We start from the raw sequence: 72,089 nt of genomic DNA on the forward strand, positions 1-72,089 counted from the left end.
CTGAAAATAAAGAGTGTCTGTCAGGCTGGCCTTTGCTCAGCCTGACAGAAATTCTTTATAGTGGCCAAACGGTTGAGGGGTGTGGTCTGTCAGTCCATTAGGACAGGCGGTGGAGGGATAATACAGAGTTAAAGCATTGGTAATGAACTATTCTGATCGAGGTAACTGTATCTTTCCACACTATGGCCTACATTTACTACTCTGTTCGACAACGTTAAACAGCGCTTCATGACGCAAAGCAGCACCAATAGAGGCATGGAGCAACCTTTTGGTGCTAAAGCATTATAGCATCAGTTGTTGATGCAAGCGCAAAGCCGAAGTGCTTTGTGTCACGGAACACCTGCTTCCGGGGTATGCAGACATAATATCGATGTCTAAATATCGGTATACCATTATATCGATTTTTAAATATCAATATGACAGAATATCGACCATCAAGAATATCGTCAACCAGAATATCGAAATGCAGGTAAGAAATATAATTTTAATTAATATCAATGTTAGTAATATTGTTAGTAAAAATATAATTGTTAATAATATCGAGAAAAAAATCCAGTGTTTTGTATGTTAGTATATGTGTTAAAAGTATAGCTTATTTCTGTAATGTATGTTGAATTTTTTGCAAGTAATTCATTTTATGTTAATACATTTTTGTGTATTTTAGTTCCATAGCGGGTTGTGGGTTTATAGGGGATTATGGTAGGTAGTAATTTAATTATAATATATTTCAGTATTATTTTTTAGAAGTTATTCATTTTTTAAAAACATAAATATTGCATTTTAGTTCCATAGCGGGCTGTGGGTTTATAGGGGAATAGGGAATAGGGTGGGAAGTTATTTAATGTAATTTAATGAATTAATAATCGTATTAATTAATATTTTTCTTTTTAATAATTTATCATATTAATTGTAGTAATTAATTTGTTAATAATTGGTTATTAATAATTAATTCGTAAATATGATAATTGTGTAATTTTTTGAGAAGTGGGTTGTGGTTTTATAGGAGAGTAGGGTGGGAAGTAATTTAATTCTAATTAATTAATTAAAATGTTATTAATAAATATTTACGTAATTAATATCTTATGTTATTAATTGTGTTACAAATGTTAGCAATTAGTTATTAATTGGATATTAATTATTAATAAATAATTAGTAAATATGTTATTTGTGTAATTTTTTTATGAGGTGGTTGTGGGTTGATAGGGGAGTATGGTGGGAAGTCATTTAATTTTAATAAAATTTGTATTATTTTTTAAATACAATATTTATTTTATTGTGTTAATTGTGTGAATGAATTTATTTTTGATTGTTTTTAATTTGCTTGTTAATTGTTATTAGTTAATTAATTAATTGTTAAAGAATTATGTTAATTGTGTAATATTTTGCAATACTGGTGGTGACGTTTATAGGGGAATATAGTGTGTGGTAAATTATTTTTGAAAAATGTATTATTTGTTAATTAATGTCAATTATTTTGCAGTAGTGGGAATACTAAATTATTCCCCTCCGCTATCCAACACTTTTCCTACTGTTGCAATCGCTGGAGTGGGAATAGTAATTTTTAACCCACACGCTATCCAACACTTTCTCTACTGTTGCACTCACTGGAGAGGGAATAGTAATTTTTACCCACCCGCTATCCAACACTTTACTTACTGTTGCACTCACTGGAGTGGGGAAGAAGACCCCAAGTCTCGGCATCAGTACGAGCACTTCCAGATTGCTCGTACTGATGCCGAGACGTGGGGTCTTCTTCCAATTCCGAATTGTTTGGCACTTATCCGGTGTCTCAAAGGATTGAGGTGGTTATCATAGCCCCACAAACATTACCTCTGGAGAACGTATCCATTCCTCACTGACCCCGTATCGGTTCATAATGTTCTCAGCATTGTGAGAAGTAAAGCTCACCCTGCACCTGATTCCACATTGATGTGGATACGACGTATTCTTCTTTCCGCCACTCTGTGTCATGGGTAGGAAGAGATAGGCACATGGGGCACAACATACACGGCATAGAATGAACAATTAAGCATAAACTACTTCTCCCAGAATCCTCGGAGAAGACTGAATAGAACATCTGACTAAGAATACTAAAGCCCTGCCTTGGAAGTGCTCAGGGCTTGTCGCTCGAGTAATCTGATCTTGAGTAGAGACTACGTGATTCTACAGTTCCTGGCAAGCTGCTATTTTTGAGTGTGTGGAAGTCTGTAGCATCCGCCCGTTGATGGCTGCTTAAACTTATATTTGTGAAACGTGATAGCTACTCTGCCACGGGCAATTGGGCTGAGTAGCAGTTGAAGAGTCGGCAAGTTTATGAGGGAGAGAGAGAGAGAGAACCCCCTCTGCTCAGCACGTCTATCACTCTTGTGCTAACTTCATCTGAAACACTCGGAGCGGTGTTTGTTTGGAAGCGGGATACGCTTCACGGCCTTTCACAACGGGCTGAACTTCGCCCGATAGAACGGTGATCGAGGAAGCAAACTCGCTAGTGTAAATTCCTTTGGGGTGTTTCATGGAGCTGCTCGTGATACGTTTGGGAAAACAGACTACCTGGGTCAGCGCTGAGGAAGCGCTTCATTTTCTTTTGTTGGTTTCTCGAAATAACCAGATTACTGCTAAGAGGAGCAGGGCAGCACAGGACATCTTTATATTTTTATTTTGCTACAGAGAATGAGTGCTACTGCGCATGGAAGCGCTTTATGGTGGTTCTTTTGCAAGGATTAATCAGTCGCTCTGGGAAGCAAGACAGGCTGGAATATTAATGAACTGGTGATAACAGGAATTACTATTCAGCAAGAAAGAATTGCATAAATCACCAGCCTCAGGGGAGTATCTACGTACAGATAAGTACCTCATCCTGTAATAAATCAGGACCATTTCATTTTCAATATTTTCTTTATTTTTCTCTTTTGTGCCTTTTTCCATTGGGAGCAGTAAAGCTGTGTTATAAGTAAGTCCATACACATAGGGGTATATGGTGGTTCTATGAATAACAGAAGGGGGGTAATCTCATGTGTGTATTGTGTCTTCACTTACAGGGCAGACGGGGTGGATTGCAGGAGAGTGAGATTTACACCTTCAGATGACATCCCTATTCTGAGTCTAACAGCAGCTACATTATTGTTTCTTTTGTCCCTTTTTTTTCCTTCCCCCTGTGGTGGTGTTATCTGTGCAGTGTGAATATAAATATACTCATGGGTATCTCCATATAGGGGAAGGGGTTAACTAGCGTCTACATTGTTCCTGCTGTATCCGGCTGTAAGGTTAGTGGGTAACCTTCTTCTGCACAGCACTCTGATTCTGTAATATATATTTCCACTATCAGTTGGGGACTCTCGACTCACTTCTTAAACGAAACCTTCGCCTCGCTTTCCCAGACCCCGACCGGGTTGGAATTATCACCGGTATAGGGAGTACACATACCGTCTATTTTGACTTGGCCCTGAAGAGTCAGAGTTAATTGTTTCTCTGATGAAACACGTGTCGGGTGGCTGGTTATTGTACCAACGAGTATTAAAAGATACAAGAAAACTCACATGACCATGGTTTTTATGTGTAGAATACAAACCTACTCTGTTTTTGATTTTATGTGTGCACAGGTCTATTGTATATGTTGTATGTGTTTGGAGTTCTAAACACTATGGGGTCCATTAGGATGTCTGGCGGGGCGGAAAAATGCCTTTTTCCACCTGCGAGCAGCGTGAATCATGTCCGCCATTTTATTAAAGCAAAACATAGGTTAGTTCCCATCCGCCGTGGAGCGACCTGCACCGCCATCAAAGTGCGCCCGCCACCGCAGCGGTGGGAGCCAATGGAGACTCACTGCCGTACGGAATGACGTCCGCCCCGCTCCACAAATGAGGATGGCCCAAACAAGCAGACGCACCCAGTGAAGACACCGCCCAGCCTGAGACGGCGGAAACTCGACAACGGAGCACGAAAGCACAACGCCATGGACCCAGCCCTACATGTGTTTCCGGTGCTGTACCTGCTACAGCACTATCATGAAATGGGCCGCCACGAATGACGCCGTAGGTACGGAACTACACAAATACAACACCCAATCACGGGCTGACAAAGGATCCAATTCCACCCCAGACACCCTGCTGGGGGTTACAACATGTCCACAAGGGCACCCACACATGATCCACCTGCCATCAAGTCACCCCTCTGCATCCGGGACACACATTGACCGCAAACTTGTAGCAATGTCCAGGTCACGTCACCGCAGCGGTCAACACATGTGCACAATGCAGAAGGCTGAGCCAGTCCAAGGCATGGGCAGGGCACAAAGACCGCAGGGACACACCACCCCCAACCACACATCAACACACCCCATCAAGTCACAGGCCAGGTGACCATTCTGTGCACCTCCAAGCACTGCAACAAGCAAGTCCAATACACACCCTACACCACACAACACACAACCAGGGAGACCGCCACTGCAGGAGTGGCTGACCAGGAACACACAACATCAGTGCCACACACACTGAAGGCTGACAATCCTTGCCAGCACATACACACACAAACAAACACACACCCTGGGTGTAGCCACAAACAGAACACACACACAGGGAAGCCTGAACAGATGCCTGCCCAAAAACAACACACAAACACTACAGGAACACACACAGAACCACATCAGAAACAGACATACCGAGTCAGCCAAACTGTGGAAAGGCAGTGGGAGCACAGACACAACAGGAGTGCACAACCTCATCACTCAGGAACAAAACACATACAACATAACACAAATCACACAAGAAGTGCACCAGCACAGAACTACACTGCCACATCAAACCAACAGCAGGTGCACATGAATTTAAAAATCAACAAACACCACATGACATCATGGGATGCACATCAGTCTATGCCAAGCCCACATACACCAGCACTGTATGCACAATAAGCAATGTGTGCACACCAAGCGCAACAGCCACACACAGACATGACTGACACAACCTCAACACACACACCACAAATCAGCACAGCACAAATACAACAGCACACCCGAGAAGTGAAGTAATACCACAGCCAACACACATATCCAACACAACAACAACACATGCACCACTCTGCGATACACATGCACAACCATCTTCACCAGAGCACAAGGCAGCACACACAGCTGAAGTGCACATGACCAATCCTGAATGACTAATAGCACAAGAACAGCACACGTAAACCATTAGGGCAATGTCCTGAGTGGAACATCACTCTTGGCCCAAGAACTGCACCACAAAGCACAGTCTCACAAATGAAGTGATGGGAAGGCACACACACATGGAAACCAAGGGGACAGTTGACATCAAAGTGGAATGACTTGCATGCCAGTAGTGGACATGTAAGGGGTGTACCATACACAAATAGAGGGAGTGCAGACCCACAATGTCTAGGCACAAGTGGCACACATAGGGGATGGCATTACACCACACACACCATGCCATACAGGAGGATAAAAGGCACAATGTGCCTGCACATCATGAGAAACACAAACACAGTGGCAGTGTGGGGAAGCAGGGCCACACAGTCTACACAGACAAACCCAAGACACATTGAGGATCAAACAAACACAACACTGATGTGCAACTCACACAGTTTGCACACTTCTAAGTGACCAAAACAACAAGGAGGAGTCAGACAGAACTGCATGGACACACCAACACACTGCAAAGTGCTTAACAGACAAGTCACACATGTGCAGACAACCATATCCACAGGGCAGGACAATCCAAACAACAGGCACACAACTCCTGGGTGACACATGTGTGTCTATCACAATCCAGGGGCACACACACATCCACACCCACTACAAAGTCACACCCTTCACACTGCACATCTCTTGACTACCTAAGCGCGGACATCTCATGTAGGCCATGGGACCAGGACTAAGGGCCAACACAAGATGACCATACACATACACAGCTGGGCACACTTAAAGGAATAACACACATACATCATGACGTTGCCCAGCCCGCATGCAAACCTGTGGACAGCATCACACCCTGTGCTGGCAGTGTCCCCCAACCTGAAATGGCAACAATGTATCCAACAATAGCAAACCACTACAAAGAGAACTGCATGACTGGAACAATAGCCATCACAGATAACACTAGTATCAGTGTCTGAATGGACTGAAGACCCTGTAACGCCTGTCTAAAAATGTGATGCGGGCAAAGAGCCTGACAATGTTGAAGTGACACATAGTTTTATCAAACAACATTGGTCCCCAACATTGGAAAATTTCGGCACAAAATGAAATATAGACAGAATCAATCTATATTTTCAGAAAGGCATGTCCAGCCGGACAGTGGTCTTTCAGAGATTTTACTCAAAATTCATGTATTCAAATCACACGAAGTACCTTCCAACAATCAGCCAGTGTGGACCACAAGCCTGTGTCCAGTACTAACAGAGCAGGTACATAGGGTTGATATAAACAGCAAAGAAGGGCTTTGTAAGGCAAAACAAGTTACTCTATCAACAATACAATTGTACAGAGTATTACAACTGAGCACTTCACATCCAATAGTAATCACAGTTCAGTTTCAGTGCTTTTAGAGTCGACAGCGTTTCGGACCCTTAGTAAATCACAGGGTCCATTATCAGGACAGATACAATGAAAAGCCTTAAAGTATTTTAGCCTCTAAATGCCTAAAGGGAGGAAGAGGAAATATTCACATTTAGTACACAAACAACGTCTACAGGGTAAAAACAGTGACTTATGGGTTACCAGTGTGCAGCGCAGCACTAGTCAGGTATACAGGGTGAACTAAGGTGGTCGGTGCAACATTGGTTTGGGATCAAGTCCTTGTGTAAACACGTGATTCAGGGGGGAGGGAGCTAATAATTAAACCTGCTGACAAGGGTGGTGGGATTGTCCTACAGGACATTGATAATTATAAAGAGGAACTACAACGCCAGGTTTCTAATACTGATCATTATTGTAGGTTACCTTGTAATCCAACAAAGGAACTGCAGACTCTTATCAGACGGGTTACTGCAGATGCCATGTCTAATGGCATCATTAGCCAACATGAATATAACTTTTTGAACACCACCAACCCTAGAATACCAGTGATCTATACTTTACCGAAGATCCATATAAGACTGGACAAACCCCCAGGTAGACGAATAGTGTCAGGCTGTGGCTCGGTATTAGAACCACTGGGCCATTACGTCAATCATTTTCTAAAGGACTTTGTACCAACAACCCAGTGCTATATTAGAGATAGTATGCACATGATAAACATCATAGAAAATCATGCATTTGATCCTGAAACTGAGACCCTTTGTACATTAGACGTAGAGTCTTTGTACACGAACATACCTCAGAGAGATTCCCTGTTGGTGATGGAGAGAATTCTCAATACCATACCCAGCCCCCACAGAGTTCCTACCCGATTTATTGTCCAACTCTTAGAAATTTGTCTAACCCAAAATTTCTTTATGTACGATTCCCAGTACTACCAACAGGTACGGGGTACATCTATGGGGGCTGTTTTTGCCCCCACCCTAGCAATTCTGTACATGGACTGGTTGGAGACTAACACTATCTTGTCTCCTACAAACCCCTTTCACCACGGACTAAACACGTGGAAGAGATATATAGATGATATCTTTTTAATATGGGGTGGAACTGTCTCTGAGCTCCATGGCCTCCTGCACTGGCTGAACCACAATTGTAATGGTCTTACTTTTACTATTACTCACAACCAAAGTAGCATCTCCTTTCTTGATTTGAACATTCAACACCAAGAGGGCATCCTGTATACTTCCCTGTTCCGTAAATCAACGGAGAGAAACACGTTACTACGTTATGACAGCTGTCACCCCAGGGCTCTGAGGGACAGTTTGCCATACTCCCAGTTCCTGAGACTGAGGAGAAATTGCTATAAAAAGGAAGATTATTTCTGTGAGGCAAACACATTATCTGAGAAACTTAAGTTCAGAGGGTACCCAAGGCATTTAATTAAGAACTCTATGAAAAGAGCCTGGTACTGTCCGCGTAAAACCCTCCTCGAACCAAAACCAAAACAACCGGCAGAAAAATTGGTGTGTGTTACTACCTACTCTCCAATTTCCAACCGGGTAAAACAATGTGTCAAAAAGAACTGGCACATCCTAAACTCAGGGGTGCTGAATTGGGATACTCCCCTCTCTACCTTCAAGAAAAACAAAAATCTTAAAGACCAACTGGTGAGGGCAGCATTACCTTCTGTTAGAAATGTAACTCTTCACGATCACTGGCAATTACCCCCACTCCTTGGTCACTCTCGGTGTGGGTCGTGCATTGTTTGTGACTTCTCAGTTGATGGCAAGGAGTTTGTGTATAAAAATGTAAGAAATGTACTAAAAACATTCACCAATTGTAAGAGTCAGAATATTGTATATGCCATTTTTTGCCCATGCAACATGATATACGTGGGCCAAACTAAACAGAAGATTAAGCTGAGGATCTCTCAACATCGCAGCCGCATCTGGTGCAAAACACCCAACGCCCCGTTGGTAGAACATTTCTTGGAGAAAGGACATTCGGAGAATGATATCCGCTGGACTGTAATCTCACAAATCATCATTCCACCCAGGGGTGGGGATCTCACCCGCCTCTTGAACAGAGAGGAACTCAAATGGATTTTGAAGACTGATAGTCTTAACTCTGGTCTTAACCTTCAAGACGAATGGACTGCCCTTATTTAGAACTTGGTGCTGAATGTAGTCAGACTTGTATTCTGTTGTAAATATGCATTTTAACTGTACTGTCTAAATGCTTGTTCTTAAGCATGTCACTGGCCCTTCACGTCACCACTTCGACTATCCTCTATAGTCTTATCCTTAGTCACACTCTCACTCACTCCCTCACTGACCTAAGATGGCGCCTATGGGAGTCCTTCCACTATTTTTATGCCCTCTCCTCTGACCAACCAGAAGCAATTATATTGCTTGCTGTGCCATTCCGCTGTGAGCACGCCAGGAAGTGAGACTCCTCACCGACTAACCCGGTAAGCAGATTCCTCTGACCCTCGACATCCGTGCCTCCCGCCGTTGTTGATACACCTGAGTAACTCCCTCCTTACCCCCAAGTCTCCTGGCAGCCGACGGACACCACTGATTTCCGTGGCTCCCGCCACCCGATTGTGGTAAGTCAGAACCTTCCGCATTTACCCTTGGGCCCCCCACTCGCTGGCCGCGTTATTCATTAATCCTTTTTGTTTGTTTAGGGTGGACGTGTGTACTTCCGCTACCCTACGAATAAGCCTCTAATTCATGAGGCACTCCGGTAAGCATCAAGCTGCCTTTTGTGACTCCCTCCGCCGACCCCCTTGAAACCACTGCGGTACTGTTATAAGCCACGACGGGCATGATCACTTAGTCCGCCTCACAGAGCACTTTCACTCTCGCTGCCATTTGTGACTCCCTCCATTTCGCTGACCCCCTTGAAGTCATTGCGGTATTGTTTTGAGCCACGACGGGCTCGATCACATAGTCCGCTTCACTGAGCACTTTCACTACCGTATTGACAAAAGACCCGCCCTCCCCCCTGAATCACGTGTTTACACAAGGACTTGATCCCAAACCATTATTGCACCGACCACCTTAGTTCACCCTGTATACCTGACTAGTGCTGCGCTGCACACTGGTCACCCATAAGTCACTGTTTTTACCCTGTAGACGTTGTTTGTATACTAAATGTGAATATTTCCTCTTCCTCCCTTTAGGCATTTAGAGGCTAAAATATTTTAAGGCTTTTCATTGTATCTGTCCTGATGATGGACCCTGTGATTTACTAAGGGTCCGAAACGCCGTCGACTCTAAAAGCACTGAAACTGAACTGTGATTACTATTGGATGTGAAGTGCTCAGTTGTAATACTCTGTACAATTGTATTGTTGATAGAGTAACTTGTTTTGCCTTACAAAGCCCTTCTTTGCTGTTTATATCAACCCTATGTACCTGCTCTGTTAGTACTGGACACAGGCTTGTGGTCCACACTGGCTGATTGTTGGAAGGTACTTCGTGTGATTTGAATACATGAATTTTGAGTAAAATCTCTGAAAGACCACTGTCCGGCTGGACATGCCTTTCTGAAAATATAGATCGATTCTGTCTATATTTAATTTTGTGCTGAAATTTTCCAATGTTGGGGACCAATGTTGTTTGATAAAAGTATGCTCCCCGAGGTCCCTGCTGACTAATATTGGGGTCCCTTGTTGTTGTTGAATGAAGTGACACATAGAGCATGGTGCACAGGCAACCAAATGCACACACCAAAATAACTTTAATCAGCAAGGACACTGACAAAACACAAAACAGGAGTAACTGTCTTTATTCACATATTGCACAGATGTGACAGTAGAACAACAGTAGAAAAGAGTAAGGCACACAATGCTGATCATATGCAAGATAATCTGCACAGGCTAACTACAAACAGGAAGGCCAGTGTCCATGACACAGGGGAGAGCCCAACACAGCAGAGCAACAGGGACAGTGTCCATGGCACAGGGGAGACTCCAACACAGCAGAGCAACAGGGTCAGTGTCCATGGCAGGGTGTACAGCAAGTACATGAGAGGCTGCACAGGGGAGAGTACAACACAGCAGAGCAACAGCGCCAGTGTCCATGGCAGGTGGCACAGCAAGTACATGAGAGGCTGCACAGGGGAGACTCCAACACAGCAGAGCATCAAGGCCAGTGTCCATGGCACAGGGGAGAGCCCAACACAGCAGAGCAACAGGGCCAGTGTAAATGGCAGGGTGTACAACAAGTATATGAGAGGCTGCACAGGGGAGAGTACAACACAGCAGAGCAACAGGGCCAGTGTCTATGGCACATGGGAGACTCCAACACAGCAGAGCAACAGGGCCAGTGTCCATGGCATGTGGCCCAGCAAGTACATGAGAGGCTGCAAAGGGGAGACTTCAACACAGCAGAGCAACGAGGCCAGTGTCCATGGCAGGGTGTACAGCAAGTACATGTGAGGCTGCACAGGGGAGACTCCAACACAGCAGAGCAACAGGACCCGTGTCTATAGCAGAGGGGAGACTCCATCACAGCAGAGCAACAGGGCCAGTGTCCATGGCACATGGGAGAACCCAACACAGCAGAGCAACAGGCCAGTGTCCATGGCACAGGGTGTAGAGCAAGTATAGGAGAGGCTGCACAGGGGAGAGTACAACACAGCAGAGCAACATGGCCAATGCCCATGGCACAGGGGAGACTCCAACACAGCAGAGCAACAGGGCCAGTGTCCCTGGCACAGGGGAGAGCCCAACACAGCAGAGCAACAGGGCCATGTCCATGGCAGGTGGCACAGCAAGTACATGAGAGGCTGCACAGGGGAGAGTACAACACAGCAGTGAATGACCATGCCAGTGGCCAGGGATAATTGCGGAGTCAGGACATGAGAAGCTGCACAGTGAGTGTGTTTGACTGTACCCTTTCATTGCCACCAACACACCCAGGTCACAAACAATTGCCAGGACAAGTGCACCTGTATGAGAGACAGGTGTATGAGGGGGACTGCCATTCACATTTGGCTGTCAGGCAGACCTAGAGCTGGCTGGGTGTCAGGGACAGCAGGACCACTTGACTGGGGAGACAGAGTCCCACGTGATGTAGGGCTATCAGTGGTTTGGCATGCTGGAGGGCTGTTTGGACCAGGTGGTATAGTGGCACATGGAAGTGGAGTCATGCAGACCTGTGACACAGTGTGGGTGGGAGAGGTTTGAGGGGTGCCCTTCCACTTTTTGGGAATACGAAATGGCTTCCATGTCTTGGAGTTAAGGGGAACTGGTGATGACACTACAGGCACACACACCAACTGTCCCACATCAGGTGCAGACACTGGCACTACCTCTGGTGATGTGCTGGATCCTGTGGAACGCTTTGTCTGGCTACGCCTCTGGACCACCTTCTCCTGTTTGCCAGGTATCCCACCTACAATGACCTCCTTTGCCTCTTTGCCAGTGCCTGTTTGCCAGGGGTGGCCCCTACAGTGCCCTCCTTTGCCTGTTTGCCAGGTGTCCCACCTACAATGCCCTTCTTTGCCAGGGGTGGCCCCTACAGTGCCCTCCTTTGCCTGTTTGCCAGGTGTCCCACCTACAGTGCCCTCCGTTGCCTCTTTGCCAGGGGTGGCCCCTACAGTGCCCTCCTTTGCCTGTTTGCCAGGGCTAGCCCCTACAGTGCCCTCCTCCACCTGCTTTACTGGGGTTGGAATTGGAGTTAATGTGGTGGGGGGATGTGGCCCTGTGCCCTTCCTAGGTGTACCCTTGCCATACAACACCTCCTCAGTGGGCATAGACAATGCATGCCTAGCTCTGCGTGAAGTTTTAAGGACATTAGAGTCCTTCCCTGGTGATGCCTCTGAGGTATGTGAGCCTGATGTCAGCCTCATTGCTTTTTCGACCTTGCTCTTCCCTGACGGGCTCTTGTCTTTGCATTCTGGGGAGGCTCTGCTCTTCTGTGGGGATGGTGTCTGTGGGCTGGACCGCTTGGGTTGTGTCTGCTGTGTGCTCCTCGTACTGTATCGTGTTTGTGGCGCATGCGAAACATGGTCACTGTCATCTGATGTGGCCACTGACTGGGGAGTGGACAAAGGCACCTGAGCAGGAATGGGAATATATGCCTGTTGAAGGGCAGACGTCACTGCGGATGACAAAGCCTGGACTGTACGGTGTAGCCCACCCACGTCAGAGTGTATACCCTCCATGTAGTCAACCACATGGCCTAATGTTTTGTCATGGTCACTGAAGGCCTTGAGCAGGGCAGTCTGGCCCACACAAAGCTGGCGCAGGAGCTCTATAGACTCAGCAGTGAGGGCAGCAGGGGGGACAGGTGCAGGCTAAGCGGTGCCAGGTGTGAATGTAACTCGTCCCCTCTTATTGACACGGACATGGGCAGCACCAGAGGAAGTGTATGGGAGGCTGGCCACTGGCTGCTGTGTGGTAGACGATGATGCAGACTCACCATCCCCTGTGTCTGCCAACATGGATACATCACCAATGGCATCAGATGATGTAGTACTCTGTGTCTCAGCCATGGATTCCTCCTGCATACTACGGTCCCCCTCAGATGTGGTGGTGAGCTCTGTGTCACTGACATCCGGTGCAGCTGTGGTGCTACTCTCGCCAACACTGGTTTCCAGCTCCCGTCCCTCAATGTCCACTGGTGATTCTGCATGAGAAACAGATACAGGGTTGTGTTAGTGTCATCATCAGGACAAAGCAATCCAATCAATGCAGTACACCACACCCTGCAAAGACATTGCAGCAACACACTACATAGACCACAACTGTGCCTGTAACCCTGAATCTCTGCCATGACTGAGCCATGTTGAGGCAACACAGCTCAACACCCTGCCCGTGGATGAAGTGTACCGGACACACAACTTGCCGTGCCCACACCTAGGGACATGATGCGGGGACAACACTTATTACCACTGACAGACCTTCAGGGAACAGGAGGGCACAACACACACACCTATTAGGACATGACAGTCCACAATGCCAAGTATGCCATACCAAGCACCATGTGGTACTCTAGGGCCCCTTGTTCTCAGATATGTGGGCCTCACCGATCATGGTGCATGCAAAGTAGGCATACATGAAGTCACACTCAGATAGTGGACACTGCTGTTCCCCCCCCAATAGATTCCCCACACTATCCCAATGCTGAATGACCATGTGGATCCTAACACATCTGGCTATGAGAAAGCACAGCAGTGATGATCACCTTTGTAAGGCCAGTTTTGCCCAATGCCTGACACTGGCACACAACCCAGCAGCCACTCACATGACACAGCACAGCACCACCACACAAACGTCACATGTGCCACCGCTGCCACAGGCCCTGTACACATGCATCCGCACCCAGCCAAAGTCACCTTCCCCAAATACTCACTCCTACCTTGCTGCCGATGCTCCTTCAGACGTGCATCCAGCTCAGGATGAGTCACTGCCAATATGCGGTCCATCAGTGGTATCATGTTGCGCCGTGCCAGACACTCAGTGCGTGGTAGCAGGCCCTATGTCATCTCTGCCATGTTTGTTGCTAGCTGGCTGATGTCGTCCCACCTCTTGTGGCAGTGGGTGCGTCGTCAGTTGGATAACCCAAGGGCTCTCACCTTTGCTGCAATGGCCCTCCACAAGGCCTTACTCTGGTGTACCTTGAGCTGCAGGTATGGCAGAGAATATGGGGAAAAGATCAGTGACACAGTGTCATGTACCAACATATATCAGTATGGTACCAAGACACAGGCTCATGACCAATTGTAATCTCCCTCCTAAACTGGGGGACACCTCACAAGGGCACTCTGCATGGGCCAAACAGATGTTATTGCATGCATTCATTAGGCCGTACAGGGTCCCTGATAATCTCACACACATGCAGGATGACTGCACTGAACCCCCTCAGTGGCTTGCACACATATCCAGTACTATGCATGTCTGGCCAATACATACATCACAGATCTACCTGTGTCTGTGTGTAGAATCACTGTGTGCATGACTGGGCAGCATTCAATGAGCATGTTCTTTGAACAAATGTGTATGTAATGTGTGTGGCATAGGGGCACATTGACTCACCAACAAAATATCCATCTACACAAGTTTGGTCGTGGCCATTATACAGGGCTGAGACGGTGCATATCTTCATTTCAGTGTGAATGAACAGGAGTAAGGGCCAGTAAGTTCAGTGATGTGATCTCGTTTGGGTGGGCGGGCACTGGGCCTAGTCTCTAGGTTCACACTGAGTCGGACAACAGGGGCACACAGAGACAATCACCCGAGCAAGTACTGTCCTGGCACCTGCATGTCCAAAATCCTGTGGCTCTGTATGGCTGACAATGTAACACACTCCACTCACACATACAACTGCAGGCAGGGAAAACAGTGAAATTGGGACACACACACTCCCTCGCTCTGGAGACAGCTTGTTTGTCAGTGTATGACACAACCCCACAACCTCAGACATATATTGCAGCAGCACAAATACATGTCTGCCACCCCCTGCCCTACACCTCCCTTCATGATGACTTACCACTACATTGAGGCCACCATACAGCCTTGGGTACTGTGTCAGCACCTCGCCCACAAGGACCTCCAGCTCCTCGCTTGTGAATGGACTGGCACAGATCTTCTCTGTCCTTGCCATCCCTGTGGACATGGAACACCTGTGGTGGAAGTGAGTGGTGAGGGGGTCCAGGCAGCAGGCAGCAGGCACTTGAGGCAGCAGCAGGAGAGGCTCCCAGGCAGCAGGCACTTGAGGCAGCAGCAGGAGAGGGTCCCAGGCAGCAGGCTCTGTGAGTAGTGGAAATGTGAGGCTCATTCCCACAGATTTATATCCCCCTGGGGTCGTTTGCAAGGTGCAAATCTGCAACAATTGGTTGTCCATGTCTGCCGCATTCAAAAGCATCCCATGACTGCCTCCGCAGTAGCGGAGCACGCCTTTCGCGATTTTCAAAATGGCATATGCCACCTCAATCGTCGCTCTCATTGGCTGTAGGCAATGCTCCATGGCGGTGATGTACCGCAGGGGCCCGGGGTGCGCTACCGTGATGGTGCATCTTTCAAAAGCATCCAATGACCGCCTCCGCGGTGGCGGAGCACGCCTTCCGCGATTTTCAAAACTGCATCATGCCACCGCAATCGTCGCTCCCATTGGCTGTAGGCAATGCTCCATGGCGGTAATGCACCGCCGTGGCTAGGCGGTAGGTACTGAGATTTGGGCGGCGGAGCATGCCCACTGCCATCTACCCATGTCTCCATGCCAATGGCTACCGCACTTGTATAATGGGTGGTGCTGGTGTCACACCGCCGTGGCCAGGCAGTAGCTACTGCGATTTGGGTGGCAGAGCATGCCCACCGCCATCTACCCATGTCTCCATGCCAATGGCTACCGCACTTGTGTAGGGGGTGGTGCTGGTGTCACACCGCTGTGGCCAGGTGGTAGCTGCAGCGATTTGGGCGGCGGAGCATGCCCACCTCCATCTACCCATGTCTCCATGCCAATGGCTATTGCACTTGTGTAGGGGATGGTGCTGGTGTCACACCGCCATGCTGTAGCTACCACGATTTGGGCGGCGGAGCATACCCAACGCCATCTACCCATGCCCCATGCCATGGCTACCGCACTTGTGTAGGGGGTGGTGCTGGTGTCACTCCGCCGTGGCCAGGCAGTAGCAACCGCAATGTGGTGCACATGCAGCAGCATAATTTCGGTCTTTGACCCATTCAATTTAAGAGAGGATTCGCACATCCAGGTATAAATTTTTGACAAGCAAGAGTGAAGAGTGTCCGGGCACTGAGCAAGTTGGGATAAGGAGACAACCAGTTGGGTGTCGCCTGCGTAGCTCACGATTTTGATCCCAAACGGGGAAACCACCTCCTCCAGAGGGGCCATATACACATTAAACAATGTGGGGCTTAGGGATGAGCCCTGTGGCACCCCACACTGGAGGGGAATTGCGGCCGATCGTGAGTTATCCTCCCATACCTGAAAGGTGCGGTTGCTAAGAAATGAAATGAGCCAAGACAGAGCTATCCCTACCACACCTACATCTGTCAGTCGTTGAAGTAAGACCTGATGGTTATCAGTGTCAAAAGCTGCACTTAGGTCCAGGAGGATCACTGCCACTGATCCTCCCGAATCCAAGATGCATCTAGCCTCCGCAACGACTGCCAGAAGGGCAGTGTCCGTGCCCTGGCCAGGGCGAAAGCCAGTTTGCGAATTCCTAAGCAGGCCATTGGACTCTAGGAAATGGGAAACTTGTTGATTAACTAACCTTTCCGTGATCTTACTAAGTCCAGGAAGTAATGAAATCGGCCTAAAATTGGCCAATTCCAACGGATCTAGGTGTGGCTTTTTAGGGAGGGCTTTCACAACGGCTCCCTTCCAGCCAGGTGGGACAACGCCCTGCGAAAGAGAGGCGTTGATTAGTTCTGTAACCGGTATAGCAATGGTGGTCGCTATCTGTTTTAGGATCCGCATGGGAACCGGATCACTAGGGGAGCTGCTTTTGATGACGGCCAGAGCTTTGAGAACCTCATCCACTGATACTGGACCGAAAGCATCAAGCTGAGTGTGGGGTGTAACTAGCCGATTGCTTACACCTATTCCACAGTCAGCTTGGGGCAAAGAGATTAAGATGTTATGAATTTTGGCGTCAAAATAGTTAGTCAGTTCATTGCATTTAGTTCCTGAGGTGTCTTGAGCCAGCGGGGGTTCAGGCACCTTGCGCAATTCCTTGATGATTTGGAAGGTTTCTCTAGAAGAATTAGAGGAATTTTTAATTCATTCATCAAAGAATTGTCTCTTGGTGCTTCGAAGGGCAGCCTTATATGTTCTAATAGCAGTGCGGTACTCATCTTTGCTGGATTCCTCCCAGTCTTTCCTCCAGGAACGCTTGAGCTTCTTACAGCGTTTTCATAGGAGTTTCAGCTCGGGTGTGTACCAGGGAGCAGAGCCAGCTCTCTTCTCCTTTTTCTGAATAGCTTTCTTGGGAAGAATAGAGTCAAGTGAGTTGGTAGGCCAATTTTCAAAGTTCGTGTCTGCAACCACAGTATCAAGAACTGGAGGGGGATAAGAATGTTCAAGTTTGGAGATCCAATTCTCAACAGAGAGCTTGGACCAAGCCCTATCCACGATGCGTGTGTTGGGGGATTGTAGTGGCACAGCTACGACTTGCCAGGCAAAAGGGACCAAGAGGTGATCTGATCACGGGAGGGGATAGGGTGGCCTGGCTTTAAGTGAACATACGTTGGTAAAAACCGGGTCAAGCAGATGTCCCTTGTTATGCGTCGCCCCTATATTGACCAATCCCAACTCATAAGATCTAAGGTCGAGTTGGAGGTCCGTCGCCACCAAGTCCGAAGGGTCATCAAAGTGAAGATTAAGATCTCCCAAAATCATGAAATTAGAAGCAGAAGATGCCAATACAGTAACTATTTCCATCAACGAGCTAGCAAAATGGCTGGGGCACCCCGGTGGGCGGTATACAAGTAAACCAGAAAAGGAGACTGTAGGTGATATCTGTAGAGAGAAATAGCAGCTCTCACAGTCTGCAGTACCACTGTCCTTCGCCCTACATACAAATTTGTCCCTATACAATATGGCCGGACCGCCCCCTCTACCAACAGGCCTATTCTGAAAGTAGATTAAGAAGCCTGGGGGAAGGGAACGTACAATATAGGCCTCTGAATTATGTGTAAGCCACGTTTCCGTGAGAAACAGGATATCTAACTTATGATCCTGCAGTAGGAAGTTGATCTCTAGAGAATGTTTGGGGAGGGACCTACAGTTCAAAAGGGCCGTTTGCAGGGAGTCCTGTCCATTGGAAGCCAGGGGCGAGCTACATAGATCGCAGTGGTTAAATACCTTTTCCCCTTTGTGCATATAATGGCAATTCGTCTTCTTTAAGGGTCTAAGTAGCACAATATCCCCTCGTGAATAACTGATACGACCCCCTGTGGAATCGGGCATAAATTCTGGCCCTTGGCCCAGCTGGGCACGGAGGGGCCCGGACGGGCTTGCCTCTGGCGCGCCATCGGCGCCCCCGCTGCGCCCCTGCTGCGCCCGCCCGCTGCGCGAAAGGAGAGTGACGTTCATTTTCTAGTGCGTGTGCCTAAATCGCCCGTCGCACTAGAGCGCTAACCTGCTACCTCCGCAATATGGCGCCCAAAGTCTGCGCCTGGGGGTGGTGAGGCCAGTTAACCAAGCGAGCCCTGAATCGGCTCCCCAGTTACAGTGACAGTCCCAGGAGGGGGGGAACAGCCCAAAGAGGCCGGATACAAAGAAGAGGGAATTAAAACAGTCTTGAGCAAATGAACGAGAACATTTTTAAAAAGCGGCGCAACAGAAATAAAATGCAGTGTCACCCTGGCGCCCGGTTTTTCGCCTCAGGAGCCTTAATTCTAGTAAGTTAAGCACCCGCTTTCAGGCGTCCAATTTATAGTGCGTGTGCCCAAATCGCCCATCGCACTAGAGCGCTAACCTGCTACCTCCGCAATATGGCGCCCAAAGTCTGCGCCTGGGGGGGGTGTGGCCAGTTAACCAAGCGAGCCCTGAATCGGCTCCCCAGTTACAGTGACAGTCCCAGGAGGGGGGCTGGGGGGGGAACAGCCTAAAGAAGCCAGATACAAAGAAAAGGTAATTAAAACAGTCTTGAGCACAAGAACGAGAAAATTTTTAAAAAGCGGCGCAACAGAAATAAAATTCAGTGTCACAACAAGGAAAACCCTGGCGCCTGGCTTTTCGCCTCAGGAGCCCTAATTCTAGTAAGTCTCTGATCATTGTGTTGTGGATGTGTGCCAAGTTTACATGATGCATTGAGGTGTGACAGGTACAGTAGATGTGTATGAGACAGTCATGGTCATTTTACACACATTGGTGGATGGTACGGTACAAGGCGTGCACATGTGAAATGTGGGGTTCAGTATGTGTGCATTCACATTGACCTATGTGTTGTTTGCAGCACTTGTGTATTGTAAATGGAGAGGTGTGACCTCTGTGTGTGTCTCAAATGTCCACCCATGTAACCTGGTGTGCCACGCATCTCTCAGGGCAGTCTTTGTTTTTCCGTGACATCCTTAGCGGTATGTGCTGTGGCCATCTCATGATGGTTGTCATTGACATGTGTCCATTTTCATTTCAACTAGGAGGAGGCCTAATCGCATACGTTACCTGACACTGCTGGAGGACATTGAGGAGTTTACGATCATTCGCAAATTCCACCTCGACAGACCGACACTGAAGACCCTTTGTGATCTGTTGGAGCCCCACCTGCACCTCGTCGCCACTACCCAACAGCATTCACACCCACGTACAAAGTGATGGCAGCCCTCCACTTTTTTGCAACTGGTTCCTTCCAGGAGACCGTGGCCAGTGCTGCTTGGATGTCGCAGCTCATGTTCAGCCTGGTGCTGAGGGATGTTCTTGCAGCCATGATGGTCTATAAGGATCGATACATACATTTGCCCAGGGGAGCAGAATTGGCCGGTGTGAAGAGTGACTTCTATCCCCTTGAGCACATCCTCCATGTTGTTGGTGCCATCGATTGCACCCATGTCAGTCTGGTGCCACCACAGGGGACTGATCAAATTTTTAGGAATCGTAAACATTATCATTTGATCAATGTGCAGGTGGTGTGCCTTGCGGACATGACCATATCACATGTGTGTGCAAGATTCCCGGGCTCAGCCCATGACTCGTACATCCTGAGGAACAGCATGTTGCCCCAGATGATGGCAAATCTTCTTCCTGAGCGTGCTTGGATTGTGGGTGAGTATGCCTAGTGATATGGTGTGCTGTGTGTGTGACCTGCTGGCCTGTGCCTGTGCAACGTTGCAATGTGTGTTTGTCATTCCTAGTGATCTGCATATCCCAGCCGTACATGGCTGCTCAGCCCACTACGGATTCCCAGCACCCCGGCTGACATCGGGTACAATGAGGCCCATGGCAGGACCCGACGTATCCTTGAGAAGACTTTTGGCCTGCTCAAGTCAAGATTCCGCTGCCTGGACAGGACAGGAGGTGCACTGTCATACTCGCCTGGGAAAGTCTGCAAGATCATTGTGGCATGCTGTATGCTGCCCAACATGGCCATTCACAAGGGGATTCCCCTGCTCCTGGACCATGGTGAGGACCCAAGGCCCCCGCCTGCTCAAGGACCTGAGTCCAATGATGAGGACAGTGGAGAGGAGGAAGGAGTTGACATGCATCAACAGCTCATCGCCCGCTACTTCACTTGAAGGTGTGTGACGAGGTACAACTTGTACATTGTCTGGTGTGATTGCTGTTGTCGTGAAGGGCTATGTGCGAATGGTACAGACAGGCACATGTGGAGTCACCTGTGTGTGGAAATGTGCAGTGACATTTCACCTGTGAACGTATATGGAACTCTGTTTGTTGACACGTGTTGCACATTGAGTTGTCTGCCTGTTGACTTGTGTAGATGGTTGGTGTAGTGTAATGTCTGTGATGCCACACTCACACCAGTGACTATTGTTCTGTTGTGTCTCCCTAGGTGCCTCGAAATTATCCAGGCCTACGTACTGTACATATTTTGGAATACACCATGGACTTTTTGAACACTGTAAATATTACACTAAAGACAAAGCTGCACCAATTGAAGTGTTTAAGGTGTTGTTTTATTTCCAAAGTTGACATGTGAGCTGTGTAGGAAGATTTACATGAAGGTGGTAATGGAGCAGTGGGTTGACAGTCATGGTAAATGAGATGTAAGAGTAGACACCACCCAAACCAACAGACATGTGCCATTCACAAGGCAATGTGACAGTCCAAAAAGTGAATTCAGTGGGGAAGAGGGTTGCCATCAGGGCTGGATCCGTGACTGGCGTTTGGCTGGTGCTCTGCCTCCAGTGACTCCCGAGCTCTTCTTTGGACGCCCCCATGGCGCTTGGCTGGGGGGCCCTGCTGCTGGGCCAGCAGCATCTAAGGACTCACCCCTCTCTGTGGCCGCAGAGGAGGATGGTGCACTGTCATCCTACAGCACAACAGAGGGGGGCGGAGGTGTTGTTTGGGACGCAGGCATGTCCCTCAGTAACGTCACTTGCTGGCCCATGAGGTCCACCATTTGTCCAAGGCGTGTGTCGATGGACCTTATCAGCAGGATGAGCTCACGTAATAGTTCGTCAGACCAGCCACTTTGTCCCTGGACCTGTTCGTATGCCCAAATGACTCTGGTGAAGTGGTCCAGGGATGTTGTCCTGACCTCCTGTGGTCTGGGGGTGACCCTGGCCCTCCCACTTGCCCTGCTGCCACGGACCTGTTGCCTCACCACTGTGGGTCCCAGCACACTCTCCCTGCCATCCACAGTTGTTGGTCTGGGCTGGTCATCCCCTGGGACAGGGAGGGTGCTGCAGGTGGCACTGGTGGTGGTGGTGGTGGATGTGGTGGCGGTGGAGGCACAGGCCGTAACTGCAGGGGTCTGCTGTGCAGTTGTTGTTGCAGCAGATGGTTGGGAGTATAGGGGGCTGGGACCTGTTGCTTCCTGGGACACTAATTGGGCCGGCCTGGAGCTCATCGTTCAGAGAATCCTGGACGTCTACATCCGAGAGTCCAGTACCGGGGGTGGAGACTGGCTCTGCTGGTCGTTGTTGTTGTCCTCAGCAGTGAGTCCTTCGTCATCTGTGGATTAGATGGAGAATAGTCAGTGTTGTGCACTGTGCAAGAATTCATTTAGCTATGTGGCATCCACTGTCTGTACACTACACAATTGACAGTTCATCACTATATTTTGTAAGTGCAATACTGTGCCTCATTACATGATGCAGAGGTACATAAATTACTCGTACATGTCCGGTATCTATGCATTGCATGCAATTGGTGCGGTGTGTAGTGATGCATGCCTGCCACCCACAAACAGCCAGCCCAGGGAAAATGGTTACCTACCTGTAAGTTTGTTTGGTGAACAGTGCAATGGCTTCCAGGTGCTCCTGGATGGGAGGGAGTGCTCCATGCTGCTGGGGTGTGGGACAGGGGGCATGGTGGGAGTAGTTGTGCAGGCCTCCCTCCCCCAAACACCCTCACTGTGAAGATGGCTATCTACCTGTAAGTTTGTTTGGTGAGCAGTGCAATGGCTTCCAGGTGCTCCTGGGTGGGAGGGAGTGATCCATGCTGCTGGGGTGTGGGACAGAGGGCATGGTGGGAGTAGTAGTGCAGGCCTCTCCCCCTCAAACACCCTCACTGTGAAGATGGCTACCTACCTGTAAGTTTGTTTGATGAACAGTGCAATGGCTTCCATGTGCTCTTGGGTGGGAGGAAGTGCTCCATGCTGCTGGGGTGTGGGACAGTGGGCATGGTGGGAATCCTGGTACAGGCCTCCCACCCCCAAACAGCCCTCCCAGCTAAGATGGCTACCTATCTGTAAGTTTGTTTGGTGAACAGTGCAATGGGTTCCATGTGCTCCTTGGTGGGAGGGAGAGCTCCATGCTGCTGTGGTGTGGGACAGGGGGCATGGTGGGAGTAGTAGTGCAGGCCTCCCCCCCAAACACCATCACTGTGAAGGTAGCTACCTACATGTAAGTTTGTTTGGTGAACAGTGCAATGGCTTCCAGGTGCTCCTGGGTGAGAGGGAGTGTTCCATGCTGCTGGGATGTCAGACATGGGGCATGGTGTGAGTGGTATGGCAGGCCTCCCACCTCTAAACAAGCCTCCCAAGCAAGATGGCTACCTACCTGTTATGTGAGGTTGAACAATGCAATGGCTGACACTTGCTTCTGGGTGGTGTTGGGGGAGGGTTCCATCTTGGAAGGCTGTGGGATAGGGGGATGGTGGGAGTAGTGGTACAGGCCTCCCACCGCCAAACAAGCCTCCCAAGCAAGATGGTTAACTACCTGTTAGATGAGGGTGAATAATACAATGGCTTCCAAGTACTCCTGGGTGGGGGAGGGCTCTATCCTGCTCAGGTGTGGGACAGGGGACATGGTGGGAGTAGTAGTGTAGGCCTCCCTCCCCCAAACAGGCCTGAAGAGCAAAATGGCTAGCTACCTGTTAGGTGAAGGTGGACAGTGCAATAGTGTTTGGGTTGTGCAAGGAAGTACTTATCAGTGTGTTGGTTAACATTTGTTTATACTTACCAGCCTCCACTCCCCCTGATACTCCTGTGAGACTCTCAGGATGCAGTATGGCAAGCACCTTCTCCTCCCATGGTGTGAATATTTTCTGTTGGATGGGAGGGCCACTGCCAGTCCGGTTAGCAAGCTCCCAGTTCTTGCTCTTTCTCTCTTTGACAATCCTCTTGAGATCATGCCACCACTTTATGATCTCCTTCTTGGATCGCGGGGTGGTCCCTACTGCATTGACCCTTTGTGCTATCCTTTCCCACAATTGGGTCCTTGTGGCTAATGGTAACTGTTGTACCAGGCTACCAAACAGTTGTGGTTCCACTCTGACTATCTCATTGACCATGACTGTCACCTCACTCTCTGTGAATTTGGGCATTTTCTGTGCTGTCATGGTGTGTGGTGTTTGAAGTGTTTGTGGGTACAGTGGTGTGTGTAGTGGGTTTGGTGTTGGTGTGTGAGGTGTGTTGTTGGTGCTGGTGTGATGGTGGTAGTGGTGGTGCTGTGTTCTCTTACCTCTCCTGTCAGGTCTGGTGTGTGCCCTTCTCTTCTGGAGTGTTGCAAAGGATTGTGCTCATTGAAGGGGCTGGTTTTATACTCAGCTGTGTGGGTGTGTCCAAATGGGATTTTGGTGTCCGGTGTGTTGTGTGAGTTGTCCTGGGAATTGTATGTTTTTGTTAGGCATTTATTTTTTCATTGGTATGTGTTTTGTGTATTTGGAGGCCATGGCTACTTTTATTTTGTGCAAAGTTTGGCATCGCTGCAGTGTTTTGACATCGTCCGCCATGTTTTTCATGTATCGTCAGCTGCGGTGGCTATGCTGCAGCTCTTCCGCTGTCTTTCCCATTCACTGCAGTGTGCGACCGCGGCGGTCGGAAACAGCGGATCATACCGCAGGGCCATCGGGGATATACTAATTTCCCGTGCGGTGTCTCTGCTTTGCTTGCGGCGGGTTGTGGCTTTCATGCTGCGTTTCCGACATCGGTTTTTGGACGTCACCGCCTTCGTCGGGCGGTTTTTGTTAACCCGCTACTGCCGCGTCGGTCTTTTTTGGCGGCTGTTCCTAATTTGGCCCCCGGTTTATCCGCGGTCCCGGCGTGCGGTTGTTTCCTGCCTCCATGGCGGTCAGGGTGGTTTTCGGCCCGCTATCCTAATGGGGCCCTAAGTAAGGGGTTAAAAGGGTCGCTCCTTTCCTGTTAGCACCATAGCAAATAGTTTCACTTGACCTCCGTATACTTTGCAGAGCGCCATTAGTTCATTTACACTAAAACCCTTTCAGTATCAGTAATTTTTACATACCCGCTATCCAACACTTTCCCTACTGATGCACTCGCTGGAGTGCGAATAGTAATTTTTTCTCACCCGCTATCCAACACTTTGCCTACTGTTGCACTCACTGGAGTGGGAATAGTAATTTTTACCCACCCGCTATCGACCACTTTCCCTACTGTTACACTCACTGGAGTAGGAATAGTAATTTTTACCCACCCGCTATCCAACAATTTCCCTACTGTTGCACTCACTAGAGTGGGAATAGTAATTTTTTACATACCCACTGCCCAACACTTTCCCTACTGTTGCACTCACTGGAGTGGGAAAAGTCATTTGTACATACCCGCTATCCAACAATTTCCCTACTGTTGCACTCACTGGAGGGGGAATAGTAATTTTTACATACCCTCTATCCAACACTTTCCCTACTGTTGCACTCGCTGGAGTGGGAATAGTAATTTTCATCTACCCACTATACAGCACTTTCCCTACTGTTGCACTCGCTGGAGTTGGTATAGTAATTTTGACCCACCCACTATCTAATACTTTCTCTACTGTTACACTAGTTGGAGTGAGAATAGTAATTTTTACCCACCCCCTATTTAATACTTTCCCTAGTGTTGCACTCACTGGAGTGGGAATAGTAAATTTAACCCCCTGCTATCCAACACTTTCCCTGCTGTTACCCTTGTTTGAGTAGGAATAGTCATTTTTACCCACCCACTATCCAACACTTTCCCTATTGTTGCACTTTCTGTAGTGGGAATAGTAATTTGATCCCCTATGCTATCAAACACTTTCCCTACTTTTATAGTTAATGAAGAATAAAATATATTTTTTCAGTAAATATTAATGTTTATATTTTAATTTATTATATGTATATTTTATTTTTATATTTAAATTACAGGTTTATGTGTATATATATATATATATATATATATATATATATATTTATAACTTTTATTATGTTTCTAACATTTTATAATTAAATAAAATAATTATTTATTAATATTATTATGTTAATATATATAAAAATTTAAATATGTATATATTTTTTTTTTAGAATATATTTTTCATTGATCAGTTTTTAACATATTTAAATAATTCTAACTATGTTTTTATTAATTATATTTATAATTTAATTATTTATATATTTTAAGACAGTTAAAAAAACGATATTTTAAACAACGTTTTTTTAACCAACTGTATTTTGGTTTCGCTATTTTTGTACTTGCCATTGTAGCGATAGGCTGTCAATATTCTGTCCATCGATATTGTAGACTCGATATTCATGTAGCTTGATATTCTGTCCGTCGATATTCTGTCAGTGATCCCGCTCCCGGTTAATGAATGCAAAGGCAGTATAGAAGGCTGACAATGGTGCAAAACCCCTTTTGAATTAATGCAAAGCCAGACCTCCTCAACCGGCGTTACCTGGCCTTGCATCAAATTGTAATGCCAAATGACACCAGACACAAACAAGGGTCTACTGGAATATTACAAGATATTTCCTAGTGCGCAAGGTGTACGTTTTGCAAATGTACACTTTTTGCGTGGTTTTCACTATGCCGACTGTCACTGTGTTAAACTTTCTACTGATTTTAATACAGGCACTGCTGGCTCATCCTTGCGTGGTAGTGCAAGCTTAGCATGGCGCTAAGCAGTACTTTTTTGCCCAAGCAGAGTCCGGGTGTGATTCCGAGTAAATCAGGTGGCTCATAATTTTTAAATCATTTGCCCGAAACAGCTTTGCAGAATTTCATTATCCAAATACTGTATCAAATAAGGGTATTGAAATACAAAAATATAATTTCCGAAACGGTGGGTTGTCCCGTGATTCTTGCAGGTATGTGCTAATGCTGGTGTTTCTGTGTGATGCTATCATTACTCAGAGCACCACAAAGTGCTGTAACATACACTTGAGAGAGCCTAAGTTTTTCTGAAGCCAATAACCTCTATGTGAAATGCATCAATCTTCCTACCAAGTAACTTCATCGCTAATCATTGTTTGTGCTGCGCCTGCGCCACTAACTGGATATCCATGTTATTTGCATAATGCCTGAGGGTTAAACTGTTGCTTTCATTGAATATGACCGGCAACTGTGTCCCCCTCCCACCTCACCTGCCGGGGATTCATCTACTCCTTGCACCTCCCGCTTCGCGGGAGACACTGCGCAGAGCGGCGAACAGCTGAGGGCGGAAAACAGAGGACTCTGGGGCCCAGGAACCTGCGGGGCCTCGGAACATACCGGCAGCCCTTCCCACCTCACCTGCCGGGGATTCATCTACTCCTTGTGCCCCCCGCCTCGCGGCAGACGCTGTGCAGAGCGGCGAACATCTGAGGGCGGCAAACAGAGAACTCTCGGCCCAGGAACCAGCGGAGCCACGGAGCATACCGACAGCCCCTACCACCTCATCTGCTGGAGCTTATATTCAGCTGCAGACTCCCTCAACGCGGGACGGGCGCGGGCGGGCGCCTGGCTAAGCCCGGACAAAAGGGGGCCGTCCTTGGCCGTCAGGGGCAGACAGGGGAAGGGCAGGGCCCGGTACCTTGGCACCTTCTCAGGACTCGCATAACCAAGACGACTGGAACTGGTTAGAACTATTGAAATACGGACCTTGCGCCAGTAGCTCAGATTATATTTTTGTAGAAAGTAGCTCTGAACAAACTTGTTAACCTGGCTGACTAAGTGAACATTCAATACGTGATTTGAAACTCCAACCATAAAGTGATTTATAACTAAACTGATCCTCTGTAAAGGCTTAACACCGATGGAGAAACACAAGAGCACTGTGGGTTCTCTGGATGCCTTCCTGATAAGAGCAGAATCTCTGCTCATCCACGAGATTTAATTAACCGAGCTTAGACTCTCTCTCGACCCCTCACAATTCCCTCTGACTAGGGAGGAGGAACATAGTAGTACTCCTCAGGTGAATAAAACCGCTCCCCTACTATCCCTACCCCCTCCAAACAATCCCCAACCACAATCTCCTAACACATGGGATAAGGCAATCGATATTCCGAGCCCAAGACGGAAAGGCCCCCAAACTCTGGAACAAACGAAACAAAAGAAAGGCCGAACTATGGGCATGAGACAGAAGGGAGGAAAGCAGGGTAAAGAGGGAAAGGAAATAACTGCAGCAGAACTCCGTCCGCTGGAAACAGTTTCCTTACAAATAGACGAGAATGTGAGCATAGCTGAAGTCAAATCAATCTCTCCTACTACTAACTCCAATGCAACACTACAAGAACTAGGGAGCCACTTGGAAGGCTTTATAAAAAAAATTCTGGAAGTAAAATTTGGAGAAATGACATCACACCGGACCTCTCTCTTTGATGACAGTTTTGCTCGCATAGAGAACAAACTGACACAAATGCCTGGGACTCTTCTAACGGCCTGGGACTCTCTTAACCAAGCTGCTGAATTATCTAACAGTACCCTGTTCTGGGCTACTGTTAACTCGCCTTTTCTGAAGGGAGAAAATACACCAGAGTTAACCTCGACATCTCAAGTGGAGGCTGGGTTGCCCACTTTTCAAACATTTTTGATACAAACAGCGGTGCAGATTCCAACCTTAGTAGGTGGACTGTTCTACCAATGGATATCACGGTTAGCGAGGTTGAACTTGCCATTTGTGCTAGTAAGGGGGGGATAGCCCAGGGCCCGATGGGGTGCCCATTGATGTTTATAAAGCAGCGCCTGAGATATGGAGCCCTCTCTTGGCCATTGTTTTTAACGCCCCCAAAACATGGGAGGAATCTATTATTATCCCAATATATAAAAAGGGCAGTAGGTCCGATGCAAAAAATTATCGCCCCATTTCCCTTCTTGACTCCTCAGTTAAGATCATGAGTAGAGTCTTGCTGGCCAGGCTAGAAGAATGGGCCGAGCAAGAGGAAATCCTCGCCGATAGCCAGTACGGATTTAGAAAGGGTCGGGGTACTCTCGATCAGTGCATTAATCTAGAGTTATTGATCGGGAAATATACCGAAGCAAAACAAGGATCTCTGTACCTTTGTTTTGCAGACCTAAGTAGCGCTTTTGACATGGTTGACCATTCCATTTTATGGCCAACCCTGTTAGAGCTAGGAGCACCAGAGGGCATCATCTTTTTCCTAGCGAGGTTGTACGGGAAATTACAAACATCTGTGCATTACGGCGTAAAATGTGAATGCACCCCAAAATTTAGCGTCAAGAGAGGTATTAGACAGGGCTGTGTATTGGCCCCCCTACTTTTTATATTATTTATTAACGGAATCGATCCAATCTTAAAAAATGTTAAGGCAGATGCCCCCCAGATCAAGGGTGTACCAGTCCCGGTGTTATTATACACCAATGATGCTGTTTTGCTCTCTAGAATTCCTTTGGGACTACAGCGTCTGCTCGATAGATTTTCTGTCTTTATCAAAGACAGAAAACTGATTATTAATAAAGGGAAAACGCACACCATGACGTTTGGGGCCAAAAGTAAAATTTCAAATGCCTTTTTTATAAATCAAGAAAAGGTGCAACAAGTAGATAAGTTTTGTTACCTTGGTATAACCTTTTCCAAGGATAGAAAATGGTCCAATGAATTCAGCAATATCCGCATTAAAATGGCCAAAAGTGCCCATGGTGTTTTTAGATTTGCTGCTAAGGTGGGGGATAGACGCACCAGGGATATGCTTAAGATTTACCAAGCGAGATGTGTTACAATCGCTCTTTATGGGGCAGGTGTATGGGGTCACAGAAGTGACCATCACTTGCAGCAGGATGAAAACTCTTTTTTTAAAAAAGCTCCTGTGTTTACCAACCTCTGCTCCCACTGAGCTAATCCATCGGGAACTGGATTCCAATTTTCTAATTGATCTGTTATCCCTGAGGCCACTTATGATTTGGCGGTCAATTTGGCTCCAGGAAGACAAATCTTTTAACAGGTCAATTATTGAGGATTGCATCTCGCTGGATAAGCATCTGAATATACCCTGGCTAAAATATATTGCTGTCTGTTTTTCAGAAATTTTTAATTTAAATGTCTTCATTGATCCCAGTGCAGCATCTCAGATACCCAAAATAGAGCTGAAAACCAAATTCTTGGCTTTTACAACAAGGAAGCGGGCCTTAGCCTATGGATCCCTATCTACTGTTATGTTTTATAATAGCTATCTAACCACTGGAGGTTTCCCCAATTATCTGGTTTGGGTGACAAGGCCATCCCACAAGTTTGTGCTGACCAGACTAAGGTTTGGAGTTGCACATCAATTAGTGGCCCTGTCGAATCTGAAGAGACACCCGCTAGGGCCATGTATGTGTGATGGCGTATCTAAACAGAGCACTTTGCACTTTTTACTTTTCTGCAAACTGTATATGAACTTCCGTAGTGCCTATTTGAAACCTATGTTTGTTAAATATGGCGTATGTACAGTTAACCAGGCAATGAGTTTAATTTTTAACCTGCAATCTATCAATATCTGTTTTTATACTGCGACGTTTTTAACCCAGTGTATTAATGCCAGGAAAAGTATGTGTTTTTAAGAACCATGTCTGTAACGTTCTGCTGTTCTCTGCCCTGAAATCTGATGTATTTTTATCTTACGTATGATTTTTTTGTTGTGCTTTTATGGTCATTTTATATGTACCGAATAAAGCTTCATGAATTGAATTGAATTGAATTGACACAAATGAAAGAGGATGTTGATTCAATTAGGGCCCGACTGGAAACTCTCAAATCCCATACTCTACCCAAACACAGAGACAAACTCAACAATATTAACTTACCCAGCCAAGAGCTTCAGTTCGGTCCATCTAACGCACCGCAAATAGAGAATACAAATCATTTCATTGAGGGTGCCAAAACGATGGGCACAGCGAGGCTAGCACAAAACATTAGCAATCAGGGCCAGAAAAACATGAATCCTATATCCTCCAACACCACAGACCGACCCAATACAGATAACTTAAACGTGCCTCCTGCTTACTGTCCCTATGTTTTGGTCCTAACTGGGGTTCCTCCCCTAAAACAAGGAACGTCAGAATCCTGGTTTTCTCTTCGTAACAAATCGATGGATTGGCTGGTAAAACATAAGCAATTCAACCCTCGGAATATAAATCAAATACTCATGGTTAGAAGAGTAGGTTGGGTGGGTCCTTCACAAAAAACTATCCAGGGCGACTGTTTTGTTATAAACTTCAAGACGCCCAGAATTGTCCACTCTCTGTTAGCAGCCAAAGAGGAACCTCCTATAACAGACACTGCAATCCTGTTTCTCCCACTTGGTTTTTTCGACAGGCCGCCAATTAAGCCCACCTCTAAAACAAATGGCTCTATCCTATTGCAAAATAGGTTCGACCTACTCTTCCTACTAGAGGAAGTGGACTGACAACCAACCTCCTCTCTGGGCTCAGTTCTTCCTATAATAGAGAGACAAAGTTGTAACGGACAACCGCTCCTAGTATGTATTACATCCCAGGAAATAGTACAATCTAAAACATTTTCTGCCCCGACACTTAACTCCACTAAGTCCTCTTCCGAACAGACCCAAGTACCCCCTCTAACTAACCAACCTAGTCCCCGAACAACAAATGATGTAGATCTACCTCCGATCTCTTCAGCGATTAGTAGTCCCTTGGAAGAACTAAATCATTCAAGCATAACTGCCAAGACAGATCCCAAAAAAACAGGAGGGGTCCCCACTAGTCTTGTATTCTGGAATATTGCTGGCCTACGATCAAAGTTTAACCAAGCGAGGTGGATAACATTTGTGCGGTCTCATGACATCCTGTGCGTCCAGGAGACATGGGCAGTACAACCAATTCATTTAAATGGTTATAAAACTTTCTTCTCCCCGGCACTTAGTTCTGCATCAGGGCAAGCGAACGGTGGGGTTGTGGTGTATTTATCAAACTTACTCCAAGTGAGAGAAACCAGACCATTAAAAAACGAGGAGAATTACCAGATAATTCTAATAGCCTTAAATAAGTCAACCTATATCGTGTTAGTTAATTTTTATAACAACCTCCAACAATTAAAACTACTAGAGACACTGAAGGAAATAAGCCAATTTCTCCTGGATTTTAATAATAATCACCAAGAGCTAAATTCTTATATTATCTGGGATGGCTATTTTAATTTATCTCTCTGTAAAAGGAATAATAACATAACGTGTGGCTATGTGGACACCCAAGGAACCAACATCACGCATTTTCCCTACTCCTCAGCAGGGGCTTGCATGAATGAGACGATCTCACTCCTTCAACTGGCCTTTGCGAATGAGTTGCTAATACCCGCCATTCGCTTTAGTCCAACTTTTTATGGTAGAGGAGCCTCTAGTTGTATCGATTTCATCCTAATGGAATACAGGGCCTCTCATCTCGTAACTAATTACACAACGCACGATTGCCCATTTAGCGACCATTTTCCAATTTCCATCTCTTTACATCTGGTTCGAGGTACCATAAAGTCAACGACCTTGTACCGGGATGAAAGTCTTTCCATGAACAGACTAAATGGTTACGCGATAAAATGGACATGTTCAGACCCTGATTTAATCGCCGAAAAGATTGTTAAAACTTCCCTGCTGCAATTTTGTTATGTCCGGCGGAGAACTCAACTCCTTAGGAAATAATTGAGAATGTCTTTTTTTTTTGTTTTTTTGTCCTCATTTTCGCCCTTGGTACATCGCATCAGGCTCTGGGAGAGAGGAATATACTGTCGCAGATATACTGGTAGTGCTTTCACCGATAATTCAATGTTGACACTCAGTATAATCACGTCTCTCCATAAAGCACCACAATATGACCATAGCAGGGAGATGTTGCTGCAATTCGATACCCACTGCCGATGGGGGAAACCATTGGGTATATCGAAAAGAAAAATAAGGATAGACCAAGCAGCTTAATCATAGGACAGTGGGGGAAAAAAAAAACAAAAAAAAACCCACAATCAAAAAAAAAAACAAAAAAAAAAACACAGTCAAAAGCCAACTAATTAAAATTTAGGAGAAGCCAAAATTTACGTTTTTCGGGATTGCCAGATCTTGCTAGGTCAACTTTGGATGTTTGCAGGACTGAGATACGCCAGTCTAACAACGTAGGAGGTGCTGAGTCTTTCCATTTCCTGCAGATTTCCCTTCTGGCCAATAACATGCAATAAAAAAGAAGGTTCTTAGCAGGGCCTCGAACTCCCGAGAATATTCCAAAAATTGCAGTCATTGCATTGATTGAGATTTCTACCTCCAAAGATGTTGTCAATAGTTTACTAATTGAATCCCAGTAGGAAAGCAAGAGTGGGCATTTAAAAAAACATATGTATATCAGAAGCTGCCAAAAGCCCACATTTAGGGCAGGCTACAGGGGAGTTTATTGAAAATTTCGATAGCCGCTGTGGTGAATAGTATGCCCTGTGTAGGGTAAAAAGATGGTTCCTACGCAGCCAGGCTGGTTTCACTATGGCCCAAAATAGTTTAAAAGAGGCGAGCCAGATGTTATCAATGTCCTGATCAATAAAAGAAGCACTCCACAATGTCTCCGGTAGAGTGAAATCACTGTCAACCTCATCCAATAATAAGTTATACCAGACTGAAATCTCCTTACTCACAGGAGGTTTGTCCACCATCAGGGCCACTAAACTGCTATCTCCTCCCAGTTGGTATCTCCCCCTAGCTGAACGCTGTGAATGAGCCCAACTCGCAATCTGTAAATACTTGAAACTGGAGAGACCCGGCCCTACTCTAGCTAGTAGAGCTTCCCAAGGGAGGAGAGAACCATTTATAAACAGATGCCCCCAAACCTCCAAACCGGCCTCCCTCAATGGTGTTGCCAAGCTATCGAGAAGCCATCCTGGACAACCCGGGGAATCCCACATTGGAGACCTGCCTGCAAAATAGCCCAGTTGTATAGAGCCTCTTAACTTAACCCACAGAAGGGGTGCTATCTTCTGGTACATCCAAATAGATAGAGTAGGGGTTTCCCATGGGTGGGGGGAAGGCTTTTGGGGTGCTTAGGGGAGGGGGGCAGCTGGGAAAAATTCTTCAAAAAGTCCTCATTTTTTGCTCTGTTCTATTTTTTAGGTCCTCTTTGGGGAGAGCTATATATTTTATGGCAAATATTAGCTCTAATATTAGGGGTTCTTTTACTCTGGGTATCGGTCATGGGGTGATGGGGAGGATGTTCCTATGGAGAAGATAGGAATTCTCTCCTGGAATATAAATGGCCTACGCACTAGCCCCAGAAAATGGAAAATATTGCAGTATTTGAGAGATTCAGACGCTCAAATTCTTGTACTCCAAGAAACCCATCTTACAGAGACTGAGATCACCTCTGTTGTTAAAAAAAATAGATGGGTAGATATTTGCGTATCTACTACACAATCTTTAAATTCCAGAGGGGTGGCGATCCTTTTTAAAAAATCTTTAAAGGCAAGGTTAATTGATAAACTTGTAGATCCAGGAGGTAGATGGGTAATTGTCTCTGTGATGGTGGCGGGGGCTCCGATTACGATAGTAGGTTACTACGGGCCCAACCACGACGACCCCTCTGTTTTGAATACTGTATTTTCTCAACTGCTTTTGTATCCAGAGCCCACGATACTGGCTGGAGACTTTAATATAGTTTTGGACCCTATGCTGGACAAATCCCCTAACAACAGATCGGTAACCCCCTCAAAAACAAGGGCCTTTTTACTTGACAAAATGAGGGAATTGGGCTATGTAGATATTTGGAGATTAAGATCTGGGCTTCAACAAGGTGTCTCATTTCACAACTATAAATACCATCACCAGTCGAGAATAGATTATATCTTAATTAGCCAACAACTAGTTAAACAGGTACAAAACATCTGCCATCTACCATTCCATCTTTCCGATCATGCGGCCATCTCTCTAGAATTGGGAGGGCTGTTGAAAAACACACCTAGAGTTTAGTCATTTGACCGTTCATTACTCACTGCTCCTGATGAAGTTACTGCTTTAAAAATTGAAGCACAAAGTTTCTTTGAAAACAACATTGGGTCTGCTTCCCCCGGGTGTGTCTGGGACGCATTTAAAGCCTTCTTGCGAGGCATAATAACAAACAAGGTCTCACATAAAAACAAAATCTATAGGGAATCTGTCACCTTATTGGAGGCTGATATGGCTAGGGTACAAAAGAAAATACTGCTACATCCGGCCGTTTCCCCCGAAACTATGAAGCGTTGGCTAGACGAGTTATCTACCCTAAAAGGAGAACTGGGCTCAATTATAAATACTCGAGTCCTTCAGAGATGGGAGGCCAGTAAGCTGGCACATTTTCAATATGGAGATCGGGCCGGCAAGCTTCTGGCCTGGAAAGCCAAAACTGATCGAGTTAGAAATAACATAGCTCAAATCAACGTAGATCAGGTGACTCACTCAGCAGATGCTGACATTAGAAGCGCCTTTTGTGATTTTTTTAAGAACATCTATCACAAGGACAAACATGTTGAGGCCAGTCGTGTTGATGTCTGGTTAAACAGGGTGTCTCTTCCTTCTCTTTCATCTGAACAAAGGGCCACCCTAGATAGATCTATCATGCAGGAAGAGGTTAGCCGTGCCATCTTAGACAGCAAGAAGGGTAAGGCATCGGGTCCCGATGGCCTTCCTTTAGAGCTTTATCTGACCTTGTTGACAATAATAGTTTCACCTTTAACTTCGCTGTTTAATCAGATCTTTCAGGCAGGGCTGTCTCTCCCTAATTCTTGGAATGATGCTTCTATTACTTTGATTTTGAAACCAGGTAAATCAGCCTCAAGTTGTGGGTCCTATAGACCTATTTCGATTTTAAACGCGGAATATAAGTTTTTCACATCTGTTCTTGCCAATAGACTAGGGGTAGTGGCACCTTCTATATTACACCAGGACCAGCGGGGCTTTGTGAGGGGTCGCCAACTCTTTGATTTAACCTATGATCTTATTGGGGCCATAGATATGGCGACAGCGGATTCTCTTCCCCTTGCTGTCATCACGTTGGACGCCACCAAGGCCTTCGACAGGGTCAATTGGATGTTCCTGTCGGGGGTCTTGGGTAAATTCAACATTGGGGAGGCTTTCCGCAGAGCGGTGAGCCTACTATATCAGAAGCGTACGGCCTCTTTACTAGTTAATGGTGAATTGTCAACCCCATTTAACATCACCCGGGGTGCGCCGCAGGGCTGCCCCCTCTCCCCTCTTCTATTTGACCTATATATAGAGCCTTTCGCCCAACGACTAAGAGATGACTGTAACATCAAGTCTTTTTCATATATGGGTTAGGAGTAAGCATGAGCGAATTTTGCGAATCTGGCGTTCGCGAATTTTGGGAATTTGCGAACTCGCAATCCGCAAAATCCGCGAATTCTCGCAAATTTGCGGATTTTTTTTGTGTTCGCAAGGATTTCTGCCAGTTCGCGAGGGTTTTGTACAAGTTCGCAATTGCGAACTTACATGTCGGCTCACAGCGGTCGCGATTATGTTGTTTCTACGTCTGGTTCATCATCACAGGTTCCCAGCACCCTCTGTTTCACCCCTGCCACCCTCTGTTTCACCCATGCCACCCTCTGGTACATCAATGCCACCCTCTGGTTCATCATCACTGTAGATTATGGGGGGAAAAAGCAAGCACACCTGCCCTGCTTCAACTGACATGAATTAATTTGGGGTTGATTTATTAATGTGTCACTGTTTTAAAATTCCAGTCTGGCACCTGCTTCCTTATCTGTAATTTGCTTTCTGTTGCAGTGCAATTTTTTTTCCAGGACCTTTGTGGCCTACTTGTAGCTATTCTATGAGCCTGCTGTGAGGGTCAGAGCAGGGTCATACAATTGTTGCAACTAGCAACTGAACTCTGGAGGGGCCCCAGTCAGGAAGCACTACAGGAAATTGTTACTAATGATGAGTTTGAACTTTTGAACCTGCTGAATGCTCTCACTTTTGCAAAACTCGTTTTTCTGCAGAACAGCATTACAGCAACTGTAATGCCCCAAACAAGCTTACTTGTGAAAGTTGATTTCTAATCCAAAACTGATCCAAAGAAAGTCAAAAGGCCTCAAATCCAAAAAAGTGCAGGCAAATGTCAACCTGAGGAGTTATTCTGATAAAAATCATCATTTTCAGAAGGTCTATGCTGCTTGCTAGTGGATTTCTTGTGCAGAATTGCAATTTTTGTAATTTCGCGAGTGCGAGATTGTTGCTACCCGCCGCACCTACATGTTCGCAATTGCGAACTTACACCGCACGCCGCAAAATTGTATCACCAAGAAAAAAAAATCCGCTGCGTGCGAATTTGCGAATTTTCGGTAAATTCGCGAGCGTTCGCGGATTGCGAATTTACCGAAAATCCGCAACATTCGCGAGCGGAACGGATTTTCCGCCCATGCTTAGTTGGGAGAGGAAAGTGGCCCTGTATGCCGATGATATTCTCATCTTCTCTTCAGATCTCCGTACCGCTCTTCCTTCTATAATTGCCCTGGCCTATGACTATGGTGAGGTATCTGGGTATCAAATCAATGCATCTAAAACTGAGATGATGCAGTGGAACGACCCAGAGCCAGTGGCAGGGGCTCAGTTGAGTCTTTCTATGCGTTATCTTGGCCTCACTATTGTTAAAAACATAGATAAAATAGCAACGCTATTATTATATATATTATTATTATATATATTATATATATATAACGTGGAGAAGTGTGGCTCAGGGGTTAGAGGCGGCAGACCCGGAAGCTGAGATCAGCCCTGGACCAGGGTTCAATTCCCCGCCTCGGCGGGTCTTGGGCTCAAAAATTCCACGGACTCGATAATTCTCGCTCCGGTGCCTTCTCGACTCATGGGTTCACACTCTGCGACTCTGGGCAATAGCTTGCTTAATCTCCACAACGGCCCCTCGCAGTGGGATGCCTGGCTTTCACCTTGTGGATACCCTGCCGGGGTTATCTCACAGGGGAATACCAGGACGGGTTCCCTAAGCAAGCGCCGGGAAACCCTTTGTGGGTAGCTGTGCGCTATATAAGCTCAAATACATTTACATTTACATTTACAACGCTGAATTTTTCATTGGTAGCAAGAGAATGTAGAAAACGTATGAGGTCTTGGTCTACACTCCCGCTTTCGAATTTGGGTAGGGTTAACCTTGTTAAAATGTCTATTTTGCCAAAAATTTCCTTTTTGTTCAATACTGTTCCGCTTTATTTTGAGCCTTCTATCATAGCAAAATTGCAAAGTGATATTAACTCTTTTATCTGGAATGATCGCATAGCTCGGATATCATGGAAAAAAATCAGGCGTAGGAGAGAAAAGGGGGGTCTTGCAGCTCCAGATTTACAACTATATGCATGGGCTTTTCAATTCTCCCATGCCAGGATGCTGCTTAAGATGCCCACTAATGTGGGAATAGGCACTATGTTCTCCGCACTACTTAGAGGTGAGGGAGTCGGCCAACAGGGTTTTTTGTTTAAATTTGGGGATCCTACGTTTTTTAAAAAGGTGAAGCTGAAGGTATTATTGGGTGTGGCAAAAACGTGGGTTAAGTTAATAATTGAGAATTTCAAAGCTGTAACCAAATCCACAAAAGATGCCCTGACTATTATTCATAAAGGGAAAAGAAAAAACAAGTCTAGTTGTTTCAATACAGCCTGCACTAAGGCACACTCCGCCCTTAAATTAGCTCTTAAAAAATGCAATAGAGACAGGAGTGAGGTAAACCTTAAGGAAAGCATATAACAAAACACTTCGGCTGAGAAAGAGGGAACTAAAAGAAGAATTATGGGTCGCCCTGCACAATAGCTGTAAAAATAATGATTCCACAGAGCTCTGGAAAGTCACAAAAACACCTCTTCTCTCTGGTACAAGTGAGAGTAGCAACATAGAAGTCACCATCACTGAATCAGAATGGTTAGAACATTTCTCACAGATATTTGGCCAAACAGAGGATTCTACCCAAACCCACAGTAACCCGGGGGTAGGGTGCAGTAGCTCAAGCACTTTACCGAGCTCACTAGCCTTAGACTTTACACTGGCCGAGGTTGAGCAAACGTTGCAAGCCACTAGAAGAGGAAAGGCACGGGCTCTGATGGGGTCCCCTTGGATCTATACAAATTCAAAATGGAAATGTGGGCCCCATTGTTACTCAGGGTCCTAGAAGGCACGGGAAAAGTTGGCCTTTTGCCCTCTTGATCAAAGTCCATCCTGATACCGATTTTCAAAAAGGGGGACCGCAATAGTCCAACATGCTACTGCCCCATCTCCTTACTGGACTCGTTGGGAAAGGTGGTGGGCCGTATTCTATTAGAACACCTACGGTACTGGACGGAAGATAACAACATCATATCTGACCTCCAGTACGGTTTTAGGGAAGGTCTCGGTATGATCGAGCAGGTCCTAAACCTGACGGTAATTAGAAATAAACATGTAGACGCAAAGGGTGGAAGATTGCACATGGCCTATGTAGGCCTTACCGCAGCGTTTGACTGCATGGGTCATGCAAAACTTTGGGACATATTAACGGCAATGGGGATCGACAGTCTGTTGGTCAACTACCTGCTGGAAATGTATTCAAACACAAGCGCGAGAGTGAGATACGGCCTGGGCGGCCAGTTATCCGCACCCTTTAGGGTGGACCGGGGAGTAAGACAGTGCTGAGTCCTGGCCCCCTTCCTCTTTACTCTCTATACTAACGGCCTGGAATTGGCCATGCTGGACGGGAGCCAGGACCTTCCCCTCGTCCAGAACAGACCAATCCCCGCCCTCCTATATGCGGACGACGCGGTTATTATTGCTCGTACTCCTCGCGAACTGCAGTGCGCCTTGACTCGATATAACCAAATCATGTCGAACTTAGATTTAAAAATAAATATAAAAAAGACCTTCATTATGACATCTGGGCGTAAACTGAGAAAAGAAAATGATATCTATATAAATAAATCCAGGGTCAACCAAACTCCCACTTATCCTTATCTGGGAGTTGTCATAGACGAAAAGGGTTCGTGGAAAAGAGCAATCGAGGTTAGAAAATTGCAGTTCCTAAAGGCGACAATGGCCTTAGTAGCATTTACCCAGACGTTCGGTAAACGCCCCCCGGAGGAGATGCTACGTATCTATCAGGCCAAGTGCGTTAGTACAGCCATTTATGGGGCGTTGGTCTGGGGGTACGTTCAGGTTGAGTGTATACAAAAAATAGAAAACAGCTTCTTAAGATTCCTACTTGCTGTACCACAAAGCGCGTCCACATTCACGTGCCATTTAGAACTGGGAGTGTCCTATATTTCGGACGTTATAGGGATCCAACCAGTACTATTATGGCACCGTCTTTGGACGTCTAACAAATTAATGCTTACTCAAGCAATCTTGCAGGATTGTCTTAAGCTAGAACACGTGAAAAAGATACCATGGTTACAATATGTCAGGAGGTTCTTGACTGACTTGGGCATGGAAAATTATTATTACCACCCACTCGAAATTGTTCGGATATCACGAAAGATGCTAAAGAACCAAAGCTTAATGCATTTAGCTGGTCTCCGCTTGGCAAACGAAGCAAATAAAATCTCTGTACAACATTCCCTGTCAATACAAATGACCGTGATGATCCAGCCCTACTTAACTTGGAAACTATCTAGTTACGACAGATTCCTACTGACTCGATTTAGATGAAACATTTTTCACCACTTTATCACTTTTCTATCGACGAACAATTGGTCTAATCAGTTAAGTCATTGTCCTTGTGACGAGATATCCCAACAATCGCTTCTTCATGTAACCTTATTTTTCTAATTTTATACTGAACCCAGAAAGCAATGGCTGATTCCGATCTTAAAAAGTATGGGTCCGCGGTAATGCCGACCAGCATTCATGATTCTTCAATTTCTTGACTCAGACCTCATAGCCATAAACATAGCTAGTTTTTTAAAAAGTTTTATTCGTCATAGGACTAACTTGTAACTTGAGACCCGATGTACCTTGCACTTTTTCGTCTATAACGCATATAGTTTGCAAAACTCTGAAAGTGTGTAACAGATTTTTAATCATCATTTTAATGTAACTTTTTACTATTGGAAGTGTAATGTAATTTAAGATGTGTGATACTTTTATGGTTTTTCCTAATGAAACCGAATAAAGTAAATATTTGATTTGATTTGAATTAGGTCAGAGTGATATGGCCTGCAGCATGCCTGTAATATGGACCTTGAGTAGTCCTGTGCATTTTCCACGTGGACCTCATTTACTGGGGGTACTAGCCTGGTCATAAGCCGCACCTGGCCCTAGCTGGGCTGCTTCTGTGACACAGGGCCCTGTCAACCAATTGTGCAGCTAAACGCGGAACCCCTTCTCAACTGCTCTCTTGCAGTGGCGGTTGTGACTACGGCAGCTACTTCCTCTTTTAATATGGATACAGTAAACTAATGCAACAGGCACAGGGGAGAGGGCGGAGGCAGCATCCTGTTATATGGTGGCACAACGACACTCCTCTGATGTGGCTCTCACCCGAATGTTTCTCCAGTTCCTAAAACTTCTCTAACTACGGTTCTTGGAATTAGTTTTTATGGCTCCCATTGCCTGCAAGGAGGTTGGGGAGCAGTGGCGGAGATGGCAGTCGGGGATGGGGCTCCGACTTTCCCCTGGGCTGTCAGCCCAAGGGATGCAGCTAGTAACAGTAACACCTCCGCCTTGCTCATCCTCTGACTCCTCCCCTCACTGCGTAACATGCTGCGTAACGCTCAGCCAGACCCAATGCAGTACGAAACGTCTGCATTGGACTTCATGGCACATAATATTTTATATTGATATGTACCTTAACAAAGTTATGTACATAACCACGTGGGATGAAACATGAATACGTACCTACGGGCCCTCTGATCTCCAATCCCAGATGGTCCACAACATCTACTTCCTAGGCTATGACGTAAGTCCAATGACCTTTGAGTTGGGAGATGGAACGTTCCTCATTGGCCACCTTGCTCAGGTTGCATCACACCAGCTTCTAACGATCCTTCCGATCTCTTGGTTGGTACCCCTGGCTGACCCTTCATCCTGTGGCTAGCATTTACATGGGAGAGGTGTGGCGCTGCGGCCAGGGTGATTGAGACTGAAATCTGGGGATCACGGTTCAATTCCTGGCGCTGGTGGCAGATTAGCCCAGCACCATTGTTGTATAGCATTTTAGGAAACTACTGTAATTTTCCCAATTCATGCCTTTATATAGGTATAAATCACCTTGTCCTTATATAGGCATAGAAATCATTACAATATTTAGACATAGCCCAAGCAGTATAAATACAGGCATGGATACTTCCACTAGTTCCGAAAAGCCACAATGATTTCTTAGAAAACTCTGCTTCAGCAGTCAGGGACTTACCCTTGCTTGAATATTGATTTGTCCAAGCACTCATGGAGTTTTCAAAGAACTACGATTCTTTGATGACGTTATTATGTCCAACTTTATGTCAAACTCGGCACCATCAAGGTATAAATATACCCACACTTGCCCTAGCAAACACACAGTGGTTTGGAGCAGTTTGACTATCTACTTTCCCGATGCAGCTCGCTACAGCAAGTGCCGAAGGGAGCCGGCCCTCCCGCTGACGCACTGAGAGAGACGCTGTCTTTTCTCTTGCCGAGAAATCCAGCTCTAGTGTTTCCAAGCTCCCCTTGCGGGGTGTTGGGAAATCGAGTCCCGAGACAGAGAGATACCAGACCTCCTTCATTCTGAACCAAGGTACGTAGCTGATTAGACCCTAAGAGAAATCTTGGATAGATTCTTGGCAAAAGAATACTAAACTTATGCTACACCTCACTTACTTCTTCCCTAGTACTGGACTTAGGTTAGGTACATTGGGGTAGGCGTATTTTAGAAGCACCAGTTGAGTACTTTTAGTCTTTATTTATTTATATATGTATTTTATGGCTTAGAAACCATATAATGCTTTTACAGTATTATTTTATAATACTCTTCTTGCTGTACGCATTATACTTTACAGCCAGTATTATGATTGTAGCAGTTCATTTCTTCTGCATGAGAAAGAAGACTGTTCAATAAATACTTTTATTGAAAACGCCTGTCTCTCTATTTCTCTGCACCTCTGATGAAACGAAGCATGCACGATTGACTGAGTAAAATATCTATCTTTTGTTTCCACGGCTCTGAAGATACGTTTTATATTGGGGAAACAAAGTTGTCAGGTTTATGTGGTTGTCAGAAACGAATCCCTTCTTGTTGAATGTATGACGTTACAACACATACATTCACAACGCATACCATCACAACGCAACTTTTACTACGCAGGATCCATTACAACGCATGCCATTACAACACAGTTGCAATTACAACGCATGCCATTACAACGTAAGTATGGGTAAGTATATAATTGTATTAATATTAATTTAATTTGAAATTTAATTAACATTTTTTAAAAAAAATTATTTAAATTAGTTTTTATTTTTATTTAATAAAATTTAAGTTACTTTTCTAAATCCAAGGGGTTGTAAAGGTAGGGTAAGTGGTGGATAGTGTAGGGATTAAAATTACTATTCTAACTCCAGGGGTTGTAATAGTAGGGTAAGTGTTGGATAGTGTAGGGGTTAAAATTACTATTCCAACTCCAGGGGGGTGTAATAGTAGGGTAAGTGCTGGATAGTGTAGGGGTTAAAATTACTATTCTAACTCCAGGGGGGTGTAATAGTAGGTGTATTAGTAGGGAGCAAGAGCACTGTGGGTTCTCTGGATGCCTTCCTGTTAAGAGCAGAATCTCTGCTCATCCACGAGATTCAATTAATCAAGCTTAGACTCTCTCTCGACCCCTCACAATTCCCTCTGACTAGGGAGGAGGAACATAGTAGTACTCCTCAGGTAAATAAAACCGCTCCCCTACTATCCCTACCACCTCCAAACAATCTCCAACTACAATCTCCTAACACACGGGATAAGGCAATCGATATTCCGAGCCTAAGAGGGAAAGGCCCCCAAACTCTGGAACAAACGAAACAAAAGAAAGGACGAACTATGGGCATGAGACAGAAGGGAGGAAAGCAGGGTAAAGAGGGAAAGAAAATAACTGCAGCAGAACTCCGTCCGCTGGAAACAGTTTCCTTACAAATAGACGAGAATGTGAGCATAGCTGAAGTCAAATCAATCTCTCCTACTACTAACTCCAATGCAACACTACAAGAACTAGGGAGCCACTTGGAAGGCTTTATAAAAAAAATTCTGGAAGTAAAACTCGGAGAAATGACATCACACCGGACCTCTCTCTTTGATGACAGTTTTGCTCGCATAGAGAACAAACTGACACAAATGCCTGGGACTCTTCTAACGGCCTGGGACTCTCTTAACCAAGCTGCTGAATTATCTAACAGTACCCTGTTCTGGGCTAATGTTAACTCGCCTTTTCTGAAGGGAGAAAATACACCAGAGTTAACCTCGAATGTCTCAAGTGGAGACTGGGTTGCCCACTTTTCAAACATTTTTGATACAAACAGCTGTGCAGATTCCAACCTTAGTAGGTGGACTGTTCTACCAATGGATATCACGGTTAGTGAGGTTGAACTTGCCATTCGTGCTAGTAAGGGGGGGAAAGCCCAGGGCCCGATGGGGTGCCCATTGATGTTTATAAAGCAGCGCCTGAGATATGGAGCCCTCTCTTGGCCATTGTTTTTAACGCCCCCAAAACATGGGAGGAATCTATTATTATCCCAATATATAAAATGGGGAGTAGGTCCGATGCGAAAAATGATCGCCCCATTTCCCTTCTTGACTCCTCAGTTAAGATCATGAGTAGAGTCTTGCTGGCCAGGCTCGAAGAATGGGCCGAGCAAGAGGGAATCCTCGCCGATAGCCAGTACGGATTTAGAAAGGGTCAGGGTACTCTCGATCAGTGCATTAATCTAGAGTTATTGATCGGGAAATATACCGAAGCAAAACAAGGATCTCGGTACCTTTGTTTTGCAGACCTAAGTAGCGCTTTTGACATGATTGATCATTCCATTTTATGGCCAACCCTGTTAGAGCTAGGAGCACCAGAGGGTATCATCTTTTTCCTAGCGAGGTTGTACGGGAAATTACAAACATCTGTGCGTTACGGCGTAAAATGTGAATGCACCCCAAAATTTAGCGTCAAGAGAGGGATTAGACAGGGCTGTGTATTGGCCCCCCTACTTTTTATATTATTTATTAACGGAATCGATACAATCTTAAAAAATGTTAAGGCAGATGCCCCCCAGATCAAGGGTGTACCAGTCCCGGTGTTATTATACGCCAATGATGCTGTTTTGCTCTCTAGAACTCCTTTGGGACTACAGCGTCTGCTCGATAGATTTTCTGTCTTTATCAAAGACAGAAAACTGATTATTAATAAGGGGAAAACGCGCACCATGACGTTTGGGGCCAAAAGTAAAATTTCAAATGCCTTTTTTATAGATCAAGAAAAGGTGCAACAAGTAGATAAGTTTTGTTACCTTGGTATAACCTTTTCCAAGGATAGAAAATGGTCCAATGAATTCAGCAATATCCGCATTAAAATGGCCAAAAGTGCCCATGGCGTTTTTAGATTTGCTGCTAAGGTGGGGGATAGATGCACCAGGGATATGCTTAAGATTTACCAAGCGAGATGTGTTACAATCGCTCTTTATGGGGCAGGTGTGTGGGGTCACAGAAGTGACCATCAGTTGCAGCAGGATGAAAACTCTTTTTTTTAAAAAGCTCCTGTGTTTACCAACCTCTGCTCCCACTGAGCTAATACATCGGGAACTGGATTCCAATTTTCTAATTGATCTGTTATCCATGAGGCCACTTATGATTTGGCGGTCAATTTGGCTCCAGGAAGACAAATCTTTTAACAGGTCAATTATTGAGGATTGCATCTCGCGGGCTAAGCATCTGAATATACCCTGGTTAAAATATATTGCTGTCTGTTTTTCAGAGATTTTTAATTTAAATGTCTTGATTGATCTCAGTGCAGCATCCCAGATACCCAAAATAGAGCTGAAAACCAAATTATTGGCTTTTACAACAAGGAAACGGGCCTTAGCCTATGGATTCCTATCTACTGTTATGTTTTATAATAGCTATCTAGCCACTGGAGGTTTCCCCAATTATCTGGTTTGGGTGACAAGGCCATCCCACAAGTTTGTGCTGACCAGACTAAGGTTTGGAGTAGCACATCACTTAGTGGCCCTGCCGAATCTGAAGAGACACCCGCTAGGGCCATGTATGTGTGATGGCGTATCTAAACAGAGCAATGAGTTTAATTTTTAACCTGCAATCTATCAATATCTGTTTTTATACTGCGACGTTTTTAACCCAGTGTATTGATGCCAGGAAAAGTATCTGTTTTTAAGAACCATGTCTGTAATGTTCTGCTGTTCTCTGCCCTGAAATCTGATGTATTTTTATTAGACAGAGACACTCCGCCACGGCCCTACAATTCACTCTTAGACCAATAAACATCTCATTATATGCTGATGACATGGTGCTATACACCACGCACCCAGATAGGCACCTCCACCAGCTATCTAGAAGTGGGGTGGTCCACAGAGAAATCCAAGTCCACATCCGTTTTCAGAGGATTTTAATAAAGAAAACACACTCAAGAAAACTCTGGACCTCTTGAGTTTTCAGAAAATAGGGTATTTGAAGTGAATGATGAGTGTGTTAGGCATTACATCTTAGTGTCCTTAGGCTCAATCCTTTTTTGTGTAAATAGAGTCCAAACAGTCTTTGCTTTATAGAAAAGTTGCTCTTTATTTGTGTAGATAACAGCGTGGACAGCCGACACGTGTTTCGCCCTTGTGGCGAATTGCGCCAGGGCTTTTTCAAGGCTATTTACAATGTGATTTGTTCTGTTCACTTCCTCATTTAATACATAGTCTTTTTCAACATTTGATCCGGTTTGTGAATTTATCAGGGGTTGAATCCCTGGCGTTCCCTTCGAGGTTCTCTCCTTTCTCCTACAGCTTTTGCGAGCTCCACCAGCTAATAAGGGAATATGTACAATATGAACACTACGCCGGCCTAAGTATTAACTGGGACAAATCGGTAATTATCCCGCTAACTGTAATAACTGAGAAGCCGGAACTTGACTACCCCTTAAAATGGAGTACCGACCCAGTCAAATATCTGGGGATATAGGTTCACAGAGACCCGGACTTAGTCCTTAGAGAAAACTATGGGAAGGCAGTGACTAAACTGAAATTGAGATGGAAAGATGGATAAAACTGCCTCTTTCCATGGCTGACAGAATAGCCCTCCAGAAGATGATCATATTACCCAAGTTCCTATATTTATTTTGGAATGTGCCCATATGGCTGTCGAACGCCTTTTTAAAAAAACTACGCTCTATACTTCAGAGATTGACCTGGGCGGGTAAGCAGGCAAGAGTGAGCTGGAAAATCCTATCCCAACCATATCGCCTGGGAGGTTTCGAGGCCCCAGATGTACAATTGTATTATGTTTTGCACAAGCTCAACATGCGCACTACTGGACAAGACCGCATGCCTTTATACCTCACGTTGCAGTAGAACACAATAGTATCTCCCCAAAGCCGCTACAGACGCTGCTTGCGAACCCCATTACATACACGCCATCAGATAGAATCAACACTGCAAACAATACCTCAAGGGCGTGGCAAACATTGGCGCGACGGGCTAATAAAACTCCAATCTATGCAAGAGCCCTACCAACTGCTAAACACCCTAAACTATCAGTGACACAAGAACCAAAAATGCAGACCCTACTGGAAGAAATGGTCCTTGTCACTATGGGACAGATGTTTCCACACGCCACATTTCTCCGCTGGTCTGACCCCGCCCTGTGCGCACATCAGACCCCTATGAAACACTTTGCATATTTGCGACTACAAGTGGCATTGAAGGCGTTGTACCCCACATTCCCACAAGAACCACCAAAATGTAGGTGGGAAAGACTACTGGGTGCGCCACTGGCTGAACAAGGCTGGCAGTATAGCTGCGCGCAACTTACAATCCTTACTGCAAACTGCAATCTCCGCATGCTCCACTTCAAATTCTTACACCAGGCGTACTACACGCCCACAAAATTGTATAGACTGGGGCTGAGAGACAGTGACTCTTGTGCTAGGTGCGGTGCACTTGGCACAGACTTCCTACATGTGGCGTAGTCTTGTCCAAGCCTACAACACTACTGGTGCGCAGTTACAGATACACTACAAACTATGCTGTAAGAACACATCCAGAACACGCCACAGGTCTGCCTTTTGGGGATTAAGAAACTTAAGCAAGCTAGACAGAAGAAATTCCTAGCGGTAGCACTACTTCTGGAGAAGCGTAGAGTAGCGATAAAATGGGGAGCCAAGAGACTGCTCAGACTAAAAGACTGGTTAACTGACATGACGTACTGTAAAAAGACTCTGGAGACTTATTCTGAGGAATTACCAGTGACGTCTAGACCCAGGGATTTCTGGGAACCTTGACGTCCTATTTACAGAACAACCCTGAATTATCATAATACACGTACGAGGATCTGGTCCAGCACTGATAGAGGAGAGCAATATACACATGCTATTATCTATGGTGACGTCAGTATGCCGAGCAGAGATGACTGAGGGGGGAGCTCAGGTGAGATATTATGTACTTGTTAATAAGCATACCCGTAATGTGTGTTTAGAAATAATGAACTTCGTTGATGATATGTATATGATTTGAGAATGTACTTGTCACATTGTGTTATTTGCTTCTACGAACCTGTACCATGTGTGTCTGCTGATCAGAATAAAAAATAAAATGTTTAAAAAAAATACCATGCAGGGGACATTTTCTACACAATACCACCATTGCATCATAATTAAAATCTTTGTGTATGTCCACACCCATGTGTGCTTGTGTTACAGCATACATGGTTCACACATTACACATCTCTATATTCGTCAAGTGATGTGATGGTTGCCAAACATCTCCCTTGTGTTACTTTTCAGATGAATCCCACACATTGCTACTTCGGCAGCTTAAAGTTATGGTTTGGGCCTTTGAGCATCATTGCATTGCTCTGCAAAGCATGGCAGATGCGCATTGTATCAAGTGTGGGCAAATGTAGGCCTCACGTCAAGCAACATTGGAAAGACGTTACATGTTTGCGGTTTTGTGGATCCCCGCGCATGCATGATTGCAATCTTTACAAATAACATTTGAACATCTACTCCTGAAGCTATGCCTTTGGCCATGACAGATGTCTCCCACGATCTGTGATGATATCTGCTGCAACTTTTGTTCCAGCAAAGTGCTACCATTCTGCATGTTAGTCCATATGTTAAACACACATCAATTTGAAGATTGCCTTAGGGACTGACTTACTGTGAGAATTGTGACCCATCATACACTGAGTACCACACTGTAATGCAGCAGAATACCGTAAAACAGCTTGCCGTGCTACAATGCACTGCTAAAAAGAGCGGGGCAGGGATTCCCCATATCTATCTAGATGTGGGGCAATCATGGCCTGTCCCTTTCATACAGTGCACTGCATCACATTGTCTTGCTGCATTGATTTGTTCTTAGCTATAGATATATCCCCATGCATATCAACAGCTCAGAATTCAAGATTAATCCATGCTGAGGCCTACATCTAGTTGAGGGGATGTGAGTAACTATGTATGTACCTTGCAATTCACGCAAACACCAAACAATGGATGAGTTCAAAACAAATATTTATTGGCTGATAGTTTGACATAATATCTGTCATTATTACCATTATTTAAAAAAAATTTAGAAAAATAATTTGCAACTATTTGGTCCCGTCTCATACGAGCTGTCATTGCGTGCTGCATGTCTGCATTCGTTTCATCCTTCTCTTCCAGTTCATTTGGGATTTCTGTCTCATTGTCCTGTGGCCTATGGTTTTTTCAGTCAGATGCTGTGCAATACTGCACACACTAGCATGATCTTGAAGACCACAGGAGGTGAGTACAGGAGTCTTTCACCTTATTTGTCCAGGCAGCAGTGTCTGGACTCTAGGACCCCAAACTTACACTCCACAGCGTTTCTTGTTTGGCTCAGCGCCGAGTAGTAAATTTTTGGGCCCTCCGTCTGTGGATTTTAGAATGGGGTCATAATCCACAGCTGCAAACTATATCCTTGATCACCTGAAAAGTGGAAAATACCATCAGTCGATTATTTAGTATATTGTTACTTAGACATAACTAACTATGTGTGTTTTGTATGCGGGCAAACTCATGCACATTTCTTTAACATATGACAGATATTTCGTAGGTACTGTTGACCATTGCTTTGCACATGTTTGTCCAACGTATATGGGCCATTACACATATATAGTCCATGGTGTCCAACATACAACACATCAACATGCTATTTTTCATGTTTAGCAAGAAAATTATTATGATAAGTACTTTAGAATGATTTTTTCAGCTATAAGAGGTGCAGGCAGTATGCATGTGAATTATAAAACTTATGAGCAGATATTCTTGCAAACATTTAGACCTGTATAGGTAGTGACAATGCCAACATGTTTGACACTCACAGATACATTTGCCTTATTGTCCTTGCTTGCCTATATAACAGTTTCACAGCCTTAGATTACTTTACATATTTTAGCATGGCTATTTGCTAAGGAAATGTTACCAATTTTCAACATGCAACATTGATATTTGAATTGGGTTTTATTCATGCATCGGCTGATGCTTTTTGTATGGCAAGTTGTTTCGCTGAACTTAAATTGGCACACAGGATGACAATGTAGCCCTTTTTCGCAAAGGACAACATGATGTACTTATAAGTGCCTTTATGCTATAGACCTGTACACAACACTTTCTGCATTCACGTAGGAAGCTGGCTTTGTATATGCTATACCAAAGTAAGGTATAGTGTGCACAGTGTCCAGTGGAACCCTAAAGGTAGGCAGAGGTAAAGGTAGATAGCACCTCACTCACTATTTGTGGTAATGTGGTTGGGCAGGTAGGCAGTATCAAAGGACAGTGCTAAGCATTTGTTGTACTCACTAAGTATGGGCGAATTTTGCGGATCTGAGATCCGCTAATTCATGCAAAATCGCAAAAAAACCCGCAAATTCGCAGATTTTCTTGTGAAATCGCAGATTTTTTTGCGATTTGCACTATACTCAACTGGAGTACTTTCTACTGGCTAATCAGTAAGTGCTACCTCATTGGGTAAATGTATGGTGCTTTTCCTACACTGCAGCTGCGTAAAGGGCCAGAAGATTTATCTCCAGTGACCATGTGTGCCTGTAACTTTGTCATCGCGCCAAAAGGCGCCGAGGTCCCTTGAGTGAGCTGTCCATCATAGTTGGGAAAGGGTGGGACGACGTTTGATACCGCTAGTGTGTGGTGCGGGGCTTCTGTGCGTGTGCACATGCCTCTTGTGTAAAGGGTCAAAGAGCGAGCAGGGCAGCAGGTGAGGAGAAAAGCAACCTCCTGGCCACAGGAACTACATGGGGATCACGCTCGAGAAACTCATGGATGCAAAGACCTTCCTCGACTATTACAGCTATTTTTCGATGGCAGATATGGGGTTAAAGCACACTTGCCCAGCCTCGACCGTGCTCACTAATGTTTTGGGCTTATTAAAAACGTTACTGAATTTAAACTTCAACTCGGGCACCTGCAATATCTGTAAGTGCTTCCTGTTGAGGTTTAATTTTTGTGACAGGAGCCTCGTTCCAGAATGAATCCTGCCCTGCATAGTTATCCACGAAGATGCCACCGTTTTGTGCAATACCTCTACTCAACTGGAGTACTGGCTAATCAGTAAGTGCTACCTCGTTGGGTAAATGTATAGTGCTTTTCCTACACTGCAGCTGCGTAAAGGGCCAGAAGATTTGTCTCCAGTGACCATGTGTCCCCGTAACTTTGCCACCGCGCCTTGAGTGAGCTGTCCATCATAGTTGGGAAAGGAAAGGGAAAAATGTTTGATACTGCTAGTGTGTTGTGGGCCGGGCCAAACGGGCAGGGCTTCTATGCGTGTGCACATGCCTCTTGTGTAAAGGGTCAGAGAGCAAGCAGGGCAGTAGATGAGGAGAAAGCAGCCTCCTGGTAACAGGAACTACAAGGGGATCGTGCTCGAGAAACTCATGGATGCAAAGACCTCCCTCGAGTATTACAGCTAATTTTCGAAGGCAGAGATGGGGTTAAAGCACACTTGCCCAGCCTGGACCGTGCTCACTAATGTTTTGGGCTGATTAAAACGTTACTGAATTTGAGCTTCAACTCGGGCACCTGCTTTATTTATCTGTAAGTGCTTCCTGTTGAGGTTTAATTTTTGTGACAGGAGCCTCGTGCCATACTTGTAACTATTCTCTGACCCTGCTTCGAGGGTCAGAGCAGAGTCAGAGAATAGTTGCAAGTAGGCAACGAACTCTGGAGGCACCGCTCAGGAAGCACTTACAGGGTTACAGTAGGTGCCCAAGTTGAAGTTAATTTCTTTGTAACCATTTTGTAAATGGTTACAAAGAAATTAGCTTCAACTTGGGCACCTGCTGTAACCCTGTAAGTGCTTCATGGAAAATTCATACCGCTCGCGGATTCGCGGATTTTTCTGCAATTTCGCAAAATTCGCGGATCGCGAAATTGACGAATTTTCGGCCCACACTTAGTACTCACTCAGTCCGTAAAATTAATTCACACACTCAAAGACTAAACCTCAGACCAATTGTTTTTGTATGAAAATATTCTTTTAGCTATTTTATTTTCCAGAACCAAGCAAGTCTGTCACAGGTAAGCAATAAATACTTTACAGTAGTAATGCAGTTTGTAAACAGTTTGAATTGTAATTGTATATGCACTTTGTTTTGACTTACATGATGGTTGCAGAGATATGCAATACTTTGTAAATACAATACATAGACTTGAATGGGCTTTTCAGTAAAATACCAGGGGCCTCATTTATGAGGCTGTGCATCACTTTTACGCTGCCGGTGCGTCACTTTTTGTGACGCACCAGTGGCGTAAAAAATGTGCCTTGTTGCGCCATATTTACAAAGTGACGTATCTAGGTAGATGCGTCGCTTTGTAACCCCCTGCGCCAAATTATACCTGCGCCAGGTATAATGTATGCAAGGGGGGCGTATTGAGGCAAGGAAGGGTCGTAGAAGTGAGGCAGTGAAATCTATGAGATTTCACTGCGTCACTTTTAGGACGCCGTTGCGTCAAAATCTTGCGCCTGCCTCACAGCAGGCGTAAGACTAACGCAGGCCCTTTCACATGGGGCTTGCCCCATGTGAAAGGATGCATTGCTGGAGTTGCGTCACTTTTGTGACACACTCCAGCAATGCATCACTTTTGCGCTTACAGATACGTCAGAAATACTGACGTATCTGTAACTCCTAGCAACATGATGCGTCATACATTAAATATGACGCATCAGGAAAGTCGCAAGGAGTGCGCACTGAGAAGTGACGCATCGCTGCTTTCACGCAGCGATGCGTCATTTCTCATAAATGAGGCCCCAGGTAAGTTACTTTTTAGATTACTTTTTTTACTCAGAGTAGTATACCTGGATACTACTCTGGGATATTTCCGGTAAACAGGTAGGTAAAATAGTTTTGGTTAAATAGTAACATTTTAAAGACTTTCTTAGGTTTTCAAACTCCACAGATTACTTTTTTTACTCAGAGTAGTATACCTGGATACTACTCTGGGATATTTCCGGTAAACAGGTAGGTAAAATCGTTTTGGTTAAATAGTAAAATTTTAAAGACTTTCTTAGGTTTTCAAACTCCACAGAAACTTTTCCAAGAAAAACAGTCAATGTTATCCTATAGAGGAAAACACTGTTATCGGTTTTTGGGTAAGTATTCAGTAGTGGAAGTTGAAGTTCTGGGAGTAGACTAAAGGGTCCCCCAGGGTCAAGGATGCACTCTTGTTATACCCTCAGTAGCACTAGGGCGGCCGGGAGCAGAGTGCTCAGGCCCAATGTTATCCAATGGGGAATAGGGGGCCTCCGGTTGGTGGCTGCTGACGAGTGGGCCACAAGGTTGTGGGAGCCAAGCTCCTGGTGTTAGGTCAGGCTAAAAGGGGATCCTGTTTAGCACAAAAAATGTACCTGCAGCGGCACAGGGGCGGCTGGGTGCAGGTTGCCGTTTTGGCGACGGGTGCCCTGTTGTTTTCAATGGGGATTTTCTGTTTTGGTTTTCAGTGGCAGGCTCGGACCAGGAAGACATCCTGGAGGAACCAACCACTGGCCAGGTAAGTTGTAGGGCTTGGGGACGTAGGTGCATCTCGGGTTCTCTTCTCCAGGGCGCAAGGTGCTGGATACAGGAGTGTCTTTTGAGATCTTATTCCACCTTACCGGGCCACTCTCGGTTGGGGTGGTTCTCCATGCAGAGGCTTCAGGCGATGTCAGGGAGTCCTGGAGGGGTTAACCCATGGTGGATTCAGACTCTGGAGCGCTGGGGGACTTTCGTGAAACTGGTGGGCCACACAAACTCGGGCCGTAGGTGACGGGTGCAATGGTGGTTCCAGGCATCTGGTTTCTTTTTCCTCAGCAGGCTCTGAATCTTTCTTTGGTGTTTCTTCTGAACAGAGCTTCTGTTCACAGGAGATCCGGTCTTTGTTAAAGGCAGTCAGTCCTCCCAGGGGTTCTAGAGGTCGCTGGCTGCACGACAAGACGAGTTTATGTGCAGGATCTCTGGAAACTGCAGACAGGCCGGTAGGGCTGGGGCCAAGTCAGTTGTTCTCTGCAGTCTCCTCTACTGGGTGTTTTCTTTCATCCTTATTCTTCTTAGCTTGCAGGAATCTGCTTTCTTAGTTCAGGGCTGCCCCCTAAATACTGCATTTAGGGGGCGTTTTAGGGGTCTCGAGGTCAGTAGCCAATGGGCTACTGACCTTAGGGTGACTACACCCTTGGTGGGCTTATCCCACATGGGGGAGTGAGCACAATCCCTATTCCTGATTGGTGGAGTGCCTGCCATCTGAAAGATGGCAGGCAATAAAGAGTGGGCTTCATCTCACCTCCCCCACCTGAGGGGTGGAGTTGGCAGAGGTGGGCACACCTTCTAGGCTGGCTAGTTTTTCCTGCCTGTTTGCCCACTGAAAAGAAGGGAAGACAGGAACAGGCCTGCTCCTGATTTTAGGAGAGGCTGGGGGTCGCATTACAAAAGGCTGCCAGGCCTTTGAAGCTCCCGTGCCACAGATGACTCTTCCTGGCCTGGGGGAGGTGTGAATACTTCCGCCCAGGAAAGTCTTTGTTTCTGGGCTCAGGGAGGGAAGTCTCCCACCCTAAGGGCCCAGGAACAAGTCTCATGGTGGCAGGCTGTTGAGTACCAGTCAGGGAACACTGACATCAGTGTGCTTTTAATGTGTGAGTTTTCAGTGTAACCATTATGGTGCTGTGGAGTTCGTAATGAAAAGCTCCCAGTATGTGGGTCCTCACAAAAATGTAGAATACATTTGTCCATTGTTAGGCTGTCTAATCTTGTTCCGGGGATGGCCCGGGGACTCCATAATAGGTTTGCGGCGAACACCTCTGCCACACCAAATTGTGAAATGACAAAGGCTCCTTTTTCTCCTCCATCCCCGGGACAAGATTAGACAGCCTAACACTGGACAAATGATTTCTACATTTTTGTGAGGACCCACATACGTTTAGTCCTCTATGCATGCAAAGCACTCCTTAGCATGAATGTTAATAATGCTTTTCCCGTGGTAATTTTTTACCACTCACATTTTTTCTCACTTAACTCACTGTATTGGAGAGGCCCTGAAGAAAGCCCCCTATATATTTTCGCCGGGCTGAAACATGTCGACCATCTGATGATAAATACAGCTGCACATAGTATCTGTAATATATTATCCACTCTCTAAAACAATTTTTTTAATCAGACCCCAGATCTCCAAGAATAAAGTAACAGGCAGTATTCTGGAGGTATTTTTTATAGAAAATTCACTCACTTCATCACATTTCACATCGCCTCAAAAACCAGCTCAACTGTAAACAGGTGTCGCAGCACAGCCAGGTATCATTCGGCTACCTGGGTGGGACTGGATGATGAAGCATGACACCAACCAGGTTGGTGTGTGAGGGTTTTATTAACAAACCTTTGAGGTGCCAATACACCACACACATCAGACAGCTATTGCTCCTGGCTGTCTCCTTTGGTTACCAAAATTTCCTAGTGTATAACATCTTTCACAGCCTATTCATTCAATGTGTCAGTTTTACATTGATAGACTGAGATGCGGGAAGTATAGGTAACTTGAGGCACTAAATTCTTTATCTATCACACTGATGAGGTATATTAATGTGGTTTGTTTTCAATGTGCTTGTTTGGCCCTAGAATGTTGGAATGCCTGAAAATTAGCTGAACTTTGTCCTTCTGGTATCACATATGTACCTAGAGTTGACATTTTCACAAATGTTTATGCTACACTTGCAGTACATATCATACATGGAATTAAGGAGTTGTTTTTCAATTTGTGCTCCTGATATTTCGATCAGCCTATATATACGCAGCCTTGAGTGATGCATATGCTTAAGATCACATGATTAGTTTAACGAACATTAGTTTAGTGGAACATTCTTAAATTATCCAAAGGTGCAACACCATTGTGCAAACACACATCTCAAACTATGCTGTGAGCTATCCTTTCTACTCACATTAAATGTAACTGTGGACCACATGATTTGTGGGTTGATTTGTTCGACATTTCAGATGTTGTGGTTCTGTCTACTCACACAGTGTGAGGGGACACAGTACTTCGTACTGTGGGATTTTCCCTGCTTTCATTTCAGGATCAGTGAGGGAATCACACAATGGAGCATCATTGACTTCATCTTGGAGTAAGTTACCCCCCTGTGTGCACATGGCCCAGGATCCAGATACAAACACAGAGAAGTCTATGATGTCATACATTACGACTTCTAGGTTGGTATAATATATATTTGTGCTCTCCTTACAAATGAGTAGGCAATTTGCATCTTCACCATTCTGAAACTGCTCATTGACTGTACTGTGGTGGATGATGCATGCATTATGTGCACTTCCTGGAAATGTTGTTAACACATTGATGAACATTTCTTGATAGCCTACTATCGCCTGGACATTTATTGAATAGTTGTGCTTGCGTTTTCTGTACAGGTGCAATGTTGCTGCAGGGGGCACAAACTGGACATGCATGCAAACTATGACACCAAGCACCTGTGGGAGTCCAGTAATGGTGTAGAAGCCTTCTTTGATATCCAGTTGCTGTTGGGTAGTTTTGGGGAAGAGAAGGTACTGGGATGTGAGTTTTATGATGGATCCAACACAGATGAGAGGAAAGCTGAAAATGCTCCCTGAAAAACACCTGCCAAACTGGCTACTGTGCTTTGGTAGGAGTTGAAATAAACAAGTGCAGCACAGCTATCAGTTTTAAATATAGTGTGATGGCATTGGTCCTTCCAATTGCTGCCTGGAGACCTGCTGCTATCTTCTCCACCATTTCCATGATAGACTTCCTCTTCGTCTGTAGAACTATATGACCTCATCCTCCCTGAGGTCAATCAGAGATATGTGCTGCCAGAAAACACTCCCTTCCGCCTGTGCTGCCTACATGGTTGTCTTGTAACTACTCTCAGTTGCAGTACAATTACCTCCATGGCATAGTTGAGCTTGCCAGAGTGTAGTGTGATGGTGAGGAAGTTGTTCTACAGCCACTGCATAATTTCCTATGCCTTTTTTACTAATGTGAAGCATTTCTGGCGCATTTCTAGCACTGCAATGATATACGATCCGTGACGCAGTGCTCCATTAATAAATACTGATGCGTTACAATTATGTTGGGTTTTGAGCTAGAACGCCGACATTGCTTATATAAATGTCTGCATGACACGGCAGGAATCAGCGCAGCTTTTCCCCCATGCAATCCTTAAAAAACTAAGCATTTGTGTAGCTGCATAATTTTTTTAATATGACTTGCTGCTTGGCCTGGCCTTGCATCTCTCTATGTGACACAAGGCTGGGGCAATCCCTTAATAAATGTATCCCCAAATGTACACTTGAATGATGCATAAAATATTCCAAATATTTGATGTATATATTTGGGTATGTTTGTATGTAATTTACTAAATATAGAGTAAATAGAAAATATGTTTCCTTTCACTGAGGCGTGAGATGAAGAACAGTTTCTGTATTTTTATTTCTAAGTCTCCGGTGGCGCAACACCAAATGATGCCCCTCCCATGCAGAATGTGACCCAGGCTCCCGGGTACCTCATATCTCATAGGCCTTGGGCGTAACTGGTCATGCCTTGGATGGCTGCGGCCCGAATGAACAGTAGGGACTCCCTGCGGCGTAGAGGCCTGTGTTCCACCCCTACTGTGTTCCTGTTACGTTATGAGAAAGAAAACATTATAGTTTCCCTGTTTGCATATGCAGGCATATTTATTAAAGAGTTGCATGGTCCTTGCACCAAGCAATGGTGAGCAAGATCGACACAACTCTTAAGTTAGATTTATCAAGCCATGCAAGGCCATCTTGTATGCCCCTGCGGGGCTTGAATCTAGAGATACGCAACTCAGTGTAAATCAGTGTGTTGAACTGCTCTGCCCCAAGAAGGGAATCGATAGGTGGAGTGTGGGTGTGCCCATGCACCACCAATGGATTTTGGAACATTCCCATATTTACCATCAGTGGTAGACCTGGGAATGCATCAAAATACTGTGCATCCCTAGGGGATGTGTAGCTTAGAGAAATATGTTTATTTCTCCTTGTTTTTGTCTCTTTCTATGTGTGCAGCATTCTGCGTTATTTTTGTGCAGGAAGGTGCCCCTTCCTGCACAAAACCAATCCTGCTTACAACTCAGGCACCCTTGCACAGTGGTGCCAGGGTGCCTGCATTGGCGCTAGTCAGCATATTGCACGACTATTCTGGGAAATGACAGGAATGCGATGTATAATGTTAAGTACTGCACATTCCTGCCCTTTCCCAATCATGCAGCACCGAGCAGCAAGGTGGCTTGCTGTGCTTTGTCATTTTTTAATAAATATGACCGCAATGTTTACTCGTGACCACCCCATACTAAATATGTTCCAAATCATTCCCAGACAATGTAATAATCAATCCTGAGGCAGGAGGATCGAAACGACCCACGTGCATTCACACTTTCAGACTCGTGCAGCAGGCAATCCTTGCTGCGATGGTGAATGTTGCACGTGGGCCTCTTAGTTCTAAATACCCGCCAATCCAGCTCAGGGTGGCTCCAGCTTAGTCTGTGTGTGAGGAAAGCGGGATCAAGGCTTGGGAATGCAGGTGACCATTTTACCTTGGTCTCTAAAGTTTAACCATGAGCAGGTCTTATGCTGTATTTCACGTGCTCTCTATCTTAAATGTAGTCTTGGGTACATGATTGTCGTTCCATATATGCATTTTTCCCTTCCCTCATGAAAATGGTGCTGAGTCAACCAACTCATGTTCTGCTTCTGGCTCTTTTGTTCCAGTAAGCTTCTTCAGGTTTTACAAACACAGGGCCTTATTTATGGGCTTTTGCCATCGGACAGCGCCGTAGGCCTCCCTGCTGCGCTGCCCTATGGCAAAAGGAAAGGGCAGGAATGTGTTGTATCTATATGATACGCCGCATTCCTGTCCTTTTCCCCTGCACTTGTGCACAATGGGCTACCGTGCATCAAAGCAGGTACCTTTGCACCATGGTACAAGGGTGCCTGCGATGTGAGGATGATTAATTTTGTGCAGGAATGTACCCTTCCTGCACAAAATCAATCCATTTAGATGCTTTCCTTTGCCTATGTACGCTGCAGAATGCAACACACATAGAAAAATAAAAGCTCGAGGAGAAATGTTTTAATTTCTCTTTGTTGGGCCTCCCTAACGGTACCCCTCGGGTGGCATTAGGTTCTGACACATTCCCAGGGTAACGAACACCCAGAGCAACACCCATGGAATGCCCATTTCAAGCAGCTTTCTGCATGAAAGGGGCACATATTTATAAGGCCATAAAAAGCCTTATAAATATGCAGTGGCACATTGCACAACTGGAACATCAAAAAAGTGACGTTCTGGGGGTGCAAAAGTGCTGATAGGCCCACGGTTCCCCATGGTCTGTATGGCCTTACTGCACCATGGTTATTCATTAACGCAGGAGGTGCGTTTGTACAGTACAGAGAGGGGGGTCAGCAGCAAGGGAGGTTTAAGTGCAGTGTAATGGGCCGGAGGGTTTGCACTGAAAAGCAAATAACCCACACTACTGTAAAGAAGATCCATAGCTACTAGTACACTAAGGGGCTTATTTATGAAAAATATTGCTGCTTGAAAACAGCGATGCAACAGTTTTCACTGCGCCCTCCTTGCGACATGATGGATGCACCGAATTTACTGTACAGCGCTCCATGTCACAAGGCGTGATAGATGCGTCAGGAATCCTGACATAGCTGTTGGCGCACAAGTCATGCACTGCTGGAGTTGTGTCGCAAGCAAGACACAACTCCAGCACTGCATGAGCCAGGCCCACACACATAGCACTGAGTCACCCTGACAAAGTTGTAAAGTTTTGAAGCAATGGCGTCCTAGAAGTGGCGCAGTGAAATTTGATAGATTTCACTGCACCACTCCTATGTGGCTTTATTGCGTGGGAATGCCCACCCTGCATACAAATTTACCTGACGCAGGTATAATGTGGCGCAGGGCTTTACAAGGTGTCGCAGCTGCCTAGATGTGTTTCCTTGTAAATATGGTGCAATGTGGCGCATTGTTTTTGCCACTGCAGCGTCACAAAAAGTGAAGCAATGGTGGTGTAAAAGTGTTGCAAGGGGCTCATAAATAAGCCACTTATAGGGCAAATGAATAGTGATGGGGGTTTCACAGCAACAACCACCATATTGTGCCACTTGTGTTGTTAGCTAGTCCATCCTGACTCCATGTTCTGGCATTCGAAGGCACATTGTAAATAATATAACCTTAAGGCTAACTAGTCAGAGCTTGAGCTCTGATAAATGTCATATTTACTACCCTCCACCCCTGCCTGTTCCCAAGTCAAAACATTTTATGAGTGTCATTTTCAATGAATTGTGGCATTATTTCCATTAAACCTGTGGGTCTCTTGTTTGCGCGAGTGGGGGTTGTTGCTGTTGTTTAATAAGCCACTATTGACGGACCTCAGGTCTCGCTGATTCTAAAGCCACGTGAGAGTTGGGGAATCCCAGATAATCCAAGCTTGGAGAGGTCTGAGCCTGAGGCTAGCAGCTGATCTTTGTAAGATTAGGGCAGCAGCAGCCATGCAGCCTCCTGTGGAGCTACAAACGTTCACTCTTACCCGTGATAAATCAACACCACGCCGTGTTTTTTACTTTGAAGAATCATTCAATGCTTGCCAAGCTGGTGGTAGTGCTTTCAATATCTCTCTTGTGTGCTTTTCGCTCTCTCTTTCTTGTCTTCTTTCTGCCTTTGTGACTCGCAGACAGTTATTCTTTACTCTGTCTCGTTAACTCTCTGACACCTCCTCTCTCACGTTCTCTGTGTCTCCGTCTCCCACCCTGAAATACACACTCTATCGGCCTTGCTCCACTCCAGTGACGTCAGGTGTCATTTTAAAATGGCGGGCAGGGGCTTAACACAGATTCCTGCATTCCCTGCGGTGCAGGAGGGGGGTTCAAACACTTCATGGGGTCCCCTATCCTTCAGGGGGGCCGATTCAGTCTTAAGCATATGAACAGGGCACAAGTCCTAAAAAAAGAAATGACGAAGTTAAGCAGTATGCAAGTGACATCATGATGCGTGCCATCAAAGCACATGATGTCAGGACGCGTGACATCACAGTACGTGAACTCACTGAAAGTGACATCAAATAGAAGTGAGATCAGATACTAAGATCTCAAACATATGTTCAGCAGGTGTATCATGACTACATTTAAGTGCATGATGATATTTAATAAATGAGATTTGGAGTCGGGCAGTGCCAAAAAAGTGGTGCAATCCTGATGCAAAATCTGGGCCTCAATTAATACTTTTCAAAAGAAATCCTGCCACGAAGAAATTGGCAACAAGGAAACGCATGGTGGTAGTTCTGTTCTTAATTGGTTTCAAAGTCTGCATTTTAAAATATTTATGGGGTTAAGGCATCTGCTGCAGAGATGCCCAGTATATCTCAGGGAATAATATTAATAATGGTGAGATAACTCTGGAGGTTAACACATCTATTGGAGAGATATGTATTTTGTGTGTTCCCAACTTTGAATCAAAGTAGTATAGAAGATTAAGTTGTCACCTGCAAAACATAATCACCCACTGCTCTTGAGGGGGTTGGGGGTGTTTGGGGATTTTTTATATTCTTCGGGTTTGTTATTTATGATATTGCAACACACATGGTGTGAATCTTATACAATGTTGTGAGCATAAATGTACCACCTAATTATGCAATAGTGCTCTGATATGTGGATGTTATCTATATATATAAAAATTAAAGTATGTCTGTTTGTCCTTTATGCATTACTACACCATGAAACTTTGGGACGTTGTTGAGTTCACTCCCGAGAAGGTTTCTGGCAAAAAAAAAAAAAAAATTGTTAAAAGTTGTTGAGTACACTCCCGCAAAGGTTTCTGGCAAAAAAAAGAAAAAGAAAAATGTATTAAATATCGGCCCCCGGCCCCCAAGGGCCCTCATAATCTTTCCAATACTGAACGTTTACAGTTTCCAGTGCAACTCGCTTTTGCAATGACCATCAACAAAGCACAAAGACAATCGCTGCAAGTGTGTGGACTAGATTTGGGGAATCCGTGCTTCTCACATGGACAACTGTATGTGGCCAGCTTACGAGTCGGAAAACCTTCTGATTTATTCGTGTACGCAACAGACGGAAAAACAAAAAATACTGTGTATCCACAAGCACTCGAATAAATAAACAGAATTAAAACAACACTTTAAAATGTTTTCCATATTAAAATGAATATGTTTCAATAAAAATGACACAATGTAAATTAAATGTTCTCATAACAAGTTTCCTTAAATTTCCTTTCTTCTGAGATCGCAGCAACGCGCGACGGGTAAGCTAGTAACATATACAAAATTGAAAATGCAATAAAATATGTTTTTTTTAAAAGTTGTCTCCTGCAAAGCACATCATGTAACATGCAGATGACAGACTTTTATTTTATGTAGATAAATAAGTGGATTACTGCTATGAACACAGAGATCCTTTTGTTACTTGCAGATTATATATTCTAGAAGACCACAGTGAGCTATGAAAGGCATTTGACTCTTACACCTTGTAACCCTCACTGTCTCATTTAACACATCTTGTACATTGATTTGCACACGTACATGATTTATTGCCTATGCATAATGTGTATGTTACGTAAAGCACTCTAACACTCTGCATTGGGATGAGTAGCTCTATAAAAGAAATAAAATAGTGCTATTAAATTGTTATTTGTGTAAATCCGGGGACAGTCAAACTCATCTGACATTCTTACAGCTCATGCACTTATATACAGGGAATGAACAAAGTAAAAAGCATGTATTCTTAAGTACCTGTGAAGAGATAACAAGCTGTGTGCTTTTGTTTCCTATCCATTTGCATGTAAATGTGAGGTTCTAGGCCGCCTCCAGTCCCATAATCTATCAAAAGGAGGCCTGAAAGCCCCTTAACGTGAAAAAGAAGCCCCCTCGCTGCCTGGCCCTTGCTGCTGGGAATGAAAAGCAGATAACGCGCAGGAGCTGCTGAATGTGTCCCAGTCTCTGAAGATTAAACCAGGACAAGTTCAACATATTACTGCGGAGCACAACTTCCACCCTGTGAAAATAGTGGGTGGACGCTGTTTACCCGCGTGTACCCGAGTCATGCCCTGCATATGAATATTTGTGAGATACTTGTGATTTGGGGGCCCTTATCACATTCTGCAGAAGGGGGGGGGGGCTCATTTTGCATTACACCACTGATGATGGGGCCAGGATAACTGACATGTATTGCAATAAGTGGGCGGTGCCATTACTCCTGAAGGGGATTGGGAGGGACTACCAAGAGGGATTGAATCAGGGATTTTTTAAGACTTGAAGGCAGTGTGATGCATTAGAAGAAATAGGGCCAGATGCATCAAGCTAAAAACCGGTCGCAAAGGGGCAGATTCTCAGAATCTGCCCCTTTGCGACCGGTATTTTGCATTTGGGATGCATCATCCCAAATGCAAAAATCGCAAATAGAGAATTCGCTAAATTGCGATTGTTTGCATTTAAGGAATCTCAAATTGAGATTCCTTAAATGCAATGCATGAAAGTTTAAAAAATAGCGAATTCGCTAATAGGGCACGCAAATTACCACAAAGTACAACTTCATGGTAATTTGCAAAAACTATGAAAAATGCACTTTTGTGCATTTTTCAAAGTTTCATTTTGCGCACACACATGCCCTAAGGGCATGTGTGTGCGCAACATATGTGCACAGATCAAATTCTGGGGTGCAACAGGGTGTCCTTTGGACACCCCTGCACTCTTGAACTCGCAATCTCAATTTGCGAATCGCTAATTGCGATTCGCAAATTGAGATTGTCTTCCCATTCATTCCTATGGGCCTCTAGCCCCATAGGAATGAATGGGGAGGTATTCATTAATTGTGACTCGCAATTTGTGAGTCGCAATTAAGGAATTCTAAGGAATCACTATTTTTGTAGTGATTGCTTGATTCATTCCATTTTGCTATTCCTTATTAGCGATTCCTTATTTTTCGCTAATAAGGAATCGCAAAATGGATGCTTGATGCATCTGGCCCATATTTCCTAAAGAATCTGCATGAAAGCCTATAGACTTAAAGAGCTACTCTGAAGGGGTTTCTCTTCACTTCTAAATAATTAAATGCTTATCAGTGTGACACTTGAATCCTTAATGTATTTTGCAGTAGTAGATTCTACTCCAGGCACAATACACCATAACAAAAAAAATGGAACATAATAGCGATGTGGTAACAACACAGGTGCAAAGAACACTCTTTACCAGCTTCGGACTAATGCCCAGATGCATCAAAGTACTGTTTTGCGATTCCTAATTTGCAAAAATTACCGAATCGCAAATTAGGAATCTCAAAATGGTATGCATCATTTTTTTCCTATTTTTTTTGTGATTCGGTAAAAATCGCAATTTTTACCGAATCGCATAAAAAATGCGATTTTCAAATAGCGAATTCGCAATTCCCATTCATTCCTATGGGCTGAAATGCCCATAGGAATGAATGGGAATTGCGAATTCGCAATTTGAAAATCGGAATTCAACAAAGCATTTCAAGGGTGGAGAGGGCCCCTGCACCCATGAAATGCACCTTTTACATGTAAGTTACATCCACACATGTCCTAAGGACATGTGTGTCTGTAACTTAACAGTTTAAAAAATGCATTTTTGAGCTTTTTTAAACAATTTTGCAAATTACCACGAGGTTCAAACTCGTGGTAATTTGCACTTGCAATTTTAAAATTCGCTAATTTTTTAACAATGATGCATTCCATTTAAGGAATCGCAAAATTGCGATTCCTTAAATGCAATCGCATTTAAGAAATTCGCAAAATTAGCGAATTTGTACAAAAACTAATGATGCATATCAAAAAGCATTTTTGGAGTCGCCAACGGCCGATTTTAAGGAATCGCACCGTTTGCGACTCCAAAAATGCTTGATGCATCTGGGCCTAAGCATGTGGGATGCTCTCGCCCAGCACTTCATACCAGGTTTTGCCACTTCTTAGCCCTGTAAAGAACAGAGGTTACGGATATCAGATTAAACTGCTCCCGAACAAGAGGTTGATTTGTCCTCGCAGGGATTCCAAATTATGCTCCGAAGATCACAACAGCTGTCTGCAATAAATGTGTAACTTCCTGAGCTATTAACGTAAAACTAAAAAAAACACAGTGTTGACTTTTTGAACTGTGCTTTCAGGGTCAGTTGTCAGCTATTCGTTGTGTTACTAGAAAAGCACTGGCATCCATGTCCCTGATAGGAATCTCTCCTGTCATCTACTTCATCAAAATATTCTTAATATAATGGTAAAATCTGTTGGAACCAAGGAGTATCCATTTTCTAGTAATGATAACTCATGGATGGATTGGACTGTGATGTAATCAAAAGGAAGATGGATACTTCATGTTAGATTATTCAAGTTACTTTATTAAGATAAGTTGTTAAGATAGAAATGATAACCCCATCAGGAGCAGCTGTCCTGCTGCTCAGCCCTCACCCAAATGACATTCACAAACCACTAACATTCCATTCATCCAACATTCCACATCACGTGCATTCTAGCTGAGCAGCAGGAAGATATAAGATACAACAGACTGCATCAGAAATGATGCTGCTTTTGTGAACTCAAGAAGCTGTACCTGGCACAGCGCTGTCCCGTGTAGCGCTGTCTTCTAGTACATCTAAAAAGAAGACTTTTGAATGGGAAATAAGTTGAACGTAAAAAGATTGGAGCACGTCATAGGATGATGCACATGACCCAGAGCTTCAGCCAGCCCCGCCTGGACATACTTCAAAACCTCTGCGCCATGTTCCTCTACAGCACCGCCTCTTTTCCTGGGAATTAAGGACTGTAAAGCAGTAAGCAAGGGCATGAAGGGATCAACACTGTGCGTGTGCACATGTTCAGAATCGACCTGCTAGTGCCTGGCTGCAATCAGACTTCAAACCAGGCAGTCCAGCAGAGAAATATTACATTGCAAATAAAGGGAACAAGCATTGGCATAGCCAATAGGTCTTGCATTAGGGATCAAATACGTTTTTTAGCCATGCAGCACATTATCCTGGGTACTACAACATCTACTGTTCTTCAACATGGACACTTTGACACTAATAGGGACATTATAAAACTGCATTGTGAAGTACTTAATTAAATTGGGTTTTTTGTACAACTAATATTAGCTTTGTCTGTGCTGTCAAGGTAGGGTAACTCCCTTTTGTAATGCCATATTTGGAGAGATTTGTTTAACTTGTGATTTGGAGGTCATATTTTGCCAGATTAGCTTGGCCTTACATACTTTTAAGGTTGATACCATGAGTAGAGCTATATAAGGTGAAACAATGTTGCAATGCAAGCGGTGTGATAGTAACCACTATGTAAACGACTCGCCCTTCTAAAAATATCCACCTCTAATTAAATGCCTTTCAATGTTATTACAAAAATAAAACAACAGCTTGAGTAAGCATGTCTGAAGCAAATAAGGCTTCAATATACAAGGCCACCTACAGGAGACAACACATTATGACTCCGGCCAGGGTCCTGCTACTCCAGCTCAAACTGCATACTGTTCAATGTATTTTTTACCCACCAGGTTTTCGCAGATGTACAAAGAGTGTCAACTAACCCTTCATTGCTGCCTCCAAAAACCAAGATGAGTTTCTTGATGGCCACTGCGCAAAGTCCGTGCGGGGCAACAGCCTGATCAGTCCACCTCCCTCATCCAGCGGGGCTGCAGCGCCTTTGAAGGAGGCGGGCTGCAGTGAGAAGTAGTGGCATCTTTTGCAGATCAGAAGAATAAACCAGAAATATGTGACAGAAAACATACAAAACCGCAAAAACATACAGAACTGTCTTTAAACTGATGCGTTGCTCCTTGCTGGGGGACTTCGTGGGAGATCCGGAGGGGCTGATTTACATGCCGGAATTGGAGACTGGAAGCCGCCATCTTAAGAAAGAAGAAAAGCTGCCGCTGCCTTCGGCTTCCCCGCCGCCTCCAAGTAGTAAGTTAGCCTAGATTTTCTATATGTATGTCTACATAAATGTACGTGGTAAATATATCTTCAAGGTACGTAGATGTCAAGTTAGGAATTGTAAATCTATACTTCCCAATACGCACTTATCTTTTGATATTTTTCCCCTCAATATTCTTGTGCCACGATATTGTTGGTGTCGATATTCAGTAGTTCAACCCCATGATTATTACATGAATGGTGAATCTATGATGGGAGCAGATGGAAGTTTGAGTCCAAAACGTGATTATAAGTCAGGTGCAAGCAGGGCCGGACTTGGAACCAAAAGAAGCCCTGGTGAAAATGTTCAAACCAGCCCTGCTCCCATCCTCCTCGCTGTCTCATCTTTCTAATTCCTCTCGATGTCTCCTGAAGCCCCTCCCACCTGTCTGCTATAATTACCAGGGGATGCTGGAGAAAGTGATAGAAGCTTCAGCAGTGGTCTCCTGCCCATAAAACCATCCTCCAATGCTCTGATGGTGCCACAAACAAAGCCTGTTGGGGCTGGTGGATGCAACGTGAGCGGGGGAGTTTGTGGAGGGAGGTAGTTATAATATATATATTTTTTTTAATTACCCGAAGCCGGTTCTCTCCCACGTTGCTTCCTGACTTCTGCGCTCTTCCTGGTCCCGGCAGCCCCTGGGACGGACTCCCATCCAAACCCTGTGCTGCTCTCATGCTATGAGAGCAGCAGGGTCATAGGCAGCCAGGTTGGAGAAACCTAAGTGTGCATGTGTGTCTTGGTCAGCCTGTGACTGTCGGCCAATCACATATGCGCACTTAGGGGGTGCACATAGCACTCCTCCTCCCCCTCCCGTCCCATGCCCCGGGCCGCCCCTCCCTGCACGCACTGGCTCACAGCCAGAAAATAAAAATTAAACGATGCTCAAACATTGTTTTATTTTTCATCTGCTGGCTCTGAGTTAGGCATTGGGGCGACGCTCCTCCGCCATTGCAGAAGAGCTGCTGCTGCTCCATTGGTTCCAGCCCACCGAGGGAAATGCAACGTGCTGGGCGCAAGTTGAGCACAACATAAGCCTTTACTCCAGCGTTTTCAGGCAGGTAAAACCTGACAAAAAACGCAGTTGCAAATGGTAAAAGTTTTCAGTTGACCATCCAGTAAATCCAGGTGATAATTCCATTCTTCCTGGTACATTTTTGGGTTGATAAGAAAGGGGTTGGCTCTGTGTATAATAGCTGAGAAAATATCGGTGGTGCAGTTATTTGGGAAGATGTACTTTGGCTATGAGAAATGCAAGAGATTAATAGAAGTCTGGGCAAAGAAGGATGGCTTTTCATGCACAAGACTTGGTGAAAGGGTGCTGGTGTTGGTGGATCTGAGACATATTAGGTGGAGTAGTTTGCCAGAATTGGAGTTCACTTTACACCAAAATGGTGCACCTGCCTGAGGCTGGCTTAACAAGGAGAAATGTCTTTATTTCTCATTATTTGCTCTTTGCATGTATGCTGCACACATACAAAGAGGAAAGAGCCTCAAAATATAGATTTTATGCTGAAAGGTACGGCTTCCTGCACGAACACTATCTTGAACTTAAGGCACATTTGAACTGTGGTGCCATGGTGCTTGTCTTCACGCTATGCAGCCACAAATGAACCAGCGCACGGTGATAGCAGAACTGCACATTTCTTTGAAGCTATGGCTCGGTTCTGCTCTCTCTGTCATGCAAAGCAGCACAGCACCTACACTTGCTGACTAGATTTAATATTGTACTCTCTCATGGGTTACCTAAAAGAATGTTGGAAATGCCACAAGAGGGCAAAAGGCTCTGCCAACTCTTTTATATTTACAACTACTGTTTTCTTTTATTTTTATTCTGTATAGGCTCAATCCATAAAATGATAGAAACTAATTTGGATTTTTTCTTTTATAATATATTTCAGCTATTATGACCACTCAGTCTTTCTGAATATGATTCAGAATAAATAGCCTCTTTTTACACTACAGTGGCTGCAGGCAGATGTATTTCTGCTTGTTTAAGGTCTAATTATTAACTAGCTCATACATTCGGAGAGATACTGTTCTTCAAGAGCAAGTCATGGGGAAAGAGGAATGATGCATCTACAGTGGGGGCTTATGATTCGGTGATGGAGGTCGATCACATGACCGCACTCATGCAATGTTATATTTAGGTTAATATTATTTCAATATATTATCCTAAACTCTGTGAATATGTAAATGCAATGAGCTATATCACTAATACACTATAAATTAGAGCATATGTAGTACTCTAAGTAGCGACAGGTAATTTGAGCGGGCGGGCAGGCATCATACCCACACACGCATTCGCTCACCATCTCCATGCACACCTACACACACCCCCATGCAGTCACAAGTGTGCACACATACACCCACCGTTCACAAGCACACACACACAAACATTCACAGCACAGACTCACAAATACACAAATATACACACACAAGCATGCACACACCAAACATTTAAGAAAAAACTTACTGGCTGCTGAAGTGATCTTGGAATTTGAGGTTCCTGGACAACTGGGACATCTGCCTCTTCTCATTGGCTGATCTTAGGTCAGCAATGAGATTAGACAGCAGTCCTTTACACCTCACAGAGTGGGATGGGTTCAGTGAGACTGCTGACCCCGCCTCACCCTGTGACAAGGTGTCGTGAGGGGGAGTTCCTCCAGGTGCTTTGAGGGGCGTAGGCGGTCACACACATCAGGTTTAGGAAGTCAGGCCCACCGGGTTGTGACTTCTCCAGCCAGCAAAGTTCCGTTCAAGGAGCTAAGTGCCTGAGCATTTAGTGCATGAATAGCGCCTGGCTCCCTGACCTTATCATAAAGGGTGTCAGTCAGGCTGACCTAGAAGACACCTTTAATGTCTGCCAAATGGTGGGGGCATGGTTCTGATGTCCGTAAGGACGGGATGCTGCTGAGTAATCTCGAAGGAGGTTATTATTATGCATGGGGCAAAAGGGGACCCTTATAGTTTCTTAATAAACTGGTAGCATGGAAAAAAGCAAAGATTATTTGGACCCCCACCTGTCACAGAAAAGGATGAAAACGTTCACGGTCTGTTCTAAATAAAGTATAGACCAGAGAGAATCACAAACCATGAAACATTATTGTTCCATATGCAGTTGATGTTCACTGTTAGACCTGACATCATTGGCTTGAGTCTCTCCTCCATTTTTCTGTTTGCCTCTACTGTTTTACGATGTTTTGCTGGTATATGCTTTGGGCGCCGTGTCACTGCTGATCAGTGCCATAGCGCAAGTGCTCCCTATGTTAAAATGATGTATCTATTGTATCCATGTTTGGCTTATTTGGTTTACTGTCAGTCCCTAGTCTAGTGCACCAGGAGTGCCAGGGCTTGTAAATACAAATGCCTTGTAAAAGAATGTCTACGGGTCGGTCATTGCGAGACCCACGTGCAGTCCTGTACTGGCACGCCGGCTGCGCAGGTATCCCTACTTGCCAGCCCCTCCAACCTTCCCTTAACTTCATGTTAGTCACCCCTATGGTAGGCCCATGGGCAGGGTGCATTGTAAGTGTAAGGTAGGACACGCCTGACCAAGTTGGCATGTCCTGATAGTGAAGTGCCGCCATCTTAGTGCTTCACTATTGCGAGGTAGCCTGCTCTCCGTTGGATAGAATGGGCCGCCGGGATTATTAACGCTATGATCCTAGCTGGCTCGGGGAGCATGGTGCAATGTCGAGTTTGGTATCCCTGAACTCGGGGTTTAATTACGCATCCGTTGGTGTGGATGGTTTTTGGACTCTGGGTTCGAAAGTAGTACTTTTAGAAAGTGTCTATTTTCTTGCCTAACCATATCTGGTTTCTGCTGGTCTTGCGTGTGTGTGACAGGAGCTGGGTGGCTCCACAGGTCTGGAAGAGTCAGTGTGGGATGAGTGGGACATTTACGTTGAGAGTAGGGGGAGAGTAGTTGTTGATAGCCTGCCTTGCCTGATACAATGCTGGCTCCACCTCCTGCTAAGCGACTGATGGCTCTGTGCCTGCCATGGACGATCCTAGCCCCACCTCCTGCCAGGAGGACGATAGCTCTGCTCCTGCCAGTATCAATGCTGGCTCCACCTCCTGCGGGGCGTCTGAGGACCCGGCCCGGCTCAATGAATAGGCCAGGTGCGACTACCTAGCTCCACCCACCGCAGACCCAGGGTGTTGGGAAACCCCCGGCATAGACAAAGGGATCAAAGACGAAAAGGGGTATAAGAGAAGGACCCCTGAACTAGGAAATCAGATCACTTCTGACAAGGAACCCTGTAACCAAGGACAAGAAGCCTACTGATCTAAAAGGACTGCCTACCCCTTCTGCCGGTGTGCTGTTGTTGGGGGAATCCTGCAGTGCTTCTTTATTTTTGCCAAGGAACCAGGAGAGAGGAACTGTGTGTGTACTCTCACGCTTGCTAAGAAAATCTCCAAGGACTGGAAGAGTGCCAGTCTCCTGCTGAAGTCACAGGGCTAAAAGACTTCACCTGCTGAAAGTGCTATTTGCTGGAAGTGTGAATCCAGCACCTCTGAAAGAACCAGCAATCACGACGATCGGACGCTGGGCCCGACCGACGCCAGCAGCAACGCCAGTGAGTAGGAGTACGGCTCTAACTCCAGAGGACCTCGTGTCTGCCCCGCT

The sequence above is a fragment of the Lissotriton vulgaris genome, chromosome 1_1, assembly GCF_964263255.1.
Source record: "Lissotriton vulgaris chromosome 1_1, aLisVul1.2, whole genome shotgun sequence".
NCBI classification, from domain to species: Eukaryota; Metazoa; Chordata; class Amphibia; order Caudata; family Salamandridae; genus Lissotriton; species Lissotriton vulgaris.